The following is a 72089-nucleotide window of genomic DNA, read 5'->3' as shown; positions in this document are numbered from 1 at the left end:
AGGTCGTCCATTAATATGGACGACCTTGCATCATTAGTAGACCATCATGGAAAAAGATGAGTAACCACTCAACACATTCAATAATGGCCATCGAAGGTCTTAAACTCTCATCAAGACAAAGAACGTTACAATTAGGGTAATAATCACACTCATTTATGTCCAACGGCTACCTGAGTCACCTATAAAAAGTACAATCTGTCTCACTAGCTAAGATACGTCAAAACTACTACAAAATACTATCTATATATGAAAGATATGGGTTGATACTAACTTAAGCATCGGAGGCTCCCCCACCGGGCACAACCCGGTAGTCTCTTCAATCAATCTCTCCTTTATTTTGCAGGTCCTACAAGATCGTCTAATGCTCCGGATTGGACGAGTGACTCAACTGACGATTTTGGCATCATCAGTTACTACTACCAGATTTTTGAAATAGGTTCATGCATAACTGTTGTTTCATGGCATGCACAATGACAATTGGGAAAAGCTAAAAACAAACAACATGGCATCTCATAAAACATTTTATACAATATCATACAAACAATATCATACACACATTATCATGCAAACAAACAATATCATAAAACAACAAGGGTACTTAATTGATCATTTTAAGTCTAATGCGAAGCTTAGCCCTCGACATTCCCAGCAAAGTCGCCACTATGAGAAATCGGAACTTTTGGGGGCTTTCAATCAAAAGAGATAGGCATCGACACCTCTCTTTTACGGTTTTGTGGAGTCTCCACTTATTTTTTATTACCCAAAAAAAAAAAACTACAATATACGATTTACATATCTGAAATACCTTAAGTTTCATTAATTGAATATATGAATACAACTTGGTAGAAGAAAATTACAAGGCTTTGGTCCTAAATACAATCTATATAAAAAAAAAACATACAAAGCTTTGGTCCTAAATACAATCTGCCAAAAAAATAAAGACAAAACACTATTCTACGAACCAAAACCTATGGTTCGAGGGCTAGGTTACAGAATGGGAAGGTGTTAGGCGCCTATTTTACCCAAACAAAGTCCGGTCTTCTAGACTTTAAATGATCGTTTAAGTACCCTTAAACAATGATATACAACAGATTATGAAATGCAACATGTTATGCAAGCTTTTTAGATCTATGGCCAAATGTTATTTAAAGACTTCAAACCTGTATACTTTTCTGTGTAAAGAAATCAGATTTGATATTTAATATGGAAAAAAATGTTAAAAAAAATAGATCTAATACCAATTTTTATTAAAAAAAAAAAAGATTTTTGATGACAAAATGGAGATCATCATTCCAATAAATTTCAATGAGAAAAACTCAGATCTAATTTTAGCTAAGAAAAGATGAATTTTTAATGAAAATTTAAGATCTGAATTTTATTTAAAAAAAAAAATTAAAACAAAGATGAGTTTTAAAGAAAGAATTTCAAATCAGATTTTATTATGAAAAAGAATGATTTTTAAAGGAAGAATTTCAGATCTGATTTTTGATTATGAAAAAGAATGACTTTTAAAGAAAGAATTTCATATCTGATTTTTAATTATGAAAAAGAATGATTTTTAAAGGAAGAATTTCAGATCTATATTTAATTATGAAATAAAATGAGTTTTAAAGAAAGAATTTCAGATCTGATTTTTAATTATGAAAAAGAATGATTTTTAAAGAAAGAATTTCAAATCTGATTTTTAATTATGAAAAAGAATGAGTTTTAAAGAAAGAATTTTAGATCTGATTTTTAACTATGAAAAAGAATGATTTTTATAGGAAGAATTTCAGATCTGATTTTTAAATAATCAGAGAACCATAGATCTAAGATTATATCATGAACATCCTAAATCTATATGATCATTGAACATGTGAATCAAACAATCATGGCATTTTTTTTTATGATGAAACAAAGATTCAAAATAAAAATCATATCAATTACTTTTCACATATTAACATGGAAAGTATAGTTAGATACACATGCTAATAAAAGGAAAGAACACTCAAACATGCATATTAATAAGAGTAATGTTACAGGTACAAATTATTTTACAACATTTTTACAAACTATTGATGTGGAAAATTCTTACTAGTTCTAATCTGGGGCATCATTAATATCACATTTTTATTTACCAATAATTATTTGGTAAATGCTAAGCCACATCGGTAGTTTGTAAAAATATTGTAAAATAGTTTATGTCTGCAGCATTAATCTATTAATAAAGGAGTAAAAGTGATACCTACATCAATTACACGAACAAATTCTACAGGGGGGATTACTTTAGATTTAGAGAGAGTGAATCTCTCTAAGTCCTAAAGAATTATCACTTAATAGGAAAGAAAATTTTAAAGTCAGACTTCTAGAGTTTCTTTAACATTAAGGGGCAAAGGGGTGCTGAATTTTGGGTGGTCTCCTCTATTTACAAAGGTGTATCTACTTAAAAATAAGGTATGGTTGCTTAGAAAATCATCAAATAAGAAGTAGGTAAGCTTTTATCCCTAAAAAATCAAATTTGATAGGCATAAACCTGAACCAAGCATATCTAGGCCCTATTTGAAATTTGTGTCAATTGGCACTTCCCAAGTGCCAATTGACACCATTGGAGTGCCGATTGGCACTCCTCAATGCTTCACCCAATTTCGTCTCCTTGTGCATTTTAGACTCTTTTTTTGGTGTTTTTCTGAGCTAGGAATCGTACTTGGTCATATTTTGGACTTGTATTCTCAATAAAATCCATTTTAACTTGATAATCAAATCTTAAAAATAATTATCTCAGAGATAATTATCTTAAAATTTTAATTATAAATCCAATTTTAACATTATCAAATTATTCATTTTATTCCTCTGCAAACCAGACTTATTTTTAATCAAATCAACTTAACCAATCACAAAAATTTATTTAATTAATTTTAATTATTCATCAATAAAAATTAATTTCAGTTAATCACATGTGATCAATTCCACCCAATAATGCATACAGACCACAAAAATTTGATCTTATGATATATTTCAATCTAATGGTCCAATTTGGGAACCAGGCATATTATCGCGATCGTTAGAATCTCAATATCATTTTTATGTTATGTGATGAATGATTTAATGCATGAAATGTAATTATGATTTTTGGGTACTTAGAACGACCATTTTAGTCATCTTTCAAGATTAAATCATGGGTGCAAAATTAATTGTCTACAGTTGGAGCAAGGGGAGTGTCCTTGAGCAAAGGGACAAACTCAAATAACCCAACCTTGACCTATGAGTGAGCGATAGTCGATCTTAGGCAGCCAATCCAAAGGCTTTAGGATGTCATATAGGAGGGGAAAAAAACCCTTCGTATCCTAAACTGCAAACCAAGAAATCACACTACCAAATAGCCCTTGGGCACATAAGTGGGGACCGAGTCGTCATGAGCAAGACAAGTTAAGAGATTTCCTTAACCAAACTTCTAGTTTAGACTCTAAGGGTGAGTTTGGTTCAGTTTTTTGTAAAAGTGCATAATGAAAAAGTGGAGTTTTCAAAAGTGCATAATGAAAAAGTGCATTTTCAAAAAGCTGAGTGTTTAATAAAAGCTGTTAAAAAGTGCTTTTTGAAAAAGCTGAATGTTTGGCTAGCACTTATAAAAGTGACAGTTTAAGGGATAAATTACCAAAAAGGACAATGTATATATAAGAGAGTTTATTTCATACTTAAATCAACTACTTCATATACTTAAATCAATTTTTCTCTTTCAAAAAAAAATATTTTTTTTTCTCATCAATATTAGCTAATAATAACCTACTACTTAAGATTTATTGTGAAAGTATTGTGAAATTATTATGATAATTGATACTGATTTTAATTTGAACATACTATTACAATTATTTTTTTCTCACCAATATTTGCTAATAATAACCTACTACTTAAGATTTATTGTGAAAGTATTGTAAAAATATGGTGATAGCATTTCTCAATTTTAATTTCTTATTATTTATTTTATTTTTTTCCTTATCTTTTTTTTCCTTTTCATCCGTATTTCCTTCTTCTTCTTCTTTTTTCCTTTTTTTTTTTTTAGATGGAGATCTCTCAACCACTAATTCTCAGCCTCACTTATCAACCACAAACCACTTTCTTTGACCCTATTAGAACAATAAAATAACACTTCTTCGTCCACCCAAAACCACAAAGCCACCTCTATGTTTTTTTTTTTTTTTTTGTTTGCTCTGCTTTCTTAGCTGACACTGTGTTAAGCTCTCAACCCCAAGAAGAAAACCCATCTAAGTTTTCACTCACTTCCATTAGTTTTCTTCATCTGGGTCTATTTCTTTAGCTGAATCAAGAATTGGGTCTTCCTTGTTTTCTCAACTAACCTCACAAGGTGTGTGCTTTTCTTCAACTCTTATTTTTTTGTGTAGTTTAATGTGATTTTATGAGTCTTGTACCATGATATTATTGCTTTTTTTAGCAGAGTTTTGGGTCCTTTTGACAAAAGGCAAGAGAGACTTTTACCACGGAGAGGGCAGAGCAGAGAGAAGAGATGAGAGGAATGAGGAACAGGCGTCTCACGGATCTATTGAAGGGTAATTTATTGAAGGGTAATTTGGTAATTGCCCAAGATGTTCCAATGGATAGTTGAAAATGCGCAGTGGCTTTTTCCAATATGCTAGGCTGAGCTAGCTTTTATTCCTTGCGCGTTTTCTTCACAATCACAAAACGCAACTTTTTGCTAAAAGTTGCGTTTCAAGTTTACCAAACGCCCATTTTCACTTTGCTTTCTTCAAAACGTGCTTTTTGGAATGAAAACGTGGAAACAAACACACACTAAGAAGCAATCAATCAAAAGAAGGAAAACAATTTCATTTCCTCATAATTCAAAGAATGGCATGCCCTATAAGCACTCAAGGGATAATGAATGAAGGTACGCATGCCCTGAGGAAAAATGAAGGGTCCCCACTAAGTAAAGAGGAGTTCATAATGCCATTTGGAAGGCTTTCCATCAAATCCCAAAATTGTTATTTTCGATCAAGATAGAGAAGGCAAACTTACCATATAAGTTTTAAACTCTCAATCTTATCCTTTATAGTGGAGGAAATGACTTAGTTGGGTATATAAGCCATTGTATTCAGATAATGGCCTTGTAATATTAGCATTATGCACTGATATGTCGAATGTTTCCTCCTAGCCTTTGGTTTGTGGCATTTCGATGGTTCAATTAACTGGTGCACAACTCTATTCACTCCTAGGAAATGATTGCTGACTCGTTCATTGCTTACTTCATAAGTCATAACCAACAATCGACGACCAATGGAAGTGGATATCTTCTCGTATCCATATATTTGGGATTAATTGAAACCTTAAAGGTATGTGTCACTCATGTCTGTTTGTGTTCAACTTTTTCGGTTAGTCTTTAGCTTTTATGAATAAATTTTAAAACCTTTTTTTTTTTCCTTACATTATTAAAGTAAAAATTTACTTTAACACATTTTCAATAAAATAAAATTAAAAAAAAAAAAAAAATCCCTTACTAAATAGCCAATCGAAAACATTCAAGACCTAATGGCGCACAAGGAAATCTACAAGTCTCCCAAGGTTTGTTAGCCCTCCCCTAGGAGGCTAGGCCCAAGAAGAAAGGGCCCATAAGGAAATCACACACCTTAAGGGCCATGTTAGATGCACACTTTCTAGCTGGGCTTTAAAATACAGTGTTGGCCTTAATTTGTCAATGAATGATTATGCTCAGGCCCTTTTAGTTTCCTCATTACAATTTCCACAGCAGCAACGTCGTTTCGACAAAGTTTAAACCATTTTACAGAGAGAAGAGTAGCGAAAATACCAGCAGAAAATGGAGGAAGACAAAGCTGCAGCGTACTGCGACCAGGGCCGGCTCTATGGTGGAGCAAAAAATGCAACCGCCTAAGGCCCCATGTAAAAAAAAGGCCCCTAAATTTTAACCAATAGGATTATTTATAATCAATAAATAAAATAATTTTTTTTATTAGATGAAAAACAAATAAAAAAATAGAGAAAAATGCAACGTCGTCCACAATATTTTTCACAACATTTTTACAACTAATGCTAAGTAGCAAGTTATTACAGGCTATTGTTGATGGCAAAAAAATAATTATAGTGATATTTTCAAATAAAAAACAAAAAGCAGTTTAAAATCTAGGATTTGTTGTAAAAAATATTGTAAATGTTGCACTTCTAAAAAAAAAAGAATAATAATAAGAGTTTAATTAGCAAACTTTTACTAGTTTTCATCTAAATCTACCACTAATACCACTGTTTTACTTACCACTATCAATCTACCACATCAAAAAGTATGAAAAATTTTGTCAAATTTTTTTTGTCTTAAAAATTCAAAAAAAAAAAAAAATTCTATGTAGTTCATGTTAATTAGTAGTAATTTTGCATCTAAATAAGATGATCAATTTTCGCCTTAGGCCCCCAAATGCATCAAGCCGCCCCTGACTGCGACGAGCTGAGTAGTCAAGGCCAAGGCGTCGCCAGGTTCAAACAAGGCCTCGGCTTTTCCTCCTCTTCTTCTGCCTCAGAGTCCAAAGCTCCACCATTGAGAGGTACAGCACCGGCGGCTCCATATAGAGTGCAATGTGGTCACAGGACCACCCTATCCTTGAAAAAATAATTATTATCATGTATAAATTTTCAAAATTTATGAATTTTTTATCCTTAAAAAAACTTTTGTAACAACCCTAAATTTTTTTTTAAGCCCAACATAATTAAATTTTTGGATAAAATTTGGCAACAAACTTTTTTTTTGGCAACAAACTTGGTTGTAGGCTAAAGCTACAACTCCATTTAATATTTTTTTATTGGATATGAATTTTGACAAATCCACCATTCAATTACATTTTCTTCTTATATCTTCTTTATTTACAAAATTTCAAGAAGATCAAATATTAATAATTATGTCATCAATCAAATGTTATTAATAAAGTTCAAGAAAAAATTTATTTAACTAAAAATTTTGAAAGAGATTTAACTTGCAACATTAATAATGAGACTATTTTGTAACTATTTCAAAATAAGAAAATTTGTAGAAGGAAATTGTAAGACTTTATGTGTGTGTGTGTGTGTGTGTTTTATCGTCAATATATGAAGTTCTCTTTTTATTAAATTTGTATAATTTGAGTTTCTTAATGACCATCCTCAAAAAATTTTCTAGAGCCGCCATTGAGGCTCAGCTTTGCCTTCTGCCTCCTCTTTCCTCAGTTCCTTCGTCAGAGCCTCCAGCCCCTCCAAGGTTGAAAAGCAAGCTCAGTCGAATCCATTCAAAACAAGCTCAAGAAGAAACCCACCTCAGATAAACAAGAAGAACACTCTAGGGTTCCTAAGAAAACCGACAAAGATAAGCATTTAAGGAGGCGAAGTAGGAGCAAAGAGAGAAAAAGAGATAGAGACAAAGACAAAGACAAAGACAGAGACAAGAAGAGAAGGAGGAGTGTGTCGCCGCGAAAGAGGAGAAGATCGAAGAAGAGTAGAAGTGAAGATAAAGATAGGGATAGAGTTGATTTTTCTAAGTTGATTGAAGGCTATGACAAAATGGTAATGTTTCTTTCAATTCTATTTTTTGAATTCAAAATGGTATGCATATACATTATAGTATAATTATTTGTGATTTATGGGTGTCAATGTTGTTTAGCTTTTTTATGTCTCTCTTTGTGTTGTAAACAAACACAAGTTGAAAGAGTCAGAGCCAAGATGAAACTTTAGCTTTGCGGAAACTAGTAAAACTAACTTATCTCAAATGCTATATAGTAAAATGTTTGTTGAGTGCTTTCTTTAGATGTTATTTAGGTAACTATTTTAGTAAATGAATGTTGGTATCTGTTTTATTTATCTATGTAAAAAGAATTATGGTTTGGGTAAAAATGTACATTAGTTGAGATAGATGGGTTTTACTAGCAAGGTTACCTTAGAGCATTCATATTGGGAATAGCATATGTCATATGTTGCTAGTATTTAGCAACTAAGCCCTAAAACCCCTCCACAGTCGGTCTTGCAAAATCTAACTATTGCAAAAAAAATTTGCAATTGTGCTACAGTGTGATTCTACATTTAGAATCGCACTTTAGCACAATTGTAAAATAAATAATATTTTTTTATTCACATATCTGACTCTCTCTCTCACTTTATTTTCTCTTCTCTGTTTCTCATCTCCTTTCTCTCTCCACAACATCCTAGCATGGGTCATAGGTCCCGCGTGGGTCTGGTGGCGCCGTGGATCTGGTGGTTTTATCGATGAAAACCCATCCGAACCTGACACCAAACCAGTACCACAAGCTCAGAAACTAAAGGGGAGCGCTCAGCTAAATCGGTGGTCGAGGGCTCGCACAATTCGATCCGGGCAAAAGCTGGACTTGCCAGACCAGCAAGTCCAAGTATTGGAAGCAAAGCGTCCTCCAGTTGAAGCAACAAAGAGCGAGGGTAACTCCGTTACGAAAATTGACGGAGACGATGACGTGGAGGTGAGACTGGGGAAGTTGATATACATGATTTCTAACAGAACTGGATGGACAACGAAGAATTCCGTTAACACTGCGTTGGGCCTGTTCGAACACTGCTTGGTCTCCCTCTCTCTTTCGGCGTCATTTTCTAGGTATTTTTTGTGGCGAGATTGGCGTGGTATGGTGGTTTGCGATGACGTGTTCATGGGTTTCCGACATGGTTTGCAGTAGTGAGATTGGCATGGGTATGGTGATGGATTTGGTTATGGGTTTCTCTATATTTGCTGTTCGTGGTGGTGGAGGGTTTCCATGGTGGTGGCTGATGTGGGTTTGTGGTGCCATGGTGGTGGTGGGTAGAAGGCAGTGCGCATGGTGGTGGCTGATGTGGGTTTGTTTGATTATTTTTTAATGGGTTTGTAGCTGGGTTTGTGGGCGTTTTTTGGTTGGTTTGTGCCTTGATATTTGGTGGGTTTTTGGTCATGGTGGTTGCTATGTGGTGGTAACTGGGTTTTTTGATAATTTTTATAATGGGTTGTGGCTGGGTTTGTGGTTGGTTCTTGGTTGGTTTGAGGGTTGGTATTTGTTGGGATTGTGGTGGGTTTGGGGTCACGGTGGTTGGTGTATGGAGGTGGTGTGGATGAGAGGGTGGTTGTTGTGTGGAGGGGTTGCTGACAGAGTGACAGAGAGATAGAAATTAGAAATAAGTGGTAGATAACTTTATATTATTTTATTATATAATTTATATTATTTTAATGTGAAGTATTGTAAAATAAAAGTTGAGATGTTAGAAGTATTGTAAAATGGTATGGTATAATTGATAAAGTAATTTTTTGAGATGGTAAAATAGGATAGGATGACATTTCTAGATGGGAATACTCTAATATATATATATATATTTTTTAAACCCATATATTTCTTTCCTTTTTTTCATTTCATTTCATTTTTTTCTTAATAATTCCAAACATAGACGCAGTGTTAGTGATATAATCCATAATAACAAATTAAATGAATATCTATACTACTATTTAGAGGGTTTTCCTTATTTGGGATCCTCATTTTTTTTGTTTAAAAATGCCCCTACACCCCTATGTTTAAGCAGAGACAAAATTAAAGGACAATCCCGATAAAAATATAATTCTAACTCCCACTAAAATATTGCCTAAAAAATAGGACCACTTTTCTATTAATTTTAAAATTTCTTTATCCACTTATAAATTAAATTCTCAAAAAAAAAAAAAAAAGACTCTCAAAATAAAAATTATATATATAAAATAAAAACTCAGGTTTTTTTTTTTTTTTAAATAAATTAAAAAAAAAAAGAAAAAAAAAAAGAGAGAGAGCCTCATTGCATGCGTGAAGGGCGTGTGATGAGGCTAGTAACTAAATAAACATTAACCAATTTCAATTTATAAAAAATTAAAAACAATTTTTCAATATATACACATAATCATATATGCCTGACTTCAGGCAGATGCAGATATTGCAGACGAGCTAGGACGCGATGATCCCCACTACAGCTCCTACGGCCGCAAATAGCGGATAAACCTACGTGTACCATAAAACAAAAGACAAAAAAAATACAGTACTAAAACAACTCTATCTAATTATAGAAAGAAAAGACACAAATTAGGGATGGCTATACTCATTGGGTAATGGATATCCAACCCTACTCGATTTAAATATTTTGGGTAAATCCCAACCCACCCAATAATCAAAACTACCAAATTGCCTCTAAAACTTGAAAATGACCAAAGTACTCTTAAAATCCTCTAAAATTGCCGAAATGCACCCTAAACCTAAAAAATGACCGAAATACATCCGAAACCTTAAAATTGCCAAAATACCCCATAAACCTAAAAAATGACCAAATGACCCCCAAAACTTAAAAAATGACCAAAATACTCTAGTTCCCGAAACCTAAAATTACCAAAATACCCTCTAAACCTAAAAAAAATACCGAAATACCCCTGAAACATAAAATATTTTCAAAATACCCACTGAAACCTATAAAATGACAAAAATACCCCAAAATTAAAAATGACCAAACTACCCCTCTAAACCTAAATAATTACCAAAATACCCCTGAAATCTAAAAAATGACCAAAATACTCTTGAAAACTAAAAATTACCAAACTACCCCCTAAATCTAAAATATAACCGAAATACTCCTAAAACCTAAAAAAATGACTATAATACCCCCGAAACCTAAAAAATACCAAAATACTCCCTAGAAATGTATGATTCATAAAAAAAGTGTAATTAAGCTAATACCATGTATATTGACCTCTTCTAAAAAAAATGTATAGTTTGAACTATATAATTGTGATTGTTTTTAATTGTACTTGTGCATATGCACAGAACTACAGACTAGTTACCTACTAATAATATGATTATATAATGTTGCTCCACCTTCCCTCAAAATTTACCATGCCTTTTGAGTAGAGTTATGGTGTGCCTTTGTGTTAAAACCCTTTTTCCTCTCCCTTGTATGTGTGTGTGTATGTGTGTTTGTTTCTCAAAAAAAAAAAAAAAAAATGATAATTGTTTCACATTACTTAAGAGAGTGTATTATGTGTAGCATAACTTGCCCCACCCTTCCTTAAAAGTCACCATGGCTTTTGAGTAGAATTGTGGTGTACTTTTGTGTTAGAACCTCTTTCCCTCTCCCTTGTATGTGTGTGTGTTTTTTTCTCAAAAAAAAAAAAAATGGAAAATCACAAGGTGATATATAGTTTTGCTTTCTTTTTTCTTTATATCAGGGTGAGCAAGGAGAAGTGGGCTGCTGGAGTGCTGGACAACTTTGCTGAGGGGGAGATGTATGCTGAGCATTTCCTGAGAAAATTTGTCCGCAACAAGTCCCCAGAAATTATGCTATCCATCAACAAATTCTTCACAGACCCAAATCGAAGTTAAGTTCTTGAATAAAGAGAACTAAGTGGAGATATGAACCCTAGTATGGTTGATTGTGATTGAAAATTGTGTTAAAATTGGCATCCAGTGGATGTCGTTGAACTTATAAGTTTGGGTGAATAAAACTTGAATTTTATATGCGAGATAGGTTAACTGCAACCTCTTGGAAAATTTCATGTGGTTCTTTACCTGTTTTAAATTGAACTGACAGATGTGTATTTCATTCAAATGTCTTAGTACCATTTGGGGACATTGAGCTGGATTTCGTCCCCTCCATCTTGATTTATTATTGCTCATGAAGCTGGACTTTCCCAACTTATGAGTCTCAAGACGCCCATAGATTTGGGAAAAAACTGCTGACCAATATAAAATAAGAAGGTATTAGTCATCATGGGAGTGTGGGACAAATTCAACCACGAATGAGATTATGAGATCATTCATTATCAATATGGGAATTTTATTCTCTTAAATTATCATAAATTTGTCTGTGAGGAGATAACTGCTGCTCTTTCTGAAGTTGGGAAGTTTTCATAACTATTAATTTTGATTTGGTTACAAGTACACTTTTCCTAAGGTCCCTAGCTGAATGCAAATTAAGGTCACGAATAATAAAGCAAGACAAATTGATTTATTGCAAAAGCTCAAAAGGAACCATGACAATGAACACTAGACCTCAAAAATTACCCCATGTCAACTGTTTTTTGTGCTCAAAAAGGCTGAAATGGATAAAAGGTCACTCCAATTTTGAATTTGTATGTTGAAATGCATGCTTTTGCCTGCCACTATTTTTGGTGGAGGTCCAAAGAGGGAGTGATTCTAGGACCAGGGCGAAGAAGGTTCTAAATTCTTATTGACCACTGATAGGAGTGGACAGGTAACTTCTCTGGTGTCTGAAAGGGTAAGGTAGGGGATGATTTATAATTAATCTAGCTCTTCGAGTTGGGACGGGATTGTAGTCGTCATCAACATTATCCAATAGAAATGCAATTGCCTAGCTTTTGCTCTTTTTGTATGCAGCAGCTTTTGCTACGTGTTGTAGATTGTGTTTTGGTAATAAAATATGACTCGTCCCAAAAAAAATAAAAATAAAAAAAGTCCACAAATTAAGTAACAAAAGTTATTGACTAGTCCCTTCTAAAGATAACTATAATCATTTTGAGTATCAAGTATCTTACAAGTGCATGAAATTCCTCTCACAGTTCTCTGCATGAGAAATGCCTACCATAGCTAGTCCCCATGTCATCTCTTTCACTTGCACTTTGCAGATAGTATCAAACACGTGCCTCTGAAGAATCATAAGGAAAAGGAATACTGCACAAACAGCACACCTGAAGAACAGAGCTTCCTTGGACACCATTATAGCTATCATAAAGTGGTCCAGCCTGTTCTCACAATTACTGTCCAGATAGGCTCATGACAATTTCAAACCCTGTGCAACTGAATGTATACAAAATTTATCATCATTTGGATCCTGACTTCCAAAGCAACATCTTAACCACTGAATCCACCTACCCACCTAAAAGAAGAAGAAGACAGTAAGCAAGCAAGAGACTTACAGTTATGAGATTAAGAAATTCATTATAATTTACAGCTGCAAAATGTCTCATGAAATGGAGAACACAAAACAAGAACAGCATTCTTACTTCTTCTATGACATTGATGAACGATCACAACAGATTAAACTTCAGAAGAATTACATTGGTCTTCTAGTCAACAATCAAGTTCTAGTGTACAGCAACTCCAAATAAGGAAGAAATATACTTTCCAAACTTCAAACTTGTTTCCTATATATCTGCAGCACCACATTCAGACTGAAACATTCCATTGGGGCAGCATCTATCCCACTATGAAAATAATTAATTAGATTACAATTGAAAATACATCAATTTGTTCAGCAGCGTTCAAGATATGGTTGCATTCTGATCTCATCCCAAGCTTTTTATCATTCATCGATTTCCATAAGCCAGAAACTGGGAGTAGAGGCATACATGTACATCTATTTGGAAACAAAAAATTCAGGGAGAGAAGTGCTCAACATCCATCGAAGGGAAACCAGATTGTGTTGTTCTCATTCCTCGAAGTAAACTCTTTGCTGTTTCCTTCTCCTGCAATCATGGACAAAAAGTGCAAAATCAGTGATTCATATTCAAAAAATTAGTGACATGGGTTTTATGTAAAACATTGACAGAAGGGGGGAAACAAAATACTAAGAACTCACTGGGCCAGTAAAATCCAGAAGACGGGTACAATACACCTCTGCCTCCTCAAATCTCTTCTGGGTCTTATAGTACGTAGCAAGATAAAGCAAAGCTTCAACCATATTTGGTCCTTCCCTCTCTTCAGCTTCCATCCTCTCCAAGTCCTTCTTGTAGTAAAATGCTGCCTCTTCAGGACGCCCAAGTTCATATTGCAACTTTGCTAGTTGGTGCAGGGCAATTGCTTCCCTGTCATTACAATTTGCTGCCCTTCTGTAACACTTAATTGCCTCCTCAAGCATGCGAAGTTGATCAGTTTCATAACAATGAGCCATTGAGATCCACAACCGAGAATCATTTGGCTGCAAGAATACAGATTTTCGGAAGTAATGTAGGGCGTAGAATGGCATGCCCATCATCTCATAAGCTTGTCCTAGTCCATACCATGCTCGATAATCACATGGATTTATATCTATAGCCCGTCGATAGGCATCCACAGCAGCTGGAGTATTTTTCATCTCAATATACTCATGACCCATAAGTGTCCAAGCAGACAGATAATTTTTGTTCAATTTGAGTGCCCTCCTAAAATACATAACTGACTTCTCATGCTGCCCCTTTAAACTATAGTAATTGCCAATAATGCAACAAGATTCAGGCCTGTATTTATCAGTCATAAATACCCTATGGGCAAGGTAACTCAGGGCAGAAGAACACTCATTTGCATAGAGCACATTGGAATACATATCCATGTCTTCAACTCGGTAAGGATCATTTCTTAGAAGTTCTTCAAATATTGTTTCAACTTGTTGAAATTCCCTCAAACTGTACTGGGCTTTTGCAATTTGAGCCTGGATGTAATTACTATAACCAAAAGTTCCCTGTAGATATTCATATTTTGCTAAAGATTCGCTGTGCATCCTAATTTCTTGGTAAGCACTGGCAAGAAAGAAGTCCTTCATCCAATGGTTGTTGAGATTTAGGCCGTTCAGGGTGTCAATTGTAGTGCACAAAGACTGCAGCTCTGACCATGCATTCCAGTTCCAAGGGTAGCTATTCACAGACTCAACAAGAACTGTACGAGCAACATTCTCGCTGCCTTTCTCTTTGAGAACAAGACCATATAAGTACAATCCAAATGGATCGATTGAGCCATTCTTGCGTAGTGTTGATAACTCGCGCTCCAAAGAGACCAATTCGTGGTTCACAGAATCACTCTTACCCAAGGGTCCCTCAAGTTCTATCACCTCTTCTTCTTTCCGCTTTTCCCCAGCCTTAATGAAACAATGAGAATAAGAGTATTTATACATATAAAACTTCTTCTTTTTTTATAAGTAACATAAAAATTTTATTAAAAACACACAGCCCAGTACATAGGAAATGTACAAAAAGGCAAAAACAAAGATCTAATAGACCATATATCCTTGAAAAACAACAGGTATCATGCCATTTGTTAGAGTTACTTCTAGTTATTTTTACTATTTTATATTAACATGCTAACATAGAACAATAAATAGAAGTAGCTCTAACGCCATTCATAACAGATCAAAAATTTATCAAAGTAGGAAAATAAAGAACTGTACAACCCCTTACTATCTCACAAATACCATGAGATTCTTTAATTTTCTTACAATTTGGGTGGGCAAGAGAAATTATGCACCCTTCATGACTTGCTGCTAGTGATCAAATTTATGCATAAGTATTTTCAGTCTTTGTTGCAGCCATTGCAAAACCGTAGGCACTTAGCCCAAAATTCAAACCTGAAAAAGGGATAACACACCTAAATCAAACATTGAAGCAAGTCTCATGTCTGGCCACCATTTCTCATCTAAACAAAACCTCATTATACCATGCTTCTTTTTGGTACTGGGTATTAAGTCCAATTATTGCATAGTTGATACTTTTTGTAGCACCAACCACTAACCTTGGGTAGTAATGACTCAACTCCATTGACGACAACTTTACATGCTGCCACCCAAATAAAAAAGGGAAGACTTAGAAAAGGCTTCAAAATAAGAATTCTAAAGACTATCATCCTGAACCAACTAGTGTTTTCCCTAAATCCTACCAAATTGAATCTCTTATCGATTTATTTCCTACAATCAACAAATAACACAATGAGGAAAACAAGTCTCATTCCTAATGCATCAAAACCCACCATCACATAATATCCAATCTAAAACAGAACAAACAATATAAGTTATACAGCTAGAAGAGTATGCAACAAACCAGATAAAGAGCATAACAACGCAAGAACACAGATTTCTTCCCAGTTTGGTCCCGTAGCACATGAGCAGCCCTCCTGTACTCTCGGCAGTCAAAGTAAGACTTAGCCAGAAGGTAAAAGTCACCATCCACAGCATCATCCTCCTCCATCACAGGAGTGGACACGTACGACACACCAGCAATGGGTGTTGAAGTGATCTCATTCGTGCGGAATCTCCTGCGAATGCTTGAGCTTCCCCACTGGAATCTGGTGTTTGAAGGCGTGAAGTTTGCCGGGTCTTGCTCGATACCCATCAACTGTTCTGCTGCCCTGCATTACCATAGACCCAACAAATCAAAATCCATTGGCAATAAAATTAAACAAATATTTGATGATTAAAACAAGGAAAAAAAAAACAAATGGGGTAGCAAAATAGCAATATATTTTCACATTCCCATTTTCTGAAAATTAAAAAGCAGGAATATAATTTTGAAAAAACAAGGTTTTTACTTTTTTTACATCAATTTTGACAAGAGAAATGAAAAATATGCACTTGGGTTAGTTAAATTAGAGATTCTGGATAGGGTATTACATTATGACTATTCGTTTTCCTATTGATCAAGTTGCTTAGTTACCAAATGGAGCATAAAGACAGTAAGTATAACACTAATTAGATACACAAACACCAGAATTCAAACAAAAGAACATTAATCTATATGAAAAAAACAAGTATATGAAGTAGTAAGTGCTTCCAGAACAGAAGCAACAAAAGCACTTTTCAAAAAAATAATAAGTCCATAGATGGAGAGAGAAATTGCGGTTTAGGGTTTTAGGGTTTGGAGTTAGAAATGAATACCATTTGGAAGCAGTGTAAAGGCAACGATCACTGAGCTGACGAATCGCAATGCGGAGCTCACTTCTACAACTCTCTTTTGAATTCATCTCTCTCTCTCTCTCTCTCTCTCTCTCTCTCTATGTGCAAAGCTTAATTGCTTGTGCTTTTGTTCATTCAAAAAACAAACCACAAAAATAAAAACCTTTCCAAAAAAATCAAACTGTGGCTGCCTCTAACGTGCGCCGTGTTCCGCGCCCAGGTTTTTGAAAGTATATATGGTAGCCGAGGGCCTGACCTGTTTTGTGGGTCTTTCACACTCTACTCTTTAGTAGTGGGCTGGGCCGAGTAGAGTTATTAATGACCCAATTTAATTATGAGAAAACTTAATCAAGTTTATGTTCACTTATTTAGCAAACTAATTAAGCTTAAATCCAATTTTATGCTTGCTGTTAGACGAGTCAACCTCAACATTATAATATATTTGTGAATGCAAGGCTTGATTTAATTATATAATATTATATTTTTGGGTAAATTCTAACCAACTATCTTGAGGTTTGAGTTAATGCCAAATACATTCGAGACAATTGAAAAATAACCAAATTGGTCCTTAAACACAAACAGCTTCTTCCTAAAACAAATTCATACTTTTTCATTTCCAAGATTATTTATTCATGATTATTTAAGTTCAAAAGTCCAAGTTTATGCTTGCTATTAAACAAGTCAGCCTTGACATTATAATGCATTTGTGAACTAATTAACAAACGTGAGGCTGATTCAATTATATATAATGTTATATTTATATATACATACATGTATAAAAATTTATTTATATAGACTTTTGATTGAATCATATAAATTTGTAAATAGGTTTGTATGATATTAAATTGTTATGAATTTGTAGATTATTCATTTGTTTATGAACAGGTACAAAATTTTATAAGGGTTTTAAAATATATGGAAAAAAAAATGAATTAAATGTTTTATTTTTAGCATACAATAAATGAATTAAGTAAATTGTGAACAAGGAAAGAAATGAACAAAATTTGAACATATAGGTAAAGATTGGCTCCAATACACATGAGCATTAGACCCATTGGAAAATTGACGATGTCAACATTTCAATGAGTTTAGTGCACTATAGCTAAGTTAGTTTGTGAACCTCTAATCTTCTTTGATAATAAGTTATACCTAAGCTTTTAACACTTGAGTATAAGTCGGCTCGGCCCACTTACAGCCATATTAACGAGAGTGATAAAGGCCCAAAACTAGTTGGAGCCCAACTAGAAAATAACGGATAAGAAAAACTCGTGGGTTGAAGACTGAGAAAATCGAAAATGTTCACTCAGCTTCAAAGATCTACTTCACCACTCTCCCATCTCAAAACCCACCCTCCAAAACCCCCATATTTACTTCCACGCCACTCTCTCACCACCGCACCACCACCACCGCCTCCGCCACAAGACGCCGCGACCTTAGCTAAACTAATCCTCAGCTCCGACCCAAAAACCCTAACCCAAACCCTCCAAGACCCTCAAATCCAATGGACCCAAGACCTAGTCAACAAAACCCTCAAGCTCCTCTGGAACCACGGACCCAAAGCCCTCCACTTCTTCAAAACCCTAGACCACCACCACCACCACGCCAATTTCACTCACTCCGCCGCCTCATTCGACCACGCCATCGACATCGCCGCCCGTATGCGCGACTACAAGGCGGTGTGGGGCCTCGTGGCCCGAATGCGCTCTCGCCGCCTCGGCCCAAGCCCGAAAACCTTCGCCATTATCGCCGAAAGGTTCGCCGCCGCAGGTAAACCCGATAGAGCCTTCAAACTCTTCATGTCAATGCACGAACACGGTTGTTTTCAGGACTTGAATTCGTTCAACACTATTCTTGACATTTTGTGCAAATCGAAACGCGTTGAAATGGCTCATAACTTGTTTAAGATGTTAAAGGGTAGGTTTAAGGCTGATTGTGTTAGCTATAATATAATAGCAAATGGGTTTTGTTTGATTAAGCGGACGCCTAAGGCGTTGGAGGTGTTGAAGGAAATGGTTGAGATGGGATTGAATCCGAGCTTAACGACGTATAATATAATGCTTAAAGGGTATTTTAGAGCTAGTCAGATTAAGGAAGCTTGGGAATTCTTTTTGCAAATGAAGAAAAGGAAATGTGGGATTGATGTTGTTACTTATACTACCTTGGTTCATGGGTTTGGTTGTGCGGGCGAGATTAAGAGAGCTAGAAAGGTTTTTGATGAGATGATTAAGGAAGGGGTGCTTCCTTCGGTTGTGACATATAATGCTTTGATTCAGGTTTTGTGTAAGAAGGATAGTGTGGAAAATGCAGTTTTGGTTTTTGAAGAGATGGTGGGAAAGGGGTATGTGCCTAATTCGACGACTTATAATGTCTTGGTTAGAGGATTGTGTCACGCAGGTGAAATGGATAGGGCATTGGAGTTTATGGGAAGAATGAAGGACGATGAGTGTGAGCCGAATGTTCAGACATATAACATTGTGATCCGTTATTTTTGTGATGCTGGAGAGATAGAAAAGGGTTTGGAGATGTTTGGAAAGATGGGTAGTGGGGTTTGCTTGCCCAATTTGGATACGTATAATGTTTTGATAAGTGCGATGTTTGTGAGGAAGAAATCGGATGATTTGTTGGTGGCTGGGAAGTTGTTGATTGAGATGGTTGAGAGAGGATTTTTGCCTCGAAAGTTCACTCTCAATCGGGTTTTGAATGGGCTTTTGCTAACTGGTAATCAAGGTTTTGCAAAAGAGATTTTGAGATTGCAGAGTAGATGTGGCCGTCTTCCACGTCAGTTCAAGCTGTGAAGCCTAGTGGCATTTAAATTGGCTGATGAATAGTGACATTGCACTCACATCCTCTTGTCAAATATTGAAAACATTTCCTAATGTGAAGGGCTCCTATTGTTGTAGAAGCTGACTCATGATTGACAGTGTGGCTTTATAGGATGCACATCTCATTTGCTCTGCAAAGGAAACTGAAATTGCATTATGAATTTCAGTCATCACCTAAAATTGAGACATACAATGCCTGCTTGTGCAAGTCCACAAAGAAAAATTTATGTTATTGAGGCTGTGGCGGTGGAGGGTTATAAATGGGAACGAAGTACTTGAGCGTCTGAAATCCCTTTTTCAGCCTTTTAGTGGAAACAAAGTACAATTGTATGTGGCAACAATTGAGACAGGGCAACAGGTGATGATGGCCATTGATTTCATAAGTTTGAAAGTTGATTTGCTTCATCCTTCCTAGTTCCTTCTGGCTATCTCATGTTTTGGAATTGGCATCTGGGCACATGTTTAAACTCCAAGAAGCCTAGAACCCTTCCACAGGTGATGACTGTTCTTGTTGTTCAGTGGGCATAATGTTGTATCAGCATCCCTAATCCCTATTCTCTTCTATGTTACCTTTTCCTCTCTGCTCTCAACCTTCCAACACTCCACCCCACCTGACTCAGTCAGGACTTCACATATGATCTCGCTGTCAAGCACTGCACTCATCGATGATGATAAAGACCTTGACCCCCCTTGCAACGATGTGAACAGGTTCTCAACTCTCTCTGTCTCTCTGTTTTAGACTTTTAGCTTTCAAATTTCTCTCTCCAAGGGTTTCATTTATGTATCATCCTATGCGTTAATTCAAATTTTAGTTTTACTTTTTGAATCTTTGGATAATTCTGATGGTGAAATGAATTGGAATATTGGAATGGTGTATATATTGGCGCAGAACTGTTTATTCAAGTACTTGTAATATTTTGGGATTGAGTTTTTTGAGATAAGTTTTGAGCAAAAAGGTGGGATTGAAAGTGTGTTTGTAATTTTGAGGCACTGTTTATGTCATTAGACATTGTTATGAAATTACTTTTTATACTTTCCTTTTTCTTTTTTCTTTTTTTGGGTATTTGGGTTTGATAAGAATTTATTGGGCAAAGAAAGCTGGGACTGATTAGAGGGTTTAATATTATTGATATCAAAGTTCATTTGGATTCAGGAATTTTGGGATCTTTTTAGGACTTTGCATTGTTTCAGTCTTTTTCTTTATTTTATTTTTTTTTCTTTGAGTTGTTATGAGGTTGATTCTTATTGTTTGATTTAAGAATGCTGCCCAATTAATTAGATTTTTATTGTTATATATTTTTTTTAAAGATTTAGTAAATCCTTCCAATGTTCACTCTTTACACTTGGTACAACAATGCAAAGCTTTGCAATTTAACTGTTTGATAAAATGCTTAAAAGAAACATTAGCTAGCCCATCAAGCCTTTGTGTTACCCTAATTTTTTTTTTTTTTTTGTACTGATATCGATGTGTACATTCTTTTTTCTTTTTTTTTATCAAGGCTCTGACTTTGACATTTAAGAAAAAGGTAATCAAGTTATATGTGTCTGTTATTGCAATCATTTTGACATCGAACTCTAATACAATCAGATCCCTATACACAAACATATCAATTTTACAATTTAAATAAATAATAATTAGAATCCAATAATACTTATTGCCTCTCTTTTTAAAGTTTAACTATTTCTGTTGTATGGCATGAAATGTAACTGTCATGTTCTTTGACACTCTAATCCTCTGCTTGGTAGCCTCTTTCTGACTTTAGGCCTGCTTCTTTCTTGGTCTTTTCTTACTTCTCTTGTATGGGATAAAATTTAACTGTCACAGGACAAGATGAGCGAATGTTTCTTAGGTTCTATGTGCTGGTAAGGATCTAGCAACAGAACAAACTGCAAGCCAAATGATTAATCTGCTAAGGCAGCTTCAGTTTCTGTATAATGATGTTCAATATATATATCCTAAGTGGAGTTTAGATTTTTATCGCTGAGACAATCAGCAGTAGTTTGCTCCTGCATTTAAGTGTTTCTTTAGTGTTCATTGTTCTAAGTATTTATCCCAAGCATTTTTCATTGCTTTTGATTAAAATCTGAAGTGTTTTGTCAATCTTTTAACCAACTAAAGATGTTTGAAAATGAGTTATTGCTGGTTTAGGAAAATTCTGTCATGGGGCACATGATGTTATGAAAGTTAGGGTGTGTAAGCGGTAGTAAAATTGAGATTTGCTGGGACTTAACCAATGCTAAATGTGGTTATGGGCCAGATCCCATGGAGGGATTTTATTTAGTTGTTGTGTTTAATCAAGAAATAGTTTTACTGCTTTTGTATGCTTGGAAGAATGAATAGAAATGTATTTCATATTTGAGTGTGAGCAAATACTTGTAGTTGTGTTTTGATTTTTTTTTTTTTTTTTTGAAAAAGTGAATTACAGGTCTTGCTTGCTTTTAATGGAGTTATTGTAAGTTTCATAGCATAAAACAGTGACTCTTGCTTGCTTTTAATAGTTCAACTAAGAAGTCTTGTTTTGCATGTACTAATCCCTTGTACAAAATTTCTCAAACCCATGACAATTACCAAAACAGCAACTAAAAATATCCCTGCAAATGTCAGTTGACAAGCCCCATATAGATTCCCAGGATCCTAGAAGAATCAAGTTCATTCCATTAATAGGTGAATTGACATTTCTCCTATAAGAATGGGTGGAGGTGAGCACCTGAGGTGTAGGAAAGCTAATAGCTAACAGGCACTATGTATTTGTACCTAATGGTAGTACACTTCAAGAAACCTATGCTTTTTACCTTTGTTAGTGTAAAATAGCCAACAAACTCTATATAAAAAATTTACCGATTAATTTATGTACAACAGCAATAATTTTCAAAACATGATATAAATCATTTTTTGAATACAAATTTCTTTGAAGTTAGACATATTATCCATATAGGGTATTTATCTTTGATGTTTAGGAACGTATTGAGCCAAGCTTTGCTTTGTTCAAGTTTGGTTCATTAATTAATCAAGCTTCAACTTAACTTCAAGATTGTTCATGTAGTTAATGAATGAGCCTCAGTGAGCATCTTAACAAGTCTAATTTGAGTTGTTCAAGAGATCCTCCATTTTGTCACCGAGTCCTTACTACTTTTGTACTGTGGTGATACTCTTGTGATTGCTTCATCATTATGTTTGGTAAACTGTTACCACTTAAATTGGTTCAAGTGATCATTAATTCTGTTATTAGGTCATGGGGTCAAAATTAGATAATTATTTTCACCATGTACACCTTAATTTGCTCCAATGTATTTTGACACTGATATCTGCCACTCATAAATTAGCTTAAAGGGTATGCACCACTTGAATAAGCTTATTTTGAAATTAGCTGAAACTGCCACTCATATATGTTCATTTGTTATAGTATATTGCGGAGGAGTTTGAATGAGACTCATGAATTAACTGAATGGTATGAACCATTTGAATAAGCTTATTTTGAAATTAGTTGAAACTGCCACTCATATATGTTCATTTGTTATGGTATATTACGGAGGAGTTTGAATGAGACTAGAAAGCTGAAGCCTACAGACTTAATATGTTCCTTTTTAATACACACACACACACACACACACACACACATATCAATGATTATGTTCTTTGTGTTTATTTCTCAGTTATGTTGTTGATTCAACGTTGTGGCACTTAATTCTATTTCAGATGTATAGATTGAGTTTGTTGACTTTGTTGCTCAATGATTTTTTGGTTTGTTACAGACTCTTAGCTATTGGATGCATTTTAAAGCTAATATAAATGGCTTAGTTGTCTAGACTGGGTCTGTAGGTTTTGTTGTTTCAAGTATGTGATTCGTAAAGCTGATATGGCTTAGTTCTCTAGATTGAGTTTGTAGGCTTTGTTGTTCCGAATGTGATGATGTTATGTCTTTGCTGTCAAAATTTTGTATCTTGTTGATTTTCTTAACAAAATTGCTAAAATATCTAAAGAAACAATGAAAATCTCAAATCATATTTACATACCAAACAAGTATTTGACTGATATATCTTGGTTAAAATTCTTTTGTTAAATTTATATTATCCAAAGATCTGAAGCTCAAGTTTATTGAAATATATATATTTGCGTACACAATTCTTTGAATAAATCTATTGACAATTAGATTTTTTTTCTATCCTTTTTTGTGGTTGTTGTAACCGAGTTTACATGTGGCCTATGTCTTAGGTTTTGGCTTGAGAGGATGATCAGGATGCTTGACAACCAATGTTAATGAGCTCATTAATTCCAAAGACAATGAAGGAATAAGTGAGGATGAAGTTGTTGCAATAGCTTTTTGTTGAGAGGAAGTTGTTTGTTGCTTCACAGCTTTAATCTGCATTTTTGAATTGGAATTCCTCCTTCAATTCTTATTGTTCTCTAATGCAATGGTACTTTCCAGTGTATTGTAGCTAAATAGTCCTATTGTGTATTTTGCCTCTAATGCAATGGTACTTTCCAGTGTATTGTAGCTAAATAGTCCTATTGTGTATTTTGCCTCAATTGTTGCGAGTCTCAGCAATTTATCACCTTTAATTCTATTGAGTTGTGCTGCAACTTGCTCTATTTGTTATAATTTGCAAATAAGCTTGCTGATTTGTAAATGTGTGTATCAATTGTTGAAATTTGGTTAATTTGTATAAAAAATTTATTATTATTATTATTATTAAAAAAATATGCTTTTTATGATGACATTAATGAATGGAATATCTACTTTTTTTTAATTAATATTGACCAAAAAGCCAATTGTTTGTTTGATTTTTTTTAAGGAGAAAAATAAATATAAAAAGAGTGAAAAAAATGTTGGCTTTGAAAATTTTTCATTTTTTATAAATAATTTTATAATTTTTTTCATAATAATTTTATTTTAAAAACTATTACTAATTCTCATATAAGAACACCACCATCATTACATTTTTATCTATTAATAATAACATTTATAATCTTGCCAATTTGTGTACTTGAGCTATTCTCATGATTAAGCCTTGCTTCATGTCATAATGGTCGTGGTTCTATATGGTAATTTTTTTAAAAATTGATACTTAAATGCTCTTTCACTTGCATATACTTTTCTTTTGCTAATTATCATTCTTATGGGCTTGTGGAGCTTGGGGCTCTATAAAGTAATATAGTCATATAATAAGATGCTCTTTATGCCATTTTTTATTTGCTAATTATGATTTTTATTAAGTTCTGCTAATGGATTAAAATTGTCAAAATTTAGTTTTTTTTTTTTGGGGTTAATTTTAAGCATAACAAACTTATGGGGGTTTTTCTAATTATTTTTGTTTCTACATTTTGTTTTTGATAGATATAAAACTTTCTAAACTCATCAATGTATTTAATATGTGTAGAAGGATCTATCATTTCAACTTCAATGGAATGAGTGTCATTGTTGTTTTCTTGGTCCTTTTCCCTTTTGGTTTTTCAAATTAGTATAGGTGTTAAGCCAATGCTTCAATTTCATTATACACAATTTAATTCTAGTGTTTGTTGGTTGATCTTATACATTCAAAAGAGTAACTTTCGTAAAGATATATTAAAATTGAGGTTGTTATGTGCTTCATTTTCATTTTAGGTTTAAAAAGTTTTAGCCATCATGAACACTTTGATGATTGCAAAAAGATACATGTTTGAGGCGAAACTACACAAACATAATCTACTATAAATAAATTAAGTATGCTGACATTTACCTCATTAAGCTAAAGTTACTAAATGGCCAAGAACAATTTAAAAAAGCATTTCTTAAAAATATAAAAAAGCATTTCTTAAAAATATAAAAAATGCATGCAGTATAATCTTTTTACATTGTAACTAATAATTTTAATGTATAGTTTTGAAGTTTTTGTGCTCAAGATTGATTTTGGCAGGAAGAACCATCAAGGGTAGCTTGGTAGTGTCATATCTTGAGATATGTAAGTTGTTTTATTAGAGAGATTTTATTCAACAAGCGCAAGGGCGGCTCCAAGAGCAGCCCAGGGGGTTCAAATGAACCCCCTGACCTGGTCCCCCCAAAAAGAAAATTATATATAATTTTTTTTTTAATCTTGTTTTGACCCCTACAACAAAAATATGAACACCCTAACTTTAAATTTTTGGTTAAGCTTAATTGAAATAAGCTTGAACATGATCCTTAGTTTTTATGTTGTCTTAGTTTTTCTCAATGTTCAATCAAGTAGTTTGATAAGTGCTCTACACATTTCCAAGCCTAAGAAATCTTTTACTGCTTACTCCAATTCCAAAAGAGTGACCATGTGTATATTTATAAAACCATACACTTCAAAAGCAAAAATTTATTACTGGAGTGTTATTTTTCTTAGTTTCACAGTTACTCCTAGCCCTACTCCTAACTGTGTTACTATTCTTTTTTTTATATATAGGTAAAGTGTTTAGAATACTCTACTATTCTTATTTATTCTATTTGGTATAATTTATAAATATAATAAGTTATTATTAATTTGATAAAAAATGTATGATTAGTTATTTAATTCTATTTGTTTATGCATCCAATGATTGTTGTCTTAAGACTCTTAACGATCTTTAAACTGTTAATAATTTTTTAGAACTTGGAAGTTGTATATATAGAAAAAACAAAAACAACAATTAATCATCTTTTTTTTTTTTTTTTTTTTTTTCACTTGCGCCTACCCTCTGCCAATAAATTTTTGGCTCCACCAATATTGACCCCCCTAGAAAATTTTTTTGGAGCCGCCACTAAACAAGCACTTATGTTATTGCAAGTTTGCAACATACCGCTAAACAAGCGCTTATGTTATTGCAAGTTTGCAACATACTCCAATGGATTAAAAATACAATTAGTGTGATCAGTTAAATTAGTATCTATTGATTTGTCATTCCATGAATGTGAGAATGCATTAAGCCATATTCAAAAATGTTTTTATTTATTTTTATTTTTTACTATTAGTTTGAATTATGATATTAGCTTGCTCATATTTAGTTTCTACGGCAACAATTGATACACATGCAATCAAGAGTATAACAAAAATTATGCTCTTCCCATTGTATTCCAAACAATGGGTTGATGTTTTAAATTAGCCAAACAACTTAAATCTTTAATATGCTTTTATTACTTTAAGTACATTAGATAGAGTCAATGACAACTTTTCAATTTACTTTTTTCTGCATAAGAACAAAGTTCAATGTAGAATGCAAGAGTTAGATTCAATGGATTGGATATAATATGATTATTTTTCTCTACACATTTAACCAGTTAAGCATAAATATTAACATCCTTAAGAGCTGTCCTTCAAGAACTAAGCTCAATGTAGAATTGTAAGAGTCAAATTCAATGGATTGGGTAATCTAATTATTTGTCTATACATATTTGTCCAATCAAATATAAATAACAACCTCCTTAAAAGTTGTCCTTCAAAATAAACTTTGATAGAGCTCTTTTGAAAGAATAAAGCAAAAGCAGTAGTTTTGATTTGTGATGATAACAAGTTGTTCATTGGAGCATTGAGTTGCAAAGGGAGAGAAATTTGGATTGAGAAGCTTCAATCTAAGGAGGAAGGTAACTCATGGTTGGGAGCAAAGGTAAAGGAAGCAATATTAATAATAAGTATTATGCATGGTTATAAAGATAGTTTCATGTAAAAAATATATAGTTTTTTATAAAATATTTTTAAAATAAATTTATACGGCACTCATGCATCGCACGGGACATCGACTAGTTGTTCAAATTGTTGGACATCCTAGTCCAAAATTGTTCTACATACAAATAAAATTATAATAAATTCTTAAAACAGAGAAAAAAGATCATAATTTTTTTTGTAATTACCCGATTTACTGACTAGCAAATTACATGTTTATATATTATATAATGTATCACGTCCATCCATCTGTAAATAAGAGAGAATCTAATCCCAGTCGCGCCAAATCCAAGAATTCAATTTGATTGGGGAAAAAATCCTGTGTATTTTTCTCTATTCATCAATCGCTCTAAATTTACGTCATAAAGATCCTGAAGAAGCTTGCTTGATATGGTCTTTGCTAATCTCATACTTACTTTGGACAGAAAAAGAGGAATCAATCCATGGCCCGTTCATTGACATGTCTCTCTGCGTTTGACTGTCATGCAAAAAAATGGAGCTCACATGTGTTTGGCTGTCGTGTGAAAGCTTCTCAAAAGCTTTAAACCTTGGATCCAGGTTTGTTTCACTGCGCTTTATTATTGGTGCTTGAACCGCACATTTTCCTTCAATCATACTTACTACGGAAGACATTGATGGTCTGAGAGTGGGAGAGGGGTTGGTGCATAAAAGAGCCAAGCTGAGCATCCTCATTGCCTCTTCAGAGGAGTAGCTTGAACCAAGCCTTGGATCCACAAGTTCGAGTAGGTTTCCTTGCTCTTGTAAGACATAGGCCTTCAATTGCATGTAAAAGAGCAAAGATAAACATTCATGATGTCATGCATACTTGCCAAGTTGGTAAGTAGAGAAGATGATAAGCATGAAAGTGTATTAATGTATATACAAGATAGAAAAGAATTTCTGTATCTTTCCAAATTACGCAACCTACCTTTTATTCACTGTAAAGAAAATATAACAGTAACAATTGTTAACAAAAAAGGATCCTCTAAGAATGGCATAAATATTTACCCAGTCCAGAAGATAAACAAACTCCTCCTTTGGCCTGTAATTGGTGTTGCTTTTCCCACTAACAATCTCCAAAACTACTACTCCAAAGCTATAAACATCTGCTTTATCGGTCAAGTAACCCCTCATTGCATACTCAGGAGCCATATAACCTCTGAAGAAAAACAGATGGCACTGGAATAGTGAGTATGTGTGCCAACTAAGAGAGGCTTTCTAATATCCCATTACAAAAACATCTAAAACATTTTCTAAATATAAGTGTAAGGTTTTCTACTCTCATATTAGACAATATAAAAATGAAAGTGCAACGTATTGTATCACAACACTACTACAATATTAAATGGCAAAATAAAAATTCTGAGTCATTGTTGGTTAAGTCTTATTATACACATTATATATTAAATCCAAAGTGCTCTCTCTGACCCCGCAAAAAGTGAGTTTTTGAGCATTTGGTATCATTTTTTTTTTAACAAGAAATAATGGAAAAATTTCTCTCCAAATCAAGTTGGAGAAATCTCTTTCAACTTACTACATGGTTGTATAAAATGACTATCTACGTGTGTTAAATCACATGATTCATTAAATAATATAAACAAGTCACGTGAATATTAAATAATTTATGTAACTAAAAGTACTCATGGATAGTTTTTCATGTTGCCACATAGTGGGTTGGAGGAACTTTCCTCTAACCCAATTTGGAGAGACACTCTGTCCACAGAATTATTTGTATTGTTTGCACTACCTATGTTAAAATTTATTATACTAGAAACTAGTTGTATTTCAAGAAGCTAAATAAAGGTGGAGAGAGAGAAAGAGAGAGAAAGAGAACTCACATTGTTCCGGCAATTCGTGTACTAATATGCGTCTGCTCTCCTTCATCAAGCTTAGCTAAACCAAAGTCAGATATCTTGGCGTTTAGATCCTTATCAAGGAGCACATTTGTTGCCTTTATGTCTCTGTGAACAATTTTCAACCTTGATTCCTCATGAAGATAAGCTAACCCTCTGGCTATTCCCAAGCATATCTTCCTCCTCGTTGGCCAATCCAAATGTAGCAGGTGCTCCTCACGACCTAAAATTGGAATCCAAGGGAGAGAGTTTTCAACAATAAGTCTTACTCTTGATATATATATATATATATATATATATATATATATATATATAAAAGGTGGATGTTAGTGAAGGACTTACCAAAAAGTGCACGGGCAAGACTGTTGTTTTCCATGTATTCATATATTAGTAACAATTGGTTTCCTTCAATACAACATCCATAAAGCCTCACAAGATTTGGATGTTGCAATGCAGATATCATGCCTATCTCAGTAACAAATTCACGGTTCCCTTGCTTCGATTTGGAGGATAGCTGCTTAACAGCAATTAAAGCACTGTCTGATAGTACACCCTAAGAACAAGAAAAGTAATTTCATAATCATATTTTTACTATCTTGCATTAGTACTCACACCAGTGACATGGCCAAAATGTTGCTAGGATTAACACCTGCCAATAATAAATATCAATAATCCATAATTACCTTGTAAACTGGGCCAAAGCCTCCTTCACCTATCTTATTTGCAGGGTCAAAGTTCCCAGTGGCAGCTTTAATATGTCTTAAAGTAAAATAACCTGTTTGTAAATCTAGACCACATAGTTCTGTAATAAGATAAAAAAAATTTAGAAAATTTCCAAGAGAGAGAATAATAGAAAGGATAGATGATAAAAGGCAAACATATTGTTTTCATTACAAAAGTTTGTATGAAGTTCGTTTTTCGCCCATAAACTTTAATAAGTTATTTTTTTGTCCCTAAACTATTGAAACGTTACACTTTCGACCTTAAATTTCAAGATGAATTTTTTTTTTGTCCCTTAACTACTGAATAAAATTACCTTTTCCTTTTTAAAAATATCTTTCATATGATGCGTTTAACCGATAGTTTCATACCGCATGTTCACCTTGAGTTTGTGTCCTTTTCCTCTCTTTTTTTTTTTTTTTTTTGCTTGAATGTAATGGCCAAGGTCAAACATCTCAAATTCTCTAATGCTAAAAATAGTACCACCGAGTTAGACAAATATGATAAAAACAAGAGTGGATGGGAAGACATAATGTGTAATGTTTTAAATAGATTAGGGACAAAAAAAACTTGAAGAAAACTTTTGAATGAAAACAATACTTTTGCTATGATAAAATGTATTTCTACAAGTTAAACAGTGATAAGAACGTAGAAAAGCACACATCCATAAAAAAGAAGGATCACCATGCCTTTCTATTGGAACGTTAAAGATCGATTAAACCAAAATATAGGTGATTATGAATCTTTGCCAAGTGTTGATTTTGCATCATCTTCTCAATGTATCATATCAAAAAACACTTATAGTTGTGAATAGGCAATACCAAATATAAATTGAAATGAGAATGAGGATCCCACGATAAATTAATCATTGCACAGTACAATGCCTATGCCTAGTGTTGCCCTTCTGCATTGCTAAAAGAGCTGAACCTTCTATTAGTCAATATTACGATTAAGGAGCATAGTGATCTTTGATTTTTTCCTATAATTGGATCCTCTAGAACCACAAGAATCCTTAGTTAAAATGGGATTCCAACTCAACACTATTTTTTGAGATTTTGAGAAGAGTTTCTCTTAGGAGAGCACAATATGATGAAAGTTGTAAGTTGTGTTCAGGGGCAATTATTGTCTATCATTGGCTTCTATGGTAGAGTTAGTCGGGGGCCTAAGTGGCAGCAATTTACCATGTGGCAGATGTTATTGGTTTGAGTTTGCTTATCCTCAACTCATGAACTTAGCTGAAGCAAAGCTATATGATATTACCCAATTTTTCCAATACAGTAGTTTGATATATGATTTATCATTCTTATATAGAAACAGTGTTTCAGGTAGTCAAATCTGTTATGGCACTAGATCTAGTATTTTGGGGTGTGTGTGTGTGGAGAGAGAGAGAAAGAGAGAGAGAGAGTAGGTGGTGGATTGGCTTGAATGCCAAAGCTACAGAAAAAGATCCCGGAGCATTTATCTGTGTAGTGTATATGTGAGTGCATGTATGAGTGAAAGAGTAATTAATGACCATGAACTGCTAATGACAAAAAAAAAAAGAATAGACACATCTTCTTATTCTATTTCCAACTTGCAATTTGTAACTATCAAAATGTCCCTAGACGGTACTTTCTCCACATCTTTTTTTTTATTAAAAAAAATGTGATTGATCTTACCTTTATCTTCAAGGACTTTCTTCCCTAGGTAACCCTTCATCCGAAGAAACACCAAAATCAATACAAGGATCACACATGATCCAAGTACAATGCCAACAATAGCTCCAACCGATAGGCCCCTGCCAACATGAAAGTCTATAAAAGGAGAGGAATCACGTACATGCAAGTTAATGACAAAAAAGGTAGAAATCCTAAATTGCAGGAAAACTTACTTGGTGTCACTTCAATGGCAGATATAAGAGGTCCATAGACACCTTTGACCGGAATGGAAGTAGTTCCTTTCCCTGCCCAGTAAAAATGAATCTCCAGAGTGCTACCACTTACAAGAACATCATCAAATTCCTTAATGATGGGTATACCAACTCCTCGAGCTTCCTCCACAATGTTGAAGTCCTTCAACTCCAACTTTCCCTGGAAAAAATAAAAGTTAAAAAGGAAAAGGAAATGTCAAATTAAAACTTTGCAAGCTCCAGCGGGAAGATGAACATCCCTTCTCTTTTCAAAACAAGAAAATCTTGGAAGGCATCAAAGAACAAGCTATATTTTAATCATGAAAATCCTCCATCAACTCACTTGAATTGAGACATTAAATATGCGCCTCCCCAGGCTGCTAAATGTCTGGTCATTAGAGAACATTATTTCAGCAAAGTGGAGCTTTACTTTGTAACTTCCCTTTCGCAAGCAAAGGCCATAGTACCTAAGTGATAAAGGGGCAACTCGAGCTGTCTCATAGATACCAGTCACATTCAGAGAAAATGTATTCTGTGCACGATATGGAGTATCGTCATTGCCCATGAAGACCCCTGTGCTGCTATAACCCCATTCTTCAGAAATAGAACTAAATTGTGATCGCCCATCTGTAATTAGGTCCGGTTCATATTCATTCCCTTCAAAGTCTATTTTTTCTCCTCCACAATTAATAAACAAGGAGTAATCTGCAGATATAAGAGTAAGTGTGTGATACAAAAGTTCCATCAGTGTCAAAAGTAACTTCAATAGTAAACTACTAAAGTTCATAAAAGCACAATCTGATATGTATCTTTACTTACATTTTGGTTTTTTCGAACAGGGAAGGCCCTTCTTCAAGCACCAAGGAATTCTAGAATTTGAAAAGTTTAGGTCCAATCAAATAATTTTATTTTGATGCATTTTGAGCAGGCAGAGTAAATGTGTCTTAGGAAGTTAAAAAACTTACGGTTTGCTCTCCGCAGATGAATAACTGGAAACCAAATTCCTGTTTCATAATAAAGATACATTGTTGGCAATACAAGACAATGACTATGTTAGTCATTTTTATATTTTACTTAGCATTGATATAAGAGGAATTAATAGTGATTTTTTTTCCCATCCTTTTTAGGAAAAGCTTTGACTACAAAAGTGATTAATACAGAAGAAACTTACACATGTGACCGTGTCCCACAATCAATCTGAGGAGACCCAGAAAAATTGTTGTAAGATATATCCCTGCAATACATTTCATCATGACATTATGAAAAAACTTAACTGGGAAAAAAATGAGAATTCAAAAAGCTCACAGTTCAAACACGACTCACACAAGATCTCACAATTAAAAACAAGTGCACTGACAAATTTAGAGCCTAATGAAATAAAGATTCTGGACTTAAATTAGACCTACCAATTACTTTTGGTGTACTCCAATACCCATTTTGGCACTTCTCCACTTAATGAGTTGTTGGTTAAGTACCTACATCCATAAAATGTTTGTGTCATGTCTTTTCCTGCCAAATGAGTAGTCACAGTGAAGGATCCAAACAGGGACAATTTGAGAAATAAATTAAACATAAAACATTGCGTAATTGAACTAATTTTTGCTCTGTGCCATACATGTCATCTAGCTCTTGATTCCAAAATGTGACTGGAATTGGACCACTCAAATTATTGAAGCTCAAGTCTCTACAAGAAAATAAAATTTTCATATTATCAAAAATATATAAATTACAGAAAATGGAATTCAATTCATTAAACAAGATTTATATTTTATTTTGTTGTACTATAATATTCAGGCAAAATTTGATACTCCAAAATGCAGTTTCTTGCAGAAATAAAGCCATCAGCACAAAGTTTAGTAGTAAATATTACACTTTTTTCCCATTAAATGTTGAGAAAAATTACCATTCATTCAGTGACATATAGGCAATAGGCAGATTTCAAAATAAAATGCATAAACAGTAGAATTTATTGAATTGAAATTATTCAATTGCCACTGGATCGCCACAAGTCCATCTAGTATCTTGAAGTCCTCAAAATAAAATATTCTATCCATGGATAACATAATGAGAAACAAGAAGCAAAAATATTGGAAAGAAAAGTTCAATGAGAGAGAGAGAATAAAGAATAAAATAGATAAACTGTGGTAAAGTTAGCCTAGTTTTAAAAGAGAGAACGATTTCAATTTCAGCTACATGATTCCTTTTTATGAGAATAAGAAACTTTCTTGCTAAAAATAGCATACAAAATAATTGCAAATAAATCAAGCAACCCTTTTTCCTTTCTCTAAGAACAAAAGAACCGGGGGTGGGGGTGGGGTTGGGGTGAAGAAGAAGAAAGAGTAATCTTAACATGCTTAATCCCTCATATTACATCAACAAGAAGTTAATCCCAAACCAACCTCTATCATGGAAAGAGGATAAATATCACTAAGTTTGGTCGATTAATTAGTAGGCAGATATTAGAAATAATGTGATGCTTTATTCCTTTATGTGTTTGGTTTCCCTATAAGTACGGAAAAAAGTGTTCAATTCCCTATTGATAGAATTGAACCTATGTCAAATATCCATATGCCGTCCGACCTCTCTTTCATTGAATAAAAATCTCGAAGTTTATATGTTGGTAGCAGTCAATCATCTCAAAATAATGAACAATAGTGTTGACAATCAATAACAACTTGAACAACAAATTGAAACTCCATTTTGTTCATCTCAAGTCACTTCATAACACTTGTCAGAATAAACCATATATGATGTCTCATAATAACAGAAGCCAGAACATAAAAAAGAAATCAAACTAGATATAGAAAAAGAAATTCCCAAGTAAAACGTCTCTATGAGTATACCCATTTTAAGAAACTTACAATCGCTTCAAAGATTCTATGTCTCCGATGTAACCTGGGATTGAATCAGTGATTAAGCAATTTCTTAGAACCCTGAGGCATAGGAATAAGACAAAAATCAGAAAGTTAACAAAACTGAAAAGTTAATTACATAGGATTATTTGTTGCAAGAAAACAGGTAAAAAATATAACTTACAAATATTTTAACTTTTTCAAATCCTTCAAATTAGGAAATCCAATACTCAATCCTTTCAAATCAGATATCATCCTGACAAACATGAAAGATTAGAAAAATCATTTGTGCCATCTTCGTACATTTCACATTTTGTACCAATGAATAAGACCGCCTAAGGAGCATGCACTCACAGCTCAGTTAAATTTGACAACAGGGATATGGTGCCAGGGATGGGGCCCTCCATGAACGTGCCTTGCATATAACTGCAAGTGATTAATATTTCCTTAGATAACCAAAAAAAAAAGGGTTTTGAAGTCAAAACTCCAAGAGGAAAAAAATGGCAGATAAAATTAATTAAGTACAATACTTACAGTCTATCAAGTTTTCTCCAGTTCCCAATAAAACCAGGTATCTTCCCTGATATTGCAGTCCCATCTATCCTACTGCAGGCAGTATCTCAAGTTTAGGAATTTTGGTATTCTAAAAGCTATATGTCCAACTAATCATGTCACATTGAATTACTTACAACTCGGTTAAGTTTGTTAATTTTCCAAACGTTTCTGGTATTGTGCCCGTAAAATTGTTTGCATTAAGAACACTGCAAGATAAAGAAATATTCGGTCATGCATTTCCATGAGGCAAGGCAGCAAATTATTGTGGAAGCCTATAAAACAAGGTGCTGATATAGATACTGTGTGTAAGGCATAGTCACAATGACATCAAAAGCAAGATAGCCATCCATACAGCTATGAGTTCAAACTTGAAATATCCAAAATGAATGACCAATACAATCTTCAGATTCATTGAACTCAGAGAAGACACAAAAAGATACTAGTATCCGAATGAGATATACTTTTGCATGAACATGAATAACAGCTCGTTTGAGGAATTTATCTTGAAAAAATGCATTTGCATCCTAAAAATCATACTACTGTATCAAACTGAAGATAAGTTAAAAACTGGTAGAGTTAATAGAAATGTAAGGAAAGATTACAGACCCCTGGATATTGTTAAAATCAATGAATTAGCTCATTATATTTAGCAATTATCTTCTATGGTTCTACTCAGTGTGTTTTCATTACCCATTATGAATTACAAAACACTTTTTTTGCAGAAAAGATACTACAACATTTTAAACCAGAATGCATTATTAGTGAAATGTAATTTCCCAGGGAGAGGAAAAAAAAAAAGAAATAGAAAAAATAAATACAAAGAAGAAATTAAAATGGAAAATAAAGGCAAAAGTCTTACAGTCTCTTCAAGTTGCTCAAATTTCCTAGGTTTTCAGGGAGATGTCCATCAAGCTGATTAGCTTCCAAAACCCTATAAAATGCAACTTAAACTGTAACCCAGGTTGTACACCATTCTTCTTTTAATTAAGCAATAAAATCTATGTCAAGACTTACAGCTCCTCAAGTGAACCAATCTCACCAATTCCATTAGGAATTTCACCACTTAACCGGTTTCCTGAAAGGGACCTGCAGAATACCAACTGTTAGGAAATGACCAACCTGTTGACCCCTTTGGTCAACACCTATATGGCAAATAATAAGGCTCTCATAGATACAAATGCAAAAAATAACTTACAGAATGACAAGAGGGAGCTGAGAGAAACTAGAAGGAATTGATCCATTGATGTAGTTGAAAGTGAGATCACTGTTAAATGAAAGAAAATTCATTTGATCTTTCTCAATTTCGAGGTCATAAGACAAAGAGGCCAATCTTTGATGAAGTCAAAATTTATATAAAATGGACTACATATTGTTTGGAAAAGGCTTACCAAGATCCTTAATGATTGTATTAATGTGAATATCTACTCAGAAAACATAGAAGTATTTTTCACGGTTAATACAATATGGTTGGCATGGTGCATCAGTGTGTGCTTGGACTGGGCAACTAAATCTAGAAGATATATTCGAACCTATCTGGTAGAATAATATACGCTTAGCTGGTTTTTGAGTATCCAATAGAAATTAAATGTTTCTGTTGTTTTAATGGTAGTTAGCCATATCATCATTAATTTAATAACAAGTAATGCTCTTAATTTTTACAAGTTCTAAGAAAGCCAACTGAAACCCTATGAGAAATATGGTAGTGAACAGAATAAATGAAGAATGTGCGGACACCTCAATAACTACTCTTCATAATAAAAAAATCTCTATGGAAAATTCAGCAAAAATGATAATATGATGAGGTTAATTAACTTCTTAAATGCAGAAAAACACGAATGTTTCTCTTACAGTTCTTGCAGATTAGTAAGATTTCCAAAATCAGCTGGTAGAACTCCACTTAGATTAAGACGCTTCAGCTGACTGTCATAGCAAATAAAGAAAAATGCATAAAAATAATTGAGACAAAGAGAATAAGAAACTGAATGCAATAAGAATCAGCATATACAGAGACTACCAGTTTAATTAACTTTTCAAATTTAATTTAAATCTATTGAAGCTTTATGATGGTGGGTGAGATTAGGAACTTCGTTGGAGGGACAAAGGAAAGATTAAGTTGCTTAAAGTAGGCTAGGGGTGTTTCAACTCTTCAATAGATACACTCTTGGAAAATACCTCTCGGTTTACACTTGTATTGGATTATCTAAACCAAATACAGATTACACTTGCTTGCCTATTTATGGTTAGATAAGGAGGCATGCTATTAGCTAGTTTAAAGCCATAGGCTCCTGGCCCATGTGCAAATAAATAGGCTCCTATGTAACTAATTAGGCTCCTAGCTTATCCTAAATAACCTTTGTTACAACTAGTACAAGCTTGTTAATTGTTACTAAAGCTCAAGTACTAGAATAAACAAGTCAGGTAGCTAGGATGCACTGCATCAGTTCAGTCCAGAAATTTCCCATCAAAATAAGTTTTTGCCATCCAGTTGCGTGATGGTGTATTTTATGTGCAACAAGTATATATACAGGCTCAAGTACTAGGTAATCCAATTTTTTTCCATCTCTTAATACATAGGCTCCACTTCATAATATATATTTTGCTAAGTAATAAACTTCATTGAAAAAAGAACAAGGAAAAAAAAAAAAAAAAGCAAGGAACAAAGGCAGTGTGCTATGAGGCAACAAAGAAAAAAAAACACTAAACAGCAATGAAAGTACAAATATCAAGCATATCAGGAAGAGAAACAAAAGTAACTGCACCCGAAGCTTTTGCCCATTCAAACAAAGTCTAAAAGAAAAAGAGCTTCAACTCATGAATTGATCTTCATCCCCTTCAAAAGTACGTTTATTCATTTCCCTCTATATGACCTACATAAGACAATGAGGGATCATGCTCCAAAGCAATTATGAGTCTATTAAACTTGCCTGACCAATTCGCTATAAGTTCCACAACATTATGCAGCATGACCCAATGAACCCCAAAAAGGGATCACACCATTTTCCATAACTCAAGCTATTGGCAATGAAGAAGGAAGTGATCACTAGTCCACCTATTCCTCTTACATATGCAATACCAATCCATCACCACCAGTTTTTGCCTTCTTAAATTATCAACAGTTAAAATTTTCCCTAACGCTGCTATCTAAATAAAAAAACTGACCTTTGTAGGCACCTTTGGTTTTTGCAAAAAGTTTCAAAAGAATGGGTGATTAGAGGTTGTAAAGGTTTATAATAAGAGAGAACGTTAAAAACACCTCGAGGAGAAAATTTCTAGCACATTTTATTCACCCCATTCCTTCTTAAAGAACCTGCATATATAAGGTCCACAAAAGAGGCAACTGATTCTAACTCTCAATCTTGAACCGGCTGAATAAAACTAATATTCCAATGGAAAGTGCCCCGGAAGACAACAGCAACTCAGCCATTGAAGATTCCTTGTTACTAGCACTATTGAAAAGCTCTGAGAAAATATTCTCCAAAGGAAGTACCTCACACCGAAGGTCATGCCAAAATCTAATAGAAGAACCATCCCCCATCTTAAAGATGATACAAGGATAAAAATCATCCCACCCCTTCTTGATATAATTTCACAAACCAACCCTATAGGGCCCTGCACCCTATGAGAACACCAACCCAACATGCTACCATATTTAGTATCAATTACCCTTCTCCACAAGGCATTCCTTTCCATAGCCATCTCCACAATCATTTTCCCAACAAAGACTTGTTAAATAAAACCAAATCCCGAACACCCAATCCCCCATTTTGAACTGGTACACAAATAGTCTTTGACTTTACCAAGTGATACTTAAACTCATCTCCTAATCCTATCCACACAAAATCCCTTTGTAATTTTTCAATACGTCTAGCAATATTCACCGGAATAGGAAACAGAGATAATTAGAAGGTAGGCAGGCAGGCTGGAAAAGGTTCTCTTTATTAAAGTTATACAGCCCCCCTAAGAAAGATATAATCTTTTCCACCCAACCAATCGCCGCTCCATTTTCTCCAACACTCCAATCCAAAGTTCTTTTGCAGTAAACTAGCGCCTAAGGAAAGACCCAAATAGGTCATAGGTAACTTAGCTACTTTGCATCTAAAAATACCAACCAATGCTTCTACATTAATAGCATCACCAACTAGAACCAATTTGGATTTCCCAAAATTTATCTTCAGACCTAAAATAATCTGAAACTAATAAAAACTGGTTTCAAATGCCAAATTTGCTTTGGATCTGCTCCACAAAAATCAAAGTACTCTCTGCAAAGAGGAGATGAGAAATCTCTAAACATTTCCAGGCACTTTCGCCCACCAAGAAACCTAAAATAAAGTTGCCAATCCTAGCCCTCTCAAACATTTGGCTAAGGGCGTAACAATAACAAACAAGTGAGGGGATAAAGGGTCTCCCTGTCTCAATCCCCATGAACTATCGAAGAATCCACCCTGACTACCATCCACAAGCACCAAAAATAGAACCGTGGAAATACACGAGAATATCCACTACCTCCATTAAGCACCAAACCCACACCATCTAAGCATATACAACAAGAAATTCCAATGCACATGATCATACACTTTCTCCAAGTCTGCTGCACAATACTCCCGGTAATCCTGATTTAAGGCGGCTATCTAAGCATTTATTGGCAATCAACAGTGAGTTCAAAATCTGTCGCTTTTTGACAAAAGCATTTTAAGGCTCAAGCACCACTTTATCAAGCCTAATGGCCAAAACCTTTGTCAGGATCTTATAGGCCCAATAATCAGATAAATCGGCCAAAAATCCTTAGTCTCCACTGCCCCAGGTTTTTTTGGGATGAGAGTGATGAAGGTAACATTGAGACATCTTTCAAAATTACCATGAGCATGGAGATAATGAAATACCTTCAGAATATCTCCCTTCAGAATACCCCAATAGGATTGGAAAAAGCCATCGTGAACCTAGCAGGATTGGAGCTTTATCCCCATTCATATTGGATACTACCTCAAACATCTCATCCTCTGTAAAACATCTTTCCAGCTAGCTACACACATTGTCTTCCAAAACAGGGAAAAAAAAAATCATCCCATCCAACAAAGGCCTACGAACTCTAGACTCCGAAGAAATAGTCTTATAAAAATCCACTATCTTCTCTTCGATGGTATCCTGATTAGTGATCTCCCTCTATCCACCACTAATCACCCTATGATGTTGTTGTGGCAATGAGAGTTTGCAAGTCTATTAAAGAACTTTGTATTTTTACCCCTTTCCTTCAAACATAGTAGTTGAGATTTTTGTCTCCAACTAATTTCCTCCAACAACATAATTCTCTCAATATCCACTTTGGCCTGATCACATTAGCATTGTTCCCCCTCTAGCAAACAGCAGTTTTTTCTCTAATATTTGTGGAGATGGTATAGAGGTTTGTGGTGGTGGTGGTGGTGGTGGTGGAGGGTGAGAAGTTGGTGAGGGTAGAGAAGACCTCATGACCTCATTCCAAAGGCAATATTATTGATAATTAAAGGTCAAGTTGTGTGCAACCTACCATTTTTTGTCTGCAACTACTATTATTGTATCAATAGTAAAGCATCAAGCTAAAATATTTGCAAACTATTTTCGAGAATCTAGCTATAAATGAACTGCATAAATAAATATTTGTAAACATTTTATGTGCATTATTATCAAGAAAAATTTGGAGAATGTGAAAGAAAAACAAAGCTCATACATGTGTGTGATGCTGCAAACAGTGCCTCTGCTGAGAGAACAGTTGCATGTGACATTGCTTAGCATGTCTTCTGTAATGAATCTCTTGACATTTCCCTTAATACTGCAGAAATCTTCATTGATCTTCCAATTTAGGTTTTTTAATTTTGAGTTTATTGCTTCAAGAGCTTTCACTGTTAGATACAAAGTCAATTAGTAATATGCATTTATATACATATTAAGGAAGTTATAGAAAAAAATTTTGAAAAACAAATTAGAGAACATCCAAGTGAAAAAGGAAACAAAAAGCCAAAAAAAAAATTGTTATAATCATCTTATTGAAAAAAAAGAAAACATATATTATGAAGCACAGTTTTCTAAGAAGCAATATGACATGCGAGTGATTAGATAACTAACGTCTGTGCATATACTTCAATAATCACATCCATCTTTGTGAATGCATGCATATCACTGGGTCCCAAAAGAATGTAATCCACTGGGTCCCAAAGTAAAGAAAGAATCCAAGTATGATCCTCTTTTTTATCTAACTCTTGTAAAAGTTAAAACAACATATTTTTATTTGAGTAAATTTCAATTCATAATTTATAGTTTGACCCTATGACAATTTAATTTATATAGTGAATTGCTACATTTTGATTTGGATTCTATCCAAATTTACAATTTATGAAAGGAGAAAGTTTGTGTAATAATTAAAAGTTTGTATGCTATATTGTAATAGAATCAAACAAGAGTGGATACATTGTAATTGTTTCTTTTTATTTAATAAACCCACATGAAATGTACATAGTAACGCCCTTTCTCACATCCTTTCTCACAACTATCTTATGTGGTCAATTGTGAATGGCAGGTCTATGTAAAAGTGAAGCAGTTTATCATTATCTGCTGTATAAATTGAAAGTGGAAAAAATTGCTAATAATTAGTGTCATTTCAGATTTCAATTCCAACATGGTTAATAATCAAATGAATCTTTGACATATTAGTATATCACGTTGTCAAAAACTAAATTGAATAACATTTTTTTTAATTCCTGGTCTGACCTAAAGATATACGTGTTGGGCATGATAGTCAAACTAGTGGTTGGAACATCAAGCTATAATGTCAAGCAGATTCTTATTGCAAGAAAATTAAAAAAAAGTTTACATTTATTAAAAAATATAAATGAGAAAACAAGGAATTAATACCCGTCAAACAAAATCTAGTCAGGTCAACAAAAATCAAATTAATTGATGCCAAGTTCAAGTTATCTAAAGTGATCCAAGCCAAAAAAAAAAAAAAAAAAAAAAAAAGGAAATTTAAATTCATTTAACATCACCAACCAACCAAATTATTTCCTACAAGATTACGTACCAACATAACATAACCATTCCCAAATCCAATTTCACAACTTACTAATTTGTGTGATTGTGAGTGGCTAACAAAAAGTGGTGAGTCTATATATGCAAAAAAGGTCCAACTTTCACACAAGTCAACAAGTTATGAAATTATTAAAAAAAAAAAAAAAAAAAAAAGGGTGTGCGTCTGTAGAAGTATTATATTTCCTACTTCTATTAATTATATTGAATATTCCTCCAACCAGCTTACATAAATAGATTGAATTTTCCTAATAAATCAATGTGTACATTAAATGAAATAATTTATTTAATGATAATATCACTTATTTAAATAAATTAAAAGTAATACTATAGACATATACTATTTTTAATATTTTACATTATTTTTACAATAAAAGTAGGGATAATGTTAAAATTACAAACTATTTTACCATATTTTTTTAAAAATTATTAAAGTGGTGAGTGGTTATTAGTAGGTAAAAAAATAATAATATTAATTTTAGGACTAGATGAGAACCATTAAAAATCAGTTATACCAGTAGTTTGTAAAAATTTTGTAAAATCGTTTATGTAAGTAGAATTACTCAAAAAGTAGGTGTGAATGGTTATATTAACGGTTACATAATGACTTAATAAAATTTATTAAAGAAAAAAGTTGCAGCGTAATAGGGACCAGGATCATATCTCATTCAATAGACATATTGCTGATAATTAACATTTTTTGGTTCTCACTTCTCAGGGCATAAAATTTTTGAAAGAGATGAGCCCATCCATTGAAAGTGAAGAAGAATTTAATCTACTTGGATTTTAAATTTCTAGTGATCCAAGAATTCAAGAAAAGAAGAGAAACATTTATGCCAAAATTTCGTAATAGTTTCCTTCTATGGAATTCTTGAGTCACTAGAAATTTAAAATCCAAATCGATTAAATTCGAGGAGCAATTCACTCGATTAATTTGTTTTACCAGTAGAAAACACAGAAAAGTCTTGCAAGAAATTGGCATAAGAAGAAGAGTCGAAAATCAAACACAATTCCCAAGAAATTGTATTCACGGAAAACAAAACAGCAAAACATAAAAGAGTAAGCAGAGTAGAACAAATTGTTCAGTTAGAGACTAATAGTGTTATATGGGAAAGTACATACCTTCTTTTGGTGGCAAAATTTGAGCGTCCGTTCCAAACTGGGTGAAGCAATTCAAAACGAAAATGACAAGAACAACAACATAGACAACCTTGGATTCTGAAATCCCAAGTCCCATCGTTTTCCCCATATAAAAATACTACTACTTAAACTGCCACGGTACACCTATAAATACATTGAAGAGAGATAGAGGCTGGAGGGAAAGAGAAAGGAAAAGGCACCGCCTGGGTAAAAAACAAAACCGCTAGCGCTTGGACTTGGAAGCAAGCTACAGCTACCTTGAATCAATCAATCAATGAATGAAAAGAAACCGCTTACCAAGAAAGGGGGGACAGGTTGGTTCGAGGACCTGTTGGTCAAAGGAATTCGTATGCCGATCTTACAAAGAAGCGGCAGAAGAAGCTATTTAACAGTAATCTATCAGGAACTTCAGAAAGAGACTGGAAAGTCAGGAGGATTTTGTACTTTTATAGTCTCTGACCGAACTCCCGTTGTATCTTGGAAGCGTCGGCTGCAGTGCACACTGACAGCAAGCCTTTGACTTGTCTTGTTGCCAATCCTCAATAATGGTTCAGTTTCTATTAGTATACATGATAGCACCGCCGGGTCAAAAAAAGGCGAAAAAAATCAATTCTATTTTGATTTCTATGGTTAACTCACTCACAGAAAACTCCTACGTAAATAAAGTGCCCGATTGACACGTTAGCATACAGAAAACTCTTACGTAAATGAAGTGTTCAATTGAGACATTAAATAGTCACGTGATTATTAAAATAATAATAATAAAATTTATTTAACATTTTAAAATACCGCATCAACATATAAATTATAAAAAAAAAATTAATTTCTTAATTTTAATTTAAATTGAAAATTAAAATTTGATTTGAATTAAAATTTTAATTTCTCAATTCTCATATTTTCTTGCATTTTATTTTTTCTAAACCAAACACAAAAATACAAAAGGTTTGGTTTTCTCTATCTCTATCTCACGATCTCACTCTCTCTAATCATTCGATACTCACAAATCGGCAAGGCCTCTATGGTCAAGTGGAGAAAGTAGAGGTGGTGGAGGTTACGATCAGAATTTTATTCTGTGGTCGAAGCGTTTCTGCAGTGGTTCGTTGACTTCGTTATCTTTGTCTTCATTAAAGAGAGAGTTTCTGAAGGGGTTTAGATCGCAACAACGTCTTCAAGTTCAGATTGCTTGAGAGAGTGATATCGTGAAATAGAGATAGAGAAAACCAAACCTTTTGTATTTTTGTGTTTGGTTCAGAAAAAATAAAATGCAAGAAAATATGAGAATTGAGAAATTAAAATTTTAATTCAAATCAAATTTTTATTTTCAATTTATATTAAAATTAAGAAATTAAATTTTTTTAATAATTTTTATTTTGATGTGGTATTTTAAAATGTTAAATAAATTTTATTATTATTATTTTAATAGTCACGTGTCAATTGGACACTTCATTTACGTAAGAGTTGTCATGTCGGCAATTCGACAACAACGGGAATAAGGATTCAGTGGTGTTGTGTTGTTGTGAAGCCTAGATCGGTGGGTGTGCTGTGATGTTGTGAAGCCTAGATCAGTTAAGGTGGTGGTTGGTCCCTACGGCAAAGCCTCAGGCAGTGGCTCTCAAACCTCTCTCTACCTCACCCTTGCTCTTTTCCTCTCTCAAGCCTGATCCTAGCTATTGATAGGCGGTTGATTGGGTGATTTGGGTTGTGGGTCTACCTCTTAGGCTTCTCCCTTGACCAACGATGAGCATATCAGCATCTGTGGGGGTCTTGATATTTGAGGTTTTGATCATGGAAGCCATGAGGTCTTGATGCAAAGAAAACGATGAGCAACATTTATGTTTTTTGGATTTTTAAAAAAATCAATTTCAAACGTAGATCTACCTCTGGGGTTTGTTAAGATTTGTGGTTTGTAGTTTGATGATTTTGGATGAAATTTATGAAGCATAGAGGTTGGGTTTTGTTGGTCTAATCGGTGATATGTTGTTTTGTTGTTGATTTGGTTGGGTTTTGATTTACTGGTTTTAGAGATATGGTTGGGATGAAATTCTATGTATTTAGTTGAATTTGTGATATGAGAAATGTTGGAAAAGAAAATCTTTTGAGTACCATTTTCTTGTGATCTGGGCTTGTGTTCTTTTAATCTGGGTTTAAGTTATTGTTTATTCATGTTCTTCAACATGATTTGAATTTATATGTTTTTACGTTTTTTATTTTGTTTTTATGTTTTTTATTTTTTTTTAAATTGATAAATTAATTTTTAAAAATAAAATATTGACGTGGATGTTGATGTAGTATTTTTAAATATTATTTTAATAACGGTATTTTTTGTGCCAACTAAGCTTCTGTATACTACATAAGAGTTTTTTGTTAGCAAGTTGACAGTAAGAACTAAAATAGAATTGATTTTCTATTTTTAAGAACTAGAATAGTAACAAAATTAAAATTGAGATTAAAATAAGAATCTGTCTAAAATGTAAAGGCAAAAATATATTTTTGCAAAAAAAAATACATGTTCATGGAAAAGTTGGACTAAGGAAAAATCAAAAGAGTAATAGAATTTTCTCATAAAAAAAAAAAAAAAAAAAAAGTAGTAATAGAAAAGGTACTAAGGAAAAATCAAAAGCAGTGATAGAAAAGGTGGTATTGGTACTGTTGCGTTTACAACTTTAAATTAAAGTTGTAAAATTCAATCCCAATCCATGCAAAATCGAAGCCGCCGAAGAGGAATACCTTTCTTTGTCCGTCTTTTTACAACTAGACGGAAGTAACTTTATTTCCTTTTATTCGCGGTCTTCGCTTTTTCCACGAAGTAACCAACCAGTCTCTTTCTTTTTTTTCTTTTAATAGATAAAATGATTGTCGTCATCAAATCTTTACTTAATGCTATTATATAGAGTTTATGTTATAGCTAAGCGTGATCCAATGATACGTTAAATTACCTGCCTGCCCTCCTTTCATATTCAATGCTCTGCCAGGTTGACAACGATAAGATGTTGATTGATGGTGAAAACTTTAAATATCTCAGGGACTACGGGTGTAAAGAAAAGGATTCACATCAGGTGCAATACCTAATTAATGGCTGAGATTGAAAGATTGAAAAAACAACTTTCAATCTCAGTCATTAAATAAAATATATTTAAAAAGAGTAAAAAAGTTAAAGTAAAAAAGTTAAAAAAGTTAAAAAATTTGTGAGGGAAGTGAAGGTATTGCACCAGGTGCAATACCCACCTGATGTGAATCCCACTTTTTAACTTTAACTTTTTTACTCTTTTTAAATATATTTTATTTAATGGTTGAGATTGAAAGTTGTTTTTTCAATCTTTCAATCTCAACCATTGATTAGGTATTGCACCAGGTGCAATATCCTAGGTATTGCACCTGATGTGAATCCTAAAGAAAAATGCTGAGAACAAAGACTTGTCAGCAAGTTACAAGGGGGAAGGCAGGCTTTGCCAGGTTGACAACGATAAGATGTTGATTGATGGTGAAAACTTTAAATATCTCAAGGACTGCGGGTGTAAAGAAAAATGCTAAGAACAAAGACTTGTCAGCAAGTTACAAGGGGTGAAGTAAAAGTCGTATCTCCACAATTTTATTATTTACAACTATATAAGTTATGAAAAAAAATGATGTTTTTAGTACTATCTTGAAGATAAAAATATATCAATAATGCTTTGATCATAATAAATTTACAATTTTACCCCAACTTGTGGATTTTAAAAAATTGTGACAAAATTTACAGATTTATTGTGCTCTTAACATTTTTGAAAAGTTACTTATCAAAAAACTAAAAACTAAAGGAAGAAAGAAATTGGAATTGTGATTGTAGTCTTGTTAAAAGAAAATATGGAATTCCAAAATCCACTGTTTGTTGTGATGATTTTATTAATATATATTTGAACTGGAAACAAAAGTGTAAACAACAAAATAATTACTGTGAAAGTAGTTGTTGAACACTCGTATCAAATAAATATTGGCCTATGAGCACACGCATACTCAAAGGTTCTTTTATTATTATTTTTTTTGTAAAAATTAATAATTTGAATCTGATGATGCTTGAATCGTTAGTAGAGGTGTTTGTCCAGACTGGAGTCGTCCACGGATAATCTTGATCCTGAGACAAGTTGAAATCAAAGTAAGGTCATCGGTGTGGCACCTGTCACAAGGTCTCCGATGCCAAAGTTAGAACGGCTAGAACAACAAAATGACAGATGTAGTGTATTTTTAATGTATATGTGTGTACTTGCTTTTGGACCTTATGGGTAGGTATTTATACAAGTGTTTTCCTTTTCCTTCTAGCTATTGGGATTGCTTTAATGGTGATTTTATTTTCGTGTCAGTAACGCTTCCACAGAACATTGTTGGCGGGCTATTCTCCACAACGGTATAGAAGTTAATTATTGCTTCGTAACGCTTCACTAACGGAGTAAGGGAGGACGAGTCTGCTCTCGTATGATGACGATCTCGATCTGGACGATTTATATGATCGTCATTGTGTTGGCTTATAGACGAAGGTATAATCGAGATCATCAGCTGCCCCCCTATTCCAAGGTCATCCGCAGCTTAGACGATCAAAGGAATACAGGAAGGTTTTTTTTTTTTTTTTTTTTTTTTTTTTTTTTTTTTTTTTTTTTTTTACAGTTAGGGTGCTTGGGTTTCTGCTCCCACATTGATTGTTCCGTGGCGGTGTGGCACGCGTCATGGTCACGTGTCTCCCTTTCATTGGTTGATAGGTCCTATTTCCGATGGAGCCTTTTCAGATTTCCCGCATTTTTCAAGGTAAAAGTTTTAATTTTTTTTTTCCTTCTCATCTCTTCACTTTCTTTTCTATGATTGGTTTTTCTAACTTCCCGATTGTGCATTTCGCTCCTAGCCTTCTTAGTTTCCTCCTTATTTTCAAGTACGCCCTTTCTTTACTCCCTTTTTCTTTTTGAGTTTCATTTGGATTCCTTTTTTCTTTCTGTGCACCTATTTTCCTTTTTGGGTTGTGCTACTCTCTTTAATGGTGGATTCTTATGAAATTAGGCGCACTTCCCCCTCCATCGCCTTCTTATTTTCTCGTTTAGGGGCATTTGTAGATTCCCATACGTTAGGTGCTTCTCCCTCTAGTGACCCATGTCCACATCTTGGGGATTTTGTGGTGGTTGGTAGTGGTATAGGTTTGGTGTTGGCTGACTTGTACCCACTATTGCATAACTCCTTAGTTTGGTTTAAACCCATTAGAGAGGTTTTAAGGAGGGAAAATATGAGGTCCGAGATGGGTTCGGACAATCTAAAGGGGAACTCGTCCTCTAGTGTAGGTATGGTAGGAACGGCGGTAGACATGGCTACTTCAGCGCCTTCTAGTGTGCCTTCGTCCTCTCATCCTCCTGCTCCAAAGAAATCCCGTCCTTTCCATGCTATCAAAGAGAAGTGTTCCTTGAAGAGAGAGGCTTTTGAAAAATTTAGGGATAGATTTCAATTTCCTGACGGGACCAGGGCTTGTCTTCCTAGGAAGGGTGAAAAGGCTTGTGCCTTTGCTCATGGAGAGGTCTGTTTCTATGAGGCCGCGTTTTTGTGTGGCCTCAGATTTCCCATCCACCTGTTCATCATGGAGCTTCTCCACTATTTGAACCTTACTCCGGGGCATCTTATGCTGAATTCATGGAGAATCGTCATAAGCTACATGGTGATTTGGACGAACATAGCTAACGGGGATATGATAACGCTAAACAAGTTCGTCCATCTTTACCGTTTGAAGGAATCTAGGGAATTTGGGTATTACGAGTTTATGCCTTGGACTAGGAAGTCCCGTCTCGTCGTTGATCTTCCATCGTCCTTCCGTAACTGGAAGTCTAGGTTTTTCTTTGTGTCTGGCGATGGTTAGGAGACTCTTTCTGATGACTTTTGGGGGGACGTCCCTAGGTTGCTGCGCCGGTGGGAGACCCCTCAGCTTGGTGCGTTCACCTCCCGTGAGATGTTTTTCCTTTTTTTTTTTTGTCCTTTTGTCATTTTGGTCGTCATTCTGATTTTGTCTGGTTTTCTATCTTGCAGCGAAAGAGCATCCAGAGCTTGAGGAGAAGTTTGAAAAGAGGGTTCAAGAGCCCATCAAGTATGTGAGTACTATCGACGATTTTGACAAGCTAGTCGACCCGCACACTTTAGCTCGTCACTATTTGGGGCCGGAGCCATCAGACTACATCCTTTGTGCAATTGATCGGGAACAGAAAAAACGTGAGTTATCTGAGTCATTTTGTGTAAGATCGTTCCTTCTCCTTTTTTCCTAGGATTAACTTTTCTCTTTCTGGTGTAGAGATGACGACAAAATTTAACAAAGAGATGTACGCTAAAATTAAAGGGAAGAATAACGAACCCCTTTCTACCATTGGCCAAAGGAAGCTGAGAATTACGGACAAGGAGAAGGAAGAAGAGACGATTGAAGAGTTTCGTCCACCCCTGCCCTTGATCTGGACGAATGTCAGGCAGCGTCTCCGGGAATTTCAATTGAAGAAGTTGATCATCCTTCCAAAAAGCGAAAGACGGGAGACAAGGGGAAGGGAAAAGTGGGCTCCAGTGTTTGGGAGGACGCTGGAGTAGCTATGGACCGTGCAAGCGAGTTCCTTACCCCCGAGAAGATGAGAGATATTTCAAGTGTGCCTTTGCACAAGATGGTGAGCCGTCATGTTCACAAGCTCGTACAGGTAGCCGTCTTATTTCTATCATTTTAATCCACGTCCTTATGATTTTAATCTTCTTTGCTAACTTTGGCTGCTTTGCCTGTTAGGTATTGGGCGAAACCATGCACATTACTACCTAGTATTTGGCGAATGAGGAGAAGGCCGTCGTGGCCAATTCTAAAGTGGAAGTGCTGGAGGCCGAGGCTTCAGGACTCTGAAAAGATTTAATTGCTGCTATGGACGCCAACAATGTTTTGAAGGAGCAACTCAAGATTTTGTCTGAGCAGTTGGATTCTGAGAAGCAGTTGGTGAAGCAGAAGGATGAGCTTCTTGCCTCAGCTAGTCAGAGGATGAAGGCTGCCGTTGCTAAGGCTGTCCTTGCCTTTCAATCCACTGATGAATACAACACCATTTTATTTCAGTGGTATTTTAAGGGCTTCAAACTATTGAGGAGGTACCTGATCAAACATGGCCTTGGGACGGATCTGGAAGAGTTAGACTTTGAGGCTGTTGACAAAGAAATGGAGGAGGACGAAGCTGCCCTGGCAGCTCAGGCCGCTGCGTCCACTGGTGCAGACCCCTCTCAGGCTGATAAAGGCAAAGACGATGCTCCCCCAGCCTGATCCTGTTGCCCCTTGACGAAGAACTTCATTTTATTATTATATTTTATTTATGCCTTGTATGTTTTAAGGCTACTGGACAGCTCATATTTGAATTTTCCCCCGGTTTTGGGGCCTTTCTTTTGGATAACTTTATGTTGGGTAACTTTATGTTAATGCCTTCGTTTTTACTTGTTTCGCTGAACATGCCTTCTTTCTCATTGTGGACTTAAAAGAATTTTTGCTGATATTTTTGCTTATCCTTGTCCTTGAAGAAATTTGTACTAACGGGAACTTGGTCGTCTTTTACTTGGACGACGTACGTGATAGATTTTTATATTAACTTGAGCGGTATACACCCACTTAAAAAAAAATTTGGACGATATATGGCTCTTAAGGACGATGTACAAAGAATTTTTATTGTCTTGTCCTTCTTTTGGGCGATGTACATCCATTCAAGGAATCTTATCGGCTTTTCTTTTGGACGATCTACATCCATTTAAGGAATTTTATCGCCTTATCCTTCTTTTAGACTATGTACATCCTTTTAAGGAATATTATCGTTTTTTTTTTCTTTTTTGGACGATCTACATCCATTTAAGTTGTCTTATCGTCCTTTCTTTTGGACGATCTACGTCCATTTAAGGAATCTTATCGTCTTTTCTTTTGGACGATCTACATCCATTTAAGGAATCTTATCGTCTTTTCTTTTGGACGATGTCTTTGCTTTTTAGATCACGTTCATGGTTTGAGGAAGAGAAAGATAACAGAAATGAATGGGCTCGGAATAATGCGTTTATTTGATTAAAAAGTAAGAGATAATGCATATAGTTAGGTTACAATTCTTGTCCATAATACATCTTTAGATGTTCCACATTCCAGGGGCAGGGTAGCCTATTCCTGTCCAGGTCCTCCAAATGGTAGCTTCCCTGACGGGAATAGTGGACAACTTTGTAAGGTCCTTCTCAGGTTGGTCCTAGTTTGCCTTGTGTCGGATCTTTAGTTGTAGCAGTTACTCTGCGAAGGACGAGATCTCCAATGTTGAACCTTTTCAGCTTTACCCTCTAGTTGTAGTATTCGGCCATCTTCAACTGGTATTTGGTCATTCTTTGAGAAGCTCGGTCTCTGACTTCGTCCAGACAATCCAAGTTTAGTTTTAATTGGTCGTCATTGTTCTGTTCGTCGAAGTGCTTTGTTTTGAGATTGGTGAGTCCTATTTCCACCAGGATGACTGCTTCTGTTCCGTAGGTCAGATTGAATGGCGTCTCTCCTGTTGGCGTTTAGGCTGTAGTTCTGTAGGCCCATAAAACACTTGGTAACTCCTTGGGCCATGCTCCTTTTGCCCCCACTAACCAGGTCTTGATGATCTTTAGCAAGGTCCGGTTTGTTACTTCTGTCTGTCCATTGGCCTGGGGTTGCCCCGGTGATGAATATTTGTTCTTGATGTCAAGGCTCATACAGAACGTCCTGAATTCGTGGCTGTCAAATTGTCAACCATTGTCTAAAATGATCGTCTTTAGAATCAAGAACCTGCACACAATATTTTGCCAAACAAAATTTTGTACCTTTGCTTCTGTGATCGTCACTAGTGCCTCTGCTTCCACCCATTTCATGAAGTAATCTATCGCGACAAGTAGGAACCTCATCTATCTCTTTCCTTGGGGTAAAGGGCCCATAATGTCAATTCCCCACTGTGAAAATGGCTAGGGCATAGAAATGGTCGTCATCCTTTCTTCGGGAACTCATTAGTCATTGAGGATGGTGAATCTGGCAGCTCGCTTTTTGATCTTCTTGGCTTCTTCCAGGTTCGGTGGTAACTGTCCGTCTTTAAGGTAGGACAGAATGGGGCTCGTCCACCCGGAACCAGTGTGTATGGCAAAGGTTTGGAATTCTTCGATACTAGGGTGATTTTGTTCTTCCAATCTCCAGTCTATTACCCTCGATTGGTCGTCTGTGGATGCAGTCCATGCAACTTCGTCGGCCTCAGTATTCTGGCTTCGAGGGATCTGAACAATTTCTGCATGATCAAAATTGCTTACCAGCTGGTTTGTCAACTTGAGATACTTCTGCATTCTTGTCTCCTTTGCTTCGAAATCTCCTTTGACCTGCCCTACAATGAGCTGTGAATCACTCCTTAGTGAAATGTTTTCAACTCCAAGTGCCTTGGCAATTCTTAGCCTTGACAATATGGCCTCGTATTCGGCTTCATTATTAGTTGCAGGGAACCTAAGCCGGGCACCATATTTCAAAACATCTCCCTCAGATGATGCCTGAATCGTCAGTAGAGGTGTTCGTCCAAACTAGAGTCGTCCACAGATAATCCTGATCCTGAGACAAGTTGAAATCAAAGTAAGGTCACCGGTGTGGGGCTTGCCACAAGGTCTCCGATGCCAAAGTTAGAACGGCTAGAACAATAAAATGACAGATGTAGTGTATTTTTAATGTATATGTGTGTACCTGCTTTTGGACCTTATGGGTAGGTATTTATACAAGTGTTTTCTTCTTCCTTCTAGCCGTTGGGGTTGCTTTAATGGTGATTTTATTCTCACATCAGTAACGCTTCCACAGAACATTGATGGCAGGCTATTCTCTCCAACGGTATAAAAGTTAATTATTGCTTCGTAACACTTCACTAACGGAGTAAGGGAGGACGAGTCTGCTCTCGTATGATGACGATCTTGGTCTGGACGATTTATATGATCGTCATTGTGTTGGCTTATAGATGAAGGTATAATCGGGATCATCAGAATCCATTATAATTTGGGATTACTACATTTTTTAATTACAAAAAAACTTAGAAGTGTGATAAGTATATTATTTCATCCAAAACGCAGAACACTCATCACACTCCTAGGGGTGTGGTCCTATTTTATAGGTAACGTTTTAGTGGGAGTTAAAGATGTATCAACTTATCAAAAAAAAAAAAAATGTATATATCTATTTAGTTTAGTATTTTTTTTTTTTTGATAGCTATTAGTTTTTTTTTTTGGATGTTTTGTTTTGTTTTTGGATAAACATGGGATGTTTTTTTTAAGGAAAAAAAACAGCAACAACGTGGGTTGTTTAACTTATTTTTCTATTTAAAAATAAATAAATGTATAGTTATTTTGAATAAGTGGGTTAGTGGAAGAGTATTCCTATTTTGTAAGCAGTTTTAGTGCAAGTTAGACATATATTTTTACTAGACACTTCTTTAGTTTTGTCTCTACTTAAAAAAATCTGTGTTTATTTTATTTTATATATATAATTTTTATTTTGAGAATCTAATTTATAAGTGGATAAAAAAATTTGAAAATTAATAGGAGAATAACCCTATTTTTAGGCAATGTTTTAGTTAGAGACAACACCACCTTATGGCCAGGGTGGTCTTGGGACCACCCTGACTTGAAAAAAGAAAATTTTATACATAATAATTTAAAATTTTATATTTATTTACCTTTAAAAAAAAAATTTGGGAACACCTTGAATTTTTTTATGCTAATAAAATTAAATTTTGGTCCATAATTTGAGCAACTTAAAAATATATTAGAGTCTTTCAAGCAAAAAGAACCACATGCTTTTGTATTATTTTAAGCCTATACTATAGCTTTACTTTTAGTTTTTGCTTTACCTGATACACTGTCATTGTACGACTACTTTTCTTCAAAAACATTATAATATATATATATATATATATATATATTATACAACTAATTAGTCCAAGTCACGTAAATTTAGCTTTTTCATTGTATAACTACTTTTCTTTTTCCTTTTTCCGAAAATTTTGATTAAAAAAATAGTAGTTTTATTTAATTAAGTGAATAAACTTAAAAAGTTGCTTAATTTTTATATAACATCAATTAATTCATTACATATATATATATATATAGTAATTTTTTATTTTTATGATTATAATTAAACATGTGATTGTCCATTCTAAGGAAATTTGATTAAATTTACATGAAAAAGTGTCACTAAATATTATTTTTTACATTTTGCTATCATATTATTAGTAATAAACTTATTATATTTTTATTTATATAATTTAAAATTTTATTAATTATATTATTTATGATGTCATCGGTTCGACCATCAGTCGGATTTTGGTTCGACCAAAAAACCAATAACTAGTCCATTTTTCTGGTTCTTTCACCATACTGGTTTATAATACCATGGAACCCCCCCCCCCCCCCCACAAAAAAAAAGAACGAAAATCTACAAAAAAAATAATAATAAAACCACTAGCAAGGCCCAAACCAAATGCCAATAGAAAAGCTCAGTACAAGATCAATCTCATCTTAGACTAAGACTATCACTACTCCAACACCAACACGATTATGTTTTTAATTCAACAAATATTAAAAAAAAAAAATCCTTACTGCCCCAGTGCCTCGCAGATTCACAACTCATTAAAAAATTTAAACTAAAACTAAATCAAACCTAAAGGTTAAAAGAAAATAAGAAACTCACCTACTCTTCCCAGCCATCGTTGTCCATCCCTATTCAACAACACTAACAACAACCATAACTAAACTCCACAAGCTTTATGTTGTAAAACTTTATGTATTTTGTGTGTTTTTTTATTGTTGTTGTTGTCAATATATAAATTTTCTTTCAGCAAAAAAAAAAAAAAATTTCTTTATATTAGATTGTGTAATTTATCTTTCTTGAGAAACACCTTAGAAAAAATTCCTGGAGCCGCAACTTTTAGTGGGAGTTAAGGTTGTATTTTTACTAGATTGTTATTTAATTTTGTTTCTACTCAAATGTAGAGATGTAGAAATATTTTAGAACCAAAAAAATCCAGTCCAAATAGGGAAAACTCCTTAAATAATAGTATATAAAAAACTGAAACATCTGTATCTCCCACAATTTTCCACATCATCATTTTAATTTATAAAAAAAATTTAATTTTTTAAACTAAATAGTGAGAGAGTTCTATTAGGAGTTTCTCTCTCTTTTTTCCTTAATCCTAAAGTTTTTTATTTTTTATGTGAGTCTTTTTTTTTTCTTTTTTTTGAAACCTAAAGTGAGTCCTTTTAAAAAAAAAAAATACAATTTTCCACATCATCATTTTAATTTACAATTTTTTTTAATTTAATAAACTAAATAGTGAGAGAGTCCTATCAGGAGTCTCTCTCTTTTTTCCTTAATCCTAAAGTTTTTTTTTTTTTTTTTGAAACCTAAACTGAGTCCTTTAAAAAAAAAATTCCTTACGTGTGGTCTTTTTTTAAACTAAATAGTGAAAGAGTCCTAACATGAGTTTTTTTTTTTTTTTTTTTTTTTTTTTTTTTTTTTTTTTAAAGCTTTTTTTTACAAGATTTTTTTTTTTGAAACCTAAAGTGAGGTCTAATTAAAAAAAATTATAATTATTTTTTAATCCTAAAAAAATAATTATAAAAAATTTATAATTATTTGATTTATAAATTTTTAAAATTTTTTAAACTAAATAGTGAGAGAGTCCTATCAAGAGTCTCTCTCTCTCTCTTTCTCTCTCTCTCTCTCTCTCTCTCTCTCTCTTTTCCTTAATCCTAAAGTTTTTATTTATTTATTTATTTTTTATGACAATCTTTCTTTCTTTCTTTTTTTGAAACCTAAAATGAGTCCTTAAAAAAAAAAAAAAATTCCACATCATAATTTTAATTTATAAAAAATTTTAATTTTTTAAACTAAATAGTGAGAGAGTCCTATCGGGAGTGTCTCTCTCTTTTTTCCTTAATCCTAATTTTTTTATTTTTTGGGAGTCTTTCTTTTCTTTTCTTTTTTTTTTTTGAAACCTGAAGTGAGTCATTTTTTTTAAAAAAATACAATTTTCCACATCATCATTTAAATTTATAAATTTTTTTAATTTTATAAACTAAATAGTGAGAGAGTTCTATCAGGTGTCTCTCTCTTTTTTCCTTAATCCTTTTTTTTTTTTTTTTTTTTTTTTTTTTTTTTTTTTTTTTTTTTTTTTTTTGAAACCTAAAGTGAGTCCTTTTTAAAAATATATATATAATTTTCCACATCATCATTTTAATTTTTTAAACTAAATAGTGAGAGAGTCCTAACAGGAGTCTCTCTCTCTCTCTCTCTCTCTCTCTCTCTCTCTCTCTCTCTCTCTCTTCCTTAATCCTATTTTTTTTTTTTTATACGTGAGTCTTTTTTTTATTTTTTTTTTGAATCCTAAGTGAGTCCTTAAAAAAAAAAAAAATCTAACGTGTGGTCTTTTTAAAAACTAAATAGTGAGAGAATCTTGACAGGAGTCTCTCTCTCTTTTTTCCTTAATCCTAAAGTTTCTTTTCTTCTTTTTTTTTTTTTTTTGAAACCTAAAGTAAGATCTAATTTTAAAAAATTATAATTATGTTTTTAATCCTAATTCTAACATATGTCTCTCAAAAAGTAAAAAATTTTGGTTTTATATTATATATAGATAATAACAACGATGTGGCAAGCTTTAAGGATATGAGAATGCAATTTGTAGATCTTCTATCAAGATAACATAGATTAGATTAGTGGTGGATAGTAGATTTAATTGCAATTGAGTATTATGTGAAGTCATCACCATAGAATAGCCCATGTCAAGATGTGTTATGTGAAACCAATGAAATGAAAGAAAATTTTTTTCTAAAACATTATATTGAACAAAAAATTACTTATTTTCATTCATTTTCAAGTTATACATTTTTTTAAAGTTAAGTCATAAACCTTTAAGCAAAATAAGTACTTTTAATTTTTATTTAACTATCCCATGTATTGCATAAGTTAACGACTTGTTATTATTATTATTATTATTATTGTAGCGTCACAATTTGTAGCCCAAGCCCAAAATGTATGGAGTCTTGGTCCAAGGAGCCCAATACAATGAATTTGTAGAGAATGGGTTGGAAACCTGGACTTTTGTGAATTAGATGATCAGCCAATAGGTTTTGATGATAAAGAAAAAAAGATAACAAAAGTTTACTAGGGAAAGATGTCCTCGGATTTTACCTGAGGAGGTTGATTCTTAAATATTGTTCTTAAGACTTTGTTACAAGTCTGGTACCCAGATTGCTCCCCCGAGCCTTCTTTTTTCCCTTCTCTTCTATTTTATACTATCTTCCTCTCATTTCCACCGTCCACGTGTAGATTTAGATTGATAGTGCTAATACTTGTCCCGTCAACCCCTCCCTAAAGTCTTTGGGAGTGGTTGTAAAGGCTGAAAAACATGGTTCAATTAGTTGCAGAGCATTTAATGCAATAGTAGCAACTTTCTCTTAGATATTTCTATACCTTCCTTTGTCCTGTTCTTTCTCAATACTTATCATCTTTCATGGAATGATCCGGAGTGTCGCTCTTAATAACAGACCATTCCCTTTGTCCTCAGCCTTGCCTAGCCGAGGAGGAGTTCTTCCTCGGATTAGGCCCTTGGCCCAACATATACATAGATATGGGCTCCTTGGCCTTTCACCACCACAATTATTATTATTATTATTATTATTACCTTTTCCTATCTAAAGGATAAAGTAAGGAAGAAACTGCAAAGTTGGAAAGACATGCTGCTATCTAGGGCTAGAAAAGAGGTTCTCATCAAGGCAGTGGCACAATCCATCCCCACTTATACAATGAGTATGTTTCAACTTCTGATTAAATTATGTGATGAATTAGATGCAATTTGTGCAAGATGTTGGTGGGGACAAGTTAGGAATTAAAGGAAAATTCATTGGAAAAGTTGGGATAAATTATCAATTTCAAAGAAAGATGGTGGAATGGAGTTTCGAGACTTTAGAGCATTCAATCTAGCTATGCTAGCTAAGCAAGGGTGGAGAATGTTACAAGAAGATGACTCCCTATTATATAAGTGTTATAAAGCTAGATATTTCCCACAGTCTACTTTTCTTAAGGTTGTTGAGTCACCAAATTGCTTCTTTGTTTGGAGAAGCATAATGCCAGCACTTCCCATTCTTAAATCCAGTTGCTGTTAGAGAGTTGGAAATGACTCTTCCATAAGAGTTAGGTGGGATAGATGGATCCCAAATCATCCAACACACAAAATCCTCTATCCGACTAATGAAGAAACAGAGGATTTGTTAGTTTCAGATTTTATTGATCCGGATTTGCATTGGTGGATGAAGAGGAAGGAATTTAGAGGTGACAGATTCATTTGGATGGACTTGATAGATCAAGACAAATGGGTTAAAGGTAAATGGATCCAATGTGAACGGACCAGGGTGGACGGATTAGAAGGCCACGTGGCATTGAGTTGGTCATTATGTGGTCTCCAAGAAATCCTAAATAGAAACGACTTGCGTCTCACAATTAACCCTAGTCCATAGAATCCTAATATGAATAGAATTCTAACACGAGGAGGATTCTGGAAGATACGCACATTAATGAAGATCTTCCCTATAAGGAAAAGACTTGTTGCGCAAGCATAGGAGTTTGGTTCTACACTACTATAAAAACCCAAAGACTCTTAGAAAATAGGTACGTATAATTCACCCCAGCTCTGGCACTCTAGAGTTGTGAGAAGTTTTAACTTGACTTTCGGAGGGTATTTGGCCGGCACCACACCGGTGTTCTTTGTTAGGTTTTCTTTTTTTATTGTGCAGGTATTCTTTCAAGCATGCGAGGATTGTGTGGCTCACTGGTGATTTTTTGGCATCATCAATTGGCGCCGTCTATGGGAAAGACTGCGACTTGTAAGTCATACAAACGCTTCCCGAACAAAGAGTTGCATGGTATTTACTCACTCGATGACGACCACCAACAACATTCAGGGAGACGAGCCGTAATCCACTGCCCTGGAGAGGTAGGTCCAAACCTTCACAGCAACAGTGGAACATCTCACCAAACAGAACCAAGACCTAGAGGAACAGCTATGGCAGAAGAATGCAGTGATAGGTACCCAAAAGGAAGACCAAGAAGGTACCAGTACTGAATGAAGAAACCAAGAGGGGCCGGAGGGTAGTAACACCTTGAGCATACCGGAACGACAAGACATGAGTCGTCCATCCATCACTGATACAGCTCAACCCCACATTGTCGTAGAGATGCAGATGATGAAAGAACGAATGGACTTTATGATGAATGCGCTCAGGGGGAGAGTGTCCAGTGACCTCGATGATTTGGTCCACTGAACCGATTCACCATTCACTAAACCGGAACGACAAGATATGAGTCGTCCATCCATCACTGATACAGCTCAACCCCACATTGTCGCAGAGATGTAGATGATGAAAGAACGGATGGACTTTATGATGAACGCGCTCAGGGGGAGAGTGTCCTGTGACCTCGACGATCTGGTCCACCGAATCGATTCACCATTCACCATGTCTGTTAACTCCTTCCCCCTACCACAAAAGTTCCGCATGCCGCAAATAGAAAGCTACGACGAAGCCAAGGACCCTCTAGATCACTTGGAATCCTTCAAGACCCTGATACACCTTCAAGGAGTAGTAGACGAGATCATGTGTATGGCCTTCCCTACCATACTAAGGGGTCTCGCAAGAATTTGGTTCAGCAGGTTGACACCCAACTCCATCAGCACTTTCAAGGACCTAAGCGCCCAGTTTGCTTCACACTTTATTGGGGGACATAGATATAAGAAGTCAACCGCATGCTTAATGAGCATTAGGCAATGAGAGGATGAGACACTGAGGTCTTACATAGCCCGCTTTAACAAGGAAGCACTCTCGATTGACGAGGCTGACGACAAGATCCCCATAGTAACCTTCATGAACAGGCTGCGAAAAGGTAAGTTTTTATTCTCCTTTTACAAGAATGATCCGAAAACCATGTCGGATATGCTTTACAGGGCTACAACATGAATGCTGAAGATGCGTTGTTGGCCCGTGAGGAGAAGCCTAAGAAAAGAGAGAGGTAGGAGGAAGCCCGACAGAATAAGGGTAGAAAGATGGCCAGAACAGGAGAAAAAAGAAATGATCGACGATCCAAGCCCCTGACAGGGAGGTTCACAAACTTCACCCCCCCTGAATACCCCAATTGATCAGGTCTTGATGTAGATCAAAGATAAAGGAGCCTTAACATTCCCCGGCAAATTGAAGGGTGATCTCAGTAAGAGGCCCAAGGATAAATATTGTCGTTTCCACTGAGACCACGGTCACGACACATTTGATTGCTATGACTTGAAGCAGCAGATAGAGACCTTCATTAGGCAAGGGAAACTACAAAAATTCATCGGCAAGGAAGGAACAGAACAAAACCAAGGAGCACCAGCCTGAAGAGAAAACGAGCAACCTAGGCCACCCATGGGAGACATAAGGATGATCACAGGGGGTAGTACTTCTAGTTCCTCTAAGAAGGCACGTAAGGCATACCTACGGATGATTCAGAATATTCAACTAACAGGGTATGCCCTGAAGATGGCACGGGTCGACAATCCCGTAATTGGGTTCACGGAGGAAGATGTCCGACGTCTCCACCACCCACATGATGATGCACTTGTAGTCAGTATATGAGTAGGAGACTATAACACCTACAGGGTGCTGGTAGACAACGGAAGCTCCGCTGACATCTTATACTATCTAACCTTTCAGTGGATGAGAATAGAGAGAGAACGATTGATCCCAATGAATGCCTCGCTCATAGGATTTGGAGGAACAAGGGTGTATCCACTGGGCATGGTCACCCTACCAGTGACAGTCAGAGATTACCCTCAGTAAATCACGAAGGACGTGACCTTCCTAGTCGTTGATTGGTCATTTGCGTACAACGCCATATTGGGACGTCTTACTTTGAATTCATGGAAGGCTATAACATCCACCTACCATTTGATGGTCAAGTTTCCCATCGAATACAGGGTAGGAGAAGTAAGAGGGGATCAAGGGGTAGTGCGTGAATGCTACATCGCCATGCTAGAGATGGATGATCACCAGTAAACCATGTGAATAGAAGAATAACGAACAACAGTGGAGCCGATAGAAGAACTAGAAGAAGTGACCCTTGATGACTCAAGGCCTGAGCGGGCGACTAGAGTGGGTACGTTGGCTAGTCAGCCAGTACGTCAAGCACTCGCGATGTTCCTGAGAGAAAATCAGGACATATTCGCTTGGAGTCACGAGGACTTGCCAGGTATAGACCCCTCGGTCATAGTTCACAGATTGAATGTATCTCCCTCATCATCTCCCATCCGACAGAAAAAGTGAGTATTCGCCCCGGAACGAGATAAAGTCATAGCTGAGGAGGTTCAGAAGTTGTTGGAAGCAGATTTTATTCGAGAAGTATATTAACCTGACTGGTTAGCAAACGTGGTTATGGTAAATAAGGCCAATGGAGAGTGGAGGATGTGCGTAGACTTCATGGACCTCAATAGAGCCTGCCCCAAAGGACAGTTACTAGCTCCCACGGATAGATACCTTGATAGACTCAACTGCAAGATATCAGCTTCTGAGCCTTATGAATGCATTCTCAGGATACAACCAAATCAGAATGGAGGAGGCTGATTAAGAAAAGACTTCTTTTGTTACCAGCCAAGGACTCTTCTGCTATAAAGTGATGCCATTCGAGCTCAAGAACGCAGGGGCAATGTACATGAGATTAATGAACAAGATGTTTGCACACCAGATTGGGAGGAATGTGCAAGTTTATGTAGACGACATGCTGGTGAAAATCTTACGAGAAAATGAACACTTAAGCAACCTCCAAGAGGCCTTTGACACCCTCCGAGCGTACAACATGAAATTAAATTCGAATAAGTGTGTGTTCGGGGTTACTGCGGGGAAATTCCTGGGATTCATGGTATCCTAAAGGGGTATTGAGGTCAATCTAGAAAAATACGGGCTATAATGGAGCTAGCCCCACCGAAGACGGTCAAGGAGGTGCAAAGCCTGAATGGCAAGATAGTAGCACTAAACAGGTTCGTCTCTAGGGTGATGGATAAATGCCTACCCTTCTTCCGTGTATTGAAGAAATCGTTTGAGTGGACGGACAAGTGCCAGCAGGCGTTCAAAAGTCTAAAGTTGTATCTTTCGTCTCCTCCATTACTCAGCCCATCCAAGCTAGGGGAAGAGCTCTATCTGTACTTAGTTGTCTTGCAAGCTGCTGTCAAAGGCTTTGGTAAGAGAAAAGGATGGGTTGCAGAGACCCATTTATTTTACAAGCCGAGGGTTTCGAGGAGCAAAAGAAAGGTATCATCAGATGAAGGAGCTGGCGTTCGCATTGGTGACTACAGCATGAAAACTCAAGCCGTATTTCCAAGCACATACTATTGTTGTCTTGACAAATAAGCCTCTGAGAAAAGCCATGAGTAGCCTTAAAGCTATAGGACGGATGGCATTATAGGCAGTCGAGCTGAGTGAGTTCGATATTAGGTACCATCTATGTACTGCTATAAAGGGACAGGTGGTGGCTGACTTCATCGCCAAATTCACTCTTATGGAAAGCCAGGGGGCAGAAGTGGTTCCATAGTGGAGCGTCCATATAGACGGATCTTCAAATAAGCAAGCAAGAGGGGCTGGTGTGGTACTCCACACCCTAGAAGGAGATAAGATCGAGTGCATGATCCACCTGGACTTTCCTACGAGCAATAATTAAGCAGAATATGAAGCTTTAGTAGCAGGATTAGACCTCGCAAGAGCAACATAAGCTGAAAACATGGTTGTATACTACGACTCCCAAGTCGTAACTAGTCAGATTAATGGTAACTACAAATGCAAGAACGAAATAATGAAGAAGTACCTTGAGGAAGTGAAGGGTTGAATTAGTGGTCTCCAAATCAAATTCGTCCAAATCCCAAGGGAGGAGAACGAGTGTGCCGATTGCTTAGCTAAGGCCACCTCAGCAGAATACATGCTCGTCCCCAACCGGGTACTATCCTTCATTCAAATCTCTTCACTCATAGATGAGATTACAAGTGTGCAGGAGATAGGTGCTGAAAGCAACTGGACCATGCCATTAGTCTCCTACCTAAGGAACGGCGTGCTACCGGACGGGAAGGACGCCGCCAGAAAATTGAAGGTCTAAGCATCGCAGTTTGTTCTAATAAAAGACGTCTTATACAAAAGAGGTTTCTCCCACCTGTACCTAATGTGTTTGGGCCCCGAGGAGGCAGATTACGTCATGAGAGAGATTCACGAGGGGATCTGCAGAAACCACTCAGGGGCATGATCATTGATAAACAAGTTGATTCGTGTAGGATACTATTGGCCTACCATGCAGAAAGACGCGCAAACTTATGTCAAAGCTTGCGACAAATGCCAGAGATTTGGCAATATCATTAGACAATCGTTCGAAGAACTCACTCCCATGAAGGCCCTATGGCCATTCGCTTAGTGAGGATTAGATATCATGGGCCCCTTCCCAATAGCAATCAAGCAACTAGAGTTCCTAGTAGTTGGCATTGACTACTTCACCAAATGGGTGGAAGTAGAAGCCTTAGCCACTATCACGAAGAAGAGTATTCGAAATTTTGTCTAGAAGAATATCATTTGTAGATACGGGATACCTAAGGTGCTTGTCTCGGACAATGGAAAGCAATTTGATAACAGCGCATTCAAAGACTTCTGTTCGGAATTAAGGATCAAGAACTACTACTCCTCACCTGCCCACCCACAAGCCAATGGACAAGTTGAAGTTACGAACCGATCCTTGCTTAAGATCATCAAGACTCGGTTCGAGGGGGCAAAGGGCATATGACCAGATGAACTACCAAGTGTTTTATGGGCATACCGGAAAACAGTGAGGACACCTACGAGGGAAACACCATTTCGACTAGCATACGGAAGCGAAGTAGTCATCCCAGCAAAAGTAGGGCTTACAAGCTATCAGGTGGAGAACTATGATGAGAATAAGAATGATGAAGCCATGCGCCTGTAACTTGACCTAGTAGACAAGGTCCGGGCAACAACTGAGCAAAGGTTGGCACGATACCAGAACCTCATGGCGAACCACTACAACTCCAAAATTAGATACAGAGACTTCTAGGTCGGAGACCTTATTTTGAGGAAGGTAATGGGAGCAGCTAAGGATCCTACCCAAGGAAAGCTCGGCCCCAATTGGGAAGGGCCTTACAGAGTTACGTCATGGCAAAGAAAAGGCACCTACTACCTTGAGATGCTAGATGGGCGAGAAGTGCAACACCCATGGAATGCTGAGCACCTACGAAAGTACTACCAGTAGAGATGACAACGTGAAAAGCTACATCCATCAGACCTACAGTTTACTTTAAGTTTAATTTTTGATACATGTTTCCAATTTTTTAGTTCACTATTTAAACAATTTATTTTGCTACAATGATTTTTTAAGTGTCTTTTTAAGTTTCTCCTACGAATAAATGACCATAACAAGTGGAATATTCAGATATGAATAGTGTTTTTCTAGGAATTTGATCAAGTCCATAAAATGGACGAACTCATCCCAGGAGGGTAAAAGTATTATCCCAACAAGTGGACGGATCTACCAAAAAGTCCAAGAGTGGATGGACTTATCCTAAAAAGGATGATAACTATAAAGTCCATACAATGGACGGATCCAACTGAAGGTTGGATAAATATTGCAAGTCCATAAGTGGACGGATTCTGATTAATATTCAAGTTCACAAGTGGATGGACTCATCCCAAATGATGATAACTATAATGTCCATACAATGGACGGATCCAACTGAAGGTTGGATTAATATTGCTAGTCCATAAGTGGACGGATTCTGATTAATATTTCTAGCCCACAAGTGGACGGACTCATCCTAGAAAGGATGATAACTGTAAAGTCCATATAATTGACAGATCCAACTTAAGGTTGGACTAATATTAATAGTCCATAAGTGGACGGAGTCACAATAATATTGCTCGTCAGTATAGTGGACGGATTCAACTTGAGGTTTGATCAAAGCTTCTAGTCCACTCATCTTATGTAGACGGACTCATCTTATCGGGTGACTATGAAATCCATATAATGGATGGATATGACTTAATGTTGGGTTAATAATACTAGTCCGTGAATGGACGGACTCATCCTAAAGGATGAAAATTGTAAGATCCATTTTGTGGACGGACCCAACGTAAAATTGATTCACCTCAATCCACAATTGAACCTAATAGAGGATGGATCTAAATTGTAAGATCCACTGAATAAAGATTCAAAAAGCCCATGTAGTGGATGGGTCAAACTCATAGTTGAATTAATATTACTAGTCATTGTGTGGACGGGCTCATCCTGAAGGACGGACCCAACTTAAAGTTGAATGTTCCTCACTAGTGCACAAGTGAGCGGACCCCCTTTGAAGATGATAGTTATAACATCCCTATTACGGGTTCAATGTAAAATTAAAATTGACACTACACATTCATCAGAGGATGGATCCATCTAAAAGATGGTTTTTGTTTAATCACTAACTACATGTTTAAAGTCAAAAAAATAGACAAATAATAGAACAAGTAAACATTACTTAAAGCCCTTAAAGGAATGTTTTACATGCCATAAATGATAGATAAAGTTAAAAGGCTGTTCCCAAAATAGTTACAATTCCATAAAATAAAATAAAAATTACTGATGAGGGGAGGTGTTTTCGACATTCTCTTCGACATTCACGGGTTGACGGGCATCACCATCGACGGGCTGGGCTTGGTTCTCAATAGGAGTTGACTCTTCGTCGCCAACGGCTACATCGTCAGCAAACAAATCCTCCGTACTTTCAGAGGCGATGGGTTGAGCAGTAGCTGGGGCTTATGTGTCAATATTGAGTTAAGAAAAGTCAAGATCAGGATAAGCTCTCTTGGCCTGACGGACAACATCATCAAAGTCGTCCGCATAAGAGGTCTCGAGCTCCTCTAGGAGAGCGTCAGAATCGCGGTATTCACGGATTGCTGCCTCCTTTGCCTGATGGAGTTGGTCCTTGGCATCTTTTACCTCTTTTTCCTTATCCTCCAAGACTTTTCTCAACGTCTCCATATGTTCCTCAAGCTATTTCCTGACTTTCTCCGACGTAGCAAAATATTTCTCCATGCTAACCTTCCAGGCCTTGAGATTGTTCAACTTATCCTCCGTCTCGTTGGCCCTCACCCTTACATGGTCCAGTGCTATCTCATGGTTCAGAACCGTCCCATCAGCCCTTTCATCATCACCATTGCTTGAAAACAAAGGTTATTAGTGATGGAGGTAAGTGAACGGGAAGGATAGAAAGTGGATGGCAAAACTTACTTGAGCAATACAAAAGAGCCCCATCTCCTCCATGGCTTCCGTGGCATGGTTGCTTAAGTCCTCATAGTCATCGGAAGATATGATGGACGAAAGTTTCTCTAAAGCATATTTGGAATCCTTACAGAGGAGGATAGGTGGCTTCTCTTAGGTGGTAGATGGGCCCTTCATTAAACCCTTTCCCGCTTCATGCTTGGCAAGAGTAATCATCTTCCTACCCTCGGCCTCTAGTCCTATGACGGGCTCCAGAATGGTTTTGGGCTTTTTGGGGAGACGACCTTGCTTCTTTGGCAGCTTTCTTTTCGTGGACGGGTTGGATGAACCCATCCCCTTAGGTTGTTGTCCTTCCACCTCTTTCTTTTTGGCTCCCTGTTGTTTATGATAGCCTTTCTCTTGGCAACATCCATTTCTACACAAGGGAGGACGAATGGTTAGAATGAAATACAAACCAAGGAACCCAAAGATAGGGTGATGAACTTACGTTGGCAAACTTGAGCGTTGTATCGACGGGTGGCTAGAGTTGGCTCTAGTCTGTCACAGTACCAGTGGATAGTGTCTAATGTGACCAACTTTGCTCACGTCCTTTCCTTTAGCTTGGACTTGTTAAAAATTCTCTCTAGAAAACTCCACTCTTCAAGAGAGACTTGTGGGCAGTTGCGAACTGCAAAAGAAGACGGTTAGAGTGACACAGCAAATAAAAACTAAGTTGAATATAGACAAATACATACCAAACGGAGGCAATATGCCCCACGTGGTGTTGACGGGCATAAATTCATTGTCACCAAGACGACACATCCATTCGTCACCCTCCATGAAAAAATATCGACTCTTCCAGTTCCTATTAAAGTCGAGAGTCTCACACACAAGCCTTAGCAAAGATGTTGAAGCGATTTGTAGGATTCCCTTGAGTTGAAGATATGTTCCTGATGCAATTATTTGGCTCCACAATAAGAATGGATTGTTCTCTATAAAATTTGCATACAGGGTAGTTACACAGGTTCTAAGGAGTGAAGATTGAACTGAAAATTCCAGTGGTTGTGTAGGAAAACAAGTATGGGTTGCTTTGTGGAAACTTCGAATTCCTAACAAGATCAAGGTCTTTGGATGGAGAGCATGCCATGAGATTTTGCCAACACATCAAAACCTTACTAAACGACAAGTGGTTGATGACAATCTTTGCCTGAACTGCACTTGATTTCCAGAATTGGTCATACATGTCTTGTGGGATTGTGATGTTGCTTAGGATGTGTGGGATGGGAGCATATTGAAGCCGCAAAAGTGCTTGCATGGACAATCTGACATGATCCAGCTTATTGAATATTTGCTCAATCGACTTTCTCTATAGGATTTGGAACTGTTTTTAGTCTAATCTTGGTTCATCTAGAATCAACTGAATAGACTGCCACATGGGGGAATGTTTCAAGATCCAAATTGGTTGAATAAGAGGGCTACAGAATACTTGGAGGAGTATCGGGCAACCTAGGATCAATTGAATGTAGCTCCCTTTGTGCAATCAAGCAGTGATATATGGAAACCGCCTCCTCAATCTATTTTCAAATTGAACCTCTATGCGGCCATTTTCTCGGAGAGTAACAGTTCTTGGTTTGGAGCAATTATTTGAAATGATAAGGGCGAGGAGATGGCAACCATGTCTGCCAAAGGTCCATCCGTGAGCAGTAGTAAGGAAGTCGAGCTGCTGGCCTGTAGAAAAGCAATGGAGTTTGCAACTACTGCTGGATTTTCAGAACTTGTTGTGGAAGGGGATAATGCTAATGTTATGAAAGCTATATCCTCTTTTATGGCTGACCTGTCATTGCTGGGGAATGTGGTGGAGGATGTTCATCAATTGATTCTCGGTCTGCATTAGGTCAACATTTGCTGCACAAGGAGAGGTGGGAATAGAGTAGCACATGTTCTTGCACAACATGCTAGGTACATCTCTGATGATATGTATTGGAAGGAGGATTCATCTCCACCAGCTATGGAAGTTTTGTACTAGGATTCTCTTATTTTATGAATGATTGAATATTCCGTTTTCCCAAAAAAAAAAAAAGAAGTAGGTAGCTAAAAGGTAAAAGAAACAGTTCACTCTCCAAACAATACAAAAATTTAGAGAGACTATTGGAGACACTCTTAAGGAGAAAAATTCATTTGGAGTTGCTATAGTGCTCTCCATGTCAAGAGAGCTATTGTAACAACTCTAAAAAAAATTTGGAGGTAAAGAGGCTGTTGGAGGATGTTTTTTGTGGGTTTGCTCTCCAAAAATAACTTTAAAGAGCTTGTTGGAGATGCTCTTATAGGGTAGATCTACCCTATAGCAGTACTACTTCTTTTTCCCAACAAAACATCTTCAATAAAAGCTAAAATCTTACTTAGTCAATAATATTTAGGCCGACAAGTGTATATCTTTGATTTGTTAGCTGGAAAAATAAAACTAACAAGCTAGCCTTTTGCTTATTAGTTTTGGATTAGCTAATAAGCTAACTTCTCTTTTCATTTTGAGTCTTAAAAAAAAAAAAAAAAGAAAAAAAAGAAAAAAGAAAAAAAAAGCTAACTTTTTTTGCTCTTTAGCAGTGTTAGTTTAAGATGTACTTATAAGCCAATTTATTGCTAATTTTTTTTTAATACTGTTTGTGGATTCCACGTGAGTTACTTACTTATTTTATTTAGTTTTTACCTTTTATCTATAGTACTTTGAACAAAAAGATGGATAAGTTATTTACAAATGGATACAATTAAATTTATATACATTTTTTTAAAACTTCATTTTTTTTTCTCATTTTTTAAAGTGCAAATATACTTTCACATACTTCTAGCAAAAACTTTTTAATAAAAAACTAAATAAGTTGTTCCCAAATGAGCATCAATTAGTTACCATCATTAACATGGTTGTAAATTCTATTGTTTGATAATTTGAAAAATAGCAATAGTAACTTTAGTATAAGATCAATAAAGGTAACCGTTAGTTAAAAAAAAAAGAAAAAAAAAAGGGTAACTGTTAATTCAAAGCAAATTTTTTATAGGCAGAGTACAACCATGTCCGTAGATATAAACTTCTTTTTTTTTTTTTTTTTTTTTTGAGCAAAGTCCGTAGATATAAGCTTCTAATCCTAAACTATTAGACTTTAAATTTCCATGCCTAGACAATACTATACACAAAGTATGGTCTATTTTTAGACTTAAATTTTTATTTTTTTTTAGTTTGACCTTAAAATAAATAAGAAGGTTTTGTTAATTCATTTCTAAATTGAATAAATATTAATATAATACAATGCATCATTAAATTAGTATCATGTATCAGAATGAAATGTAAGATAATAGGGTATTTATTTCTGTCTTTCATATTGGCAAACCAATATGTAGACTAGGATTGTCCAAAGACCCGTTCAAATCGACTCGACTCGTTGGGATTTCAGTGGTTTCAACAGTAGGGGAATACCGATCCTTTCAGTTTGAGAGTCGGTTTCTTAGACTAGAATATATCCAACGCTACCAAGCCGACCGACAGAGATCTTTTGCAAAAACTCATCTTTGAGATGTTGCAAAATTAGTTTTATCATCTTTTTGAACACTTAGACCAATTGACTTCATATATCATAGAATATCTCACCTTGTATGGATTTGAATATTAATCATACGCATTAGTCAATTAATCTATTGATGTAAAACCAAAAGTTATGATCTTGGTAAACGCACTCATAGACAAATAATTTACGAATATAACATAAAACAACGAAACGACAATGATTTAGTGTGGTATCTCATACTTATAACCCTAATAGTATAACAATGGCACATAGCATTTTACCAATGATATCATCATTCTTATTCTTGTCCTATTAATGAAATTTATGCAAACTTAATAGCTTTGATAGTGAAGTTAGAGTCTCTATTTGTGGAGTTTAGGTATGTCTGTCACTTATAAGCTGGAAATCTTTTCTAAAGCGCTTGTTGTTGGTTGGTTGGTTATTATAAGTCAATATCCAATACGCTAAAAATTTCATATCACATGTTCTGGTCTTTTATGTTTTGATATTCAATATGTACAAACAATTTTTAAGCTTCTTAGATTGTCCATATTCTTTTAAAAAATGAAAAAGATTGTCCATATGATTTTAAAAACATTGATATTGATTTAACAATGGTGAATGGTGAAGAGATGGACCGATATTACTTAACAAGATTGTCCATATGATTTTTAAAAACATTCCTTTGCATTGCGATTCGTCAGGTCAGTGCTTAACAATGTCTTTGATTCAGTGAAGAGATAGCGTGCTTAACAATGTTATTGGGTTGTATTCGGCGGAGCTGGGGGGGGAGCTGCCCCCCCCAGCCCACCCAAAAAAATCCTCAGTTTATTGCTAATATTTATTAAAAACCCCAATCTAATTTTTTTCATTTGATAGAAATAGCAATCTAGATCAAAGTAATACATCAATTTGGACTATCTTCCTTATCCTATGAGGAATTTCATCTAACCAATAGCTCTACTCAGTCACACTTAATGATAATTTAGCCAAATAAAACTCCACTCTATTTCTTTAGTCTTGAAACAGAGCATAACTCTACCTAAATAAACTAACAAGTAACCACAAGTCCTCCACTAGCATGTCTTTCACATAAGTTTTAGTGTTTCCAATATTATATATTCACATGATGTGTATATATCTTATACAAGTTTTGCCCCCCCCTCAACTCAAATCTTGGCTCTGCCATTGGTTGTATTGTAAGCGGTAGTAAAATTGAGATTTGTTGGGACTTAACTAATACTAAATGTGGTTATGGGCTGGAGCCCATGGAAGGATTTTATTTAGCTGTTGTGTTTAATCAAGAAATAGTAAATGTGGTTATGGGCTAGAGCCCATGGAGGGATTTTATTTAGCTGTTGTGTTTAATCAATAAATAGTTTTTCTGCTTTTGTATGCTTGGAAGAATGAATAGAAATGTATTTTTCATTTTTGAGTGTGAGCAAATAGTTGTATTTGTATTTTGATTTTGATTTTAATTTTTCAAAAAGTGAATTACAAGCCTTGCTTGCTTTTAATGGAGCTATTGCAAGTTTTTTTTTTTTTGATATGAAGATTGAAATTTTATTAATGATGCAAAAAGGAAAGTACATCATGGATAAGAGCTTGCTCAAGGAAGCAAGGGTTCTCTTCAATCCACACAAAGAAATCAACAATTCATAAAGCATGTTTCACTAGTAAATGAGTTGGTCTATTATCCTATCTACATGCATGAGAAAATTCAACATGGTGTTAATCCTTGCAGATGGCATGCATACCTTCAATAACTAGTTCCACTGAGGATGGAAGCGTGGACATTTCACAAAGAGCTCTGTATACGATAATGGAGTCACCCTCAAGGATGAAGTCCTGAATGCCTATGTCCTTGGCAAAGAGGAGACCCGCTTCAAGTGCTTTTGCTTCTGCCTCCACAGCACCCAAGGGGGCGAAAATCTTCTTGCCCTATAGCTACCTCCACTCTGCCTTCACCATCTCGGATAATAACCCCAATACCCATGGCCTTTTGCGCTAACAACACTGCCCCATTGACATTAACTTTGAACAAGTGTGCCGATGGGGGTGACTAGGAGCTCTACAATTTAACCGT

The 72089-nt window shown here is 35.3% G+C and overlaps 3 protein-coding genes and 1 pseudogene across 3 annotated transcripts; 1 reads left to right on the top strand and 3 right to left on the bottom strand.

Moving 5' to 3' along the window:
• Positions 1–13004: 13004 nt before the first annotated feature.
• LOC115965811 (anaphase-promoting complex subunit 8-like) lies at positions 13005–16806 on the bottom strand. The gene is made up of 4 exons (XM_031085106.1): positions 16597–16806; positions 15764–16070; positions 13558–14808; positions 13005–13444 (listed from the first exon to the last, which is right to left on the bottom strand). The coding sequence occupies exons 1-4, from the start codon at positions 16680–16682 to the stop codon at positions 13355–13357; spliced, it is 1734 nt and encodes a 577-aa protein (XP_030940966.1). The 5' UTR covers positions 16683–16806; the 3' UTR covers positions 13005–13354.
• A 1098-nt stretch (positions 16807–17904) lies between these two features.
• LOC115963659 (pentatricopeptide repeat-containing protein At1g74900, mitochondrial-like) lies at positions 17905–23927 on the top strand. The gene is made up of 2 exons (XM_031082748.1): positions 17905–20144; positions 23650–23927. Exon 1 carries the CDS (start codon positions 17910–17912, stop codon positions 19407–19409), a length of 1500 nt encoding a protein of 499 aa, XP_030938608.1. The 5' UTR covers positions 17905–17909; the 3' UTR covers positions 19410–20144; positions 23650–23927.
• Positions 23928–27229: 3302 nt separating this feature from the next.
• Positions 27230–43655, bottom strand: LOC115963658 (annotated as a pseudogene).
• Positions 43656–52132: 8477 nt separating this feature from the next.
• Positions 52133–66230, bottom strand: LOC115964584. Its single transcript, XM_031083866.1, has 3 exons — positions 66065–66230; positions 65830–65998; positions 52133–52613 (listed from the first exon to the last, which is right to left on the bottom strand). Exons 1-3 carry the CDS (start codon positions 66228–66230, stop codon positions 52133–52135), a joined length of 816 nt encoding a protein of 271 aa, XP_030939726.1.
• Between the last annotated feature and the right edge of the window lie 5859 nt (positions 66231–72089).

Source organism: Quercus lobata, chromosome 10 (assembly GCF_001633185.2).
Source record: "Quercus lobata isolate SW786 chromosome 10, ValleyOak3.0 Primary Assembly, whole genome shotgun sequence".
Taxonomy (NCBI): domain Eukaryota; kingdom Viridiplantae; phylum Streptophyta; class Magnoliopsida; order Fagales; family Fagaceae; genus Quercus; species Quercus lobata.
Note: the sequence above shows the minus strand (reverse complement) of the source record. Positions and strands in the feature narration are given on the sequence as shown.

What these genes read in the sequence shown, in the direction of transcription:
- LOC115965811 (XM_031085106.1), bottom strand. Translation starts at nt 16,682, where the DNA reads ATGAATTCAAAAGAGAGTTGTAGAAGTGAGCTCCGCATTGCGATTCGT. An exon ending in CTTTACACTGCTTCCAAATG is followed by an intron (nt 16,071 to 16,596) that starts GTATTCATTTCT and finishes ATGGTAATGCAG; the next exon opens with GGCAGCAGAACAGTTGATGG. An exon ending in GTTGTTATGCTCTTTATCTG is followed by an intron (nt 14,809 to 15,763) that starts GTTTGTTGCATA and finishes TGTTTCATTAAG; the next exon opens with GCTGGGGAAAAGCGGAAAGA.
- LOC115963659 (XM_031082748.1), top strand. Translation starts at nt 17,910, where the DNA reads ATGTTCACTCAGCTTCAAAGATCTACTTCACCACTCTCCCATCTCAAA.
- LOC115964584 (XM_031083866.1), bottom strand. Translation starts at nt 66,230, where the DNA reads ATGGAGACGTTGAGAAAAGTCTTGGAGGATAAGGAAAAAGAGGTAAAA. An exon ending in CGACTTTGATGATGTTGTCC is followed by an intron (nt 65,999 to 66,064) that starts GTCAGGCCAAGA and finishes CATAAGCCCCAG; the next exon opens with CTACTGCTCAACCCATCGCC. An exon ending in GAAAACACCTCCCCTCATCA is followed by an intron (nt 52,614 to 65,829) that starts GTAATTTTTATT and finishes TGCCCGGCTTAG; the next exon opens with GTTCCCTGCAACTAATAATG.